We start from the raw sequence: 72,089 nt of genomic DNA on the forward strand, positions 1-72,089 counted from the left end.
AGCAATGCTCCCAGCTCATATTATTTACAATTGGTGTTCATGTTCCCTAATCGATGTAATTCAGCTTGGTTTTCTCTCCCCGCCCACTTTTTTCCCCCTCTGACTTTTTTTCAGAGTCAGCATTCCTCTTGGCAACCACTTTTTCTTTCCTGTTTGTTTTCTCCCCATCACCCCCAGCTCCTGAGCTCCCTTGTGACCTCCCCGACTTTGTTTCTTTCCCGTAGACACTTGGTCCTGTTGTGAGTTCCTCTTTGCTAAATTGCTACCATGCACGTAAAACAGTGTGTTCTGGGGTCAGGCAGGACAAAACTGGCCCACCTGTGTCATCTGGGCCCCCCCTTGCTTCTGAGTCCCCAGGGGAGAAAGAGCCCAGGTAAAGCAATGCAGAATTGCCTTGATGCAAACAGCTCATCTGTAATTCCTGGGTTTGGAATAGCAAATATGATCTCTTCCAACTTGTACCATGTTTTATACTCCTCCTTAAGACAAAAACACTGAGAAAAGTTCGATTTTTTTTTTTTTTTTTTTTAAATAGCTCTAAACTAGAAAGCAAAAATTACTTTCTATGTTTTTAGCTAGTTTTAAAAACTCAGGGTTTGATTGGCACTTCTTTTGAGGAATGGGAAAACACGGGGACATGAGCGGTTCTTCTCTCCCCTTCTCTCAAACTTGTCTGCACACTTCAGTTGGAGTTTAGTAAAGTTTGAGCTTTCCACGAAGATTTCCTAAATCGCTTGTTTTAACTATGCCATGCTGGTAAGAGGTTACCACTGTGATTCTTCTGGTTATACAGGGATTACTAAACTGCCAGCACTGGACTGGTTTGTGCTATTCAATATCCTGTTTTTGCACTCATAATTCTACCATTATTCCCTGTGATATCCTGTCAAATGACTTCAGTTTGGACTCTTGTAAATGATGCCCCTTGGGTTTCTCCAAGTGCCTACAAATAGACAGGAAATGTTCAGCAGTGATTAAAGCACATCAATATACTCTGTCAAGTAGCTGCTGTTTTTAAAACTACAGGTGGATAGATCTTAGCAATGGAAAAATTGGCTATGTAAACTAATTATGTTGTTTACTTTTAGGCTAGATTAGGATGACTATAAATACCATACCTATAACATATTTATACAATGCATTTGTAAGAGTGAAAAAGAATATAAGGAACAAATAACTCCTAGTAGAGTTTGTATTTTGCCTCATAAAAGTCCAGTTTATTTTAATTGCATGTATTAACTACTATATGATTACTAAAGTGTGAAAGTAAATACAAAAAGACAGACAAGAAAATGAAGGTTTTACTGCAGTCCAGCATTAGCTTTTTTCACTTGACTGTTGGTTTTTCCATATGTGACTTATGCAGTTGTAATGGAATAACAAGTAAAGAGATTATTATTACTAGCTTTCCAGTAACAGGTGAAGGGTAATTCCTTCACAGGCCAAAATTTCTCTCAGTGGTAAATATCAGTCCTGAACTGTTGATTTGAGTCTTCAAGTTTGTAACTGACGGCTTCGCAGAAAGGTCTTTTAATCTGCTCTTACGTGGCATTAGAAGGAATTCTTCTGAAGTTACTCATGGAGAGAAACTGTTAGGGGTGAAGGAAAAAAAAAATTATCTTGGAACTGGTTGGTTTTCCCTCCAAAATGTGCAGAAATCTCTTGATAGATCTCAAGCTGAAGGTCATGCTTTGCACATCCAATAACGCACCCTGTCAACCCATCAAGAGGTGAGTTGTGTACTGTAAAGAGGCGCATTAGTTTAAGAGCTTTTGCGCCCTGGCTCAGATTCTTGTTTGCTTGGTTCTTTGTGGGTGAACTGTAACTCTGTAAATCTGTAGAGGTGACAGGGGGGTCTCAAGGAAAATCACTTTCAGAATTAAAGAAACTACCTCAGGGGCCATGTCTCTTGTTCACTTGTCTCTGCTTTTGGTTCAAGGGGGAGCGACTTATTTTGGAAAAAACCTCCTTTGCTTTGAATGCTTTGTCCAGGAATGAGTTAGCCACAGCCCTGCCTCTTGTTATGTTGTTTCTCACTTTGGAGCTTTTGAATGGAAAAAGAAAGGTGGTTGAGAAGTAAAACCTGGTTGTATTTAAGGTTTCTAGAGCCTCCTGCTGCAACCCCTTACAGCAATGTGTTACCTCTCTGCTGGAGTGATGCTGGGTAAGATGTGAAGCCAGCGCTTTATTCAGGGCTGTTTACTGATTGAGCTCCAAACCCTCAGGTTTTCAAACTGCTCTTAGTGGGATTCTTTTTTTGGGGGGAGAGGGGAGTGAGAGGAGAAAAAGAAAGTGATTTTAGCCAAGTTTTAAAACTGGAGCAAAATTTCAAAATCCCTGACCTTCAAGGGATGTGACTTCAGGTGCTGGTTTATTTTAGAGATAGTGGCTGATGACAGGCAAGATTTAGATCTGTAGTCACTCAGACTCCTGAACTTTGGAGTCAGGGCTCAGATTTGGTCTGGTAATTCAGACTTCCTCCTCCCCTCCACCCCCACCCCACCCCCCCACCCCAGTTTGTTATACGTGCATTAAACTTCTAAATCTTTTAGTAAAGCCCATACACATGCCATAAATACCTGCTGCAGACATTCCCTGCTGCCTGTAGACGCCCATATTAAGCCTGCCAGCCTATTACTCCGATCTAGGCTTCACAATGACTGCTCAGATACATTTAATTAAAATGATAGACTAGAGTTCAACCAAGAAGTGTTGAGATAATTTCATTCCATAAGGGAAAAAACAAGATTAAAATCCAGAAGGGACTCCCCTGCCTTTCCCATTTCTCCAGAATTACCGTCAGCCATGAGATTATCTTAAGGGTTTCATGTAAATGCATAAGCCAAAAGCGTGCCATGAACACCTACCCTTGAATGGAATGAATCTATCATTCATTCAAACAAACAAAACCCCTTCTGAGCCTAATATCCTTAGTGTCATCGTTAATTATAATATGCAATCATAATTATTTTGGAGGTAGACCTGGGGTTAATTTGGCCAAACAACTGCTGATCGCTAACAGTGGCCTATTCAAGTGTATGAAAATGATCCCCTGTAGTTCTTACATGTATGACGGAAGTAATATATTGTGTTCTTTTTTCCTACAGGCTGCGTGCCAAGGTATTAGTTTTCCTTGCGACTCTGATTCACAATAACTGGATACTTTTAGCTCTATCTTTTTTTATGAACAGGTGGATAGGAAATCATTTTGGCATAAAATAAATAGGGAGAGGTGCTGCAATGGGTTGTCTCCGTCTTAAGGGCTTGCTGCCAGTCTTCCCCCCCCCCCCCCCCCCCAGTTTTCTTTTTATAGCAGGCTTTGAAACAATATGTGAGTTTCTTTTGTCAGAAGCAGAACGAAGAAGGGGTCTTTTGTGGCATTCTGTTGTGTCACTCTCCTTCTACCTGCACTGACACCGTGCTGCTCACCGGGACCTTTGCTTCACTTGACAGTAGCTTGGTAAAACTGATCTTAGTGAAACCCCAGAAGCAGGAGAAGACATGGCAAAATCTTAAATCAGCTCTGCTTTTGTGGTTGAGCATTAATACAGCAGCTAGGGCCTGTTACAATATTTATGTATATGCTAATGTCCTTAGAAAATGGAGGGGGGTGTTGATTGAAAAATAAAAATAAAAGCAATGTCTTTTTCTGTTTCACAGCTGCGCAGAGTACGCTGTTGTGAAGGCAACTGTTTTAAATGGTGAAACTTTAAAATATTCCTACAGTAATCGGGCAGACAGGCCTGCAGGATGCATGCTAATTAAATTAACTACCTGTCCACTGATTTGATCCCCTTTAGTGGCACCCCAAAATGAGTTGTTTGGATATGAAGTTATACCTGAAAATAAGTGGATCCATTAGGTTCCTTTCCACTGACAAATTAATAAGAAGTAGCCAAAATGACTTTAATAAAACACCTGATTCTTCAGATAGTGTGAGGCTGAATAAAATTAGATGTTTTTACCTGATGTCTAAAGAAGCGTTTCCCCAAATCCAGGCAACAAATCACACATTTTGTTTTTAACTACGGTGAATCAAACTGGTTCACAGTCACAGAAGGAAAAAATAAAATGATATCCGAATGATCATATTCATTCATTCTCTTCTCTGTTTAGGGATTATTGTCCTGGAGAAGGGGAGAAGGGTGTGAATAGAAGCTGTATCTAAAAACAAGCTTGGGATGGAACAAGGTGACAAGATGACGAAAGGTGAATAAAGACATAGTTGGACAGTATTTCAATTTTAAAACATTACTGCCCATGTGCTAGCCTTGAGGAAATATGCATGGGCATAAATGTCTAATTTTGATGAAAGAAAAGAGTTGTTTCACTCGTAGGCAGTAGTAACATAACTTATTTTATAATACCAAGAGCCAAGCATATGGTATTCATCATTAGCAGCAGCAACAGAAGCGGTTTCTGCTGGGCCGTGGCTGGATAACACCGCTCCAGCCACGACCCCTGCCTTGCCGGGCTCCCCACCTTCCCGCTGGCAGCGATGCCCTGGCACCGCTCCGACGAGCGCCCGTGGCTCCCAGCCTCCGCGTGTCGTCTGAGATTCCGACCCCATCAGCTGCTCTTGTGTCTTCTGCCATTTGGTCCTTGCCGTCTTGTCAAGGAAAAAAGTCCCCTGATTAATTTTTTTTTTTTTTTTTTTTTGCCTTTTTACCTTTGTTTGCCCCTTTCTCATACTACTGTTTATGAGGCCTATTAATCTGCAGGACTGTTAGGGCTATCCGAAGAAATACTATTTGACGAAAAGAGCTTTTTATTTATTTTTCCCACCTCCTCTCTTAGCGATTGCCTGGGGAGCTTGGAGACCTGAATTAAAACCTGAAGCTGTCAGGTCACTGAAGTAGTGAGTAGCTTTTAAAATGTCTTTACTGTTCACCATTATCATTATGCTTACATACTACAACAGCAGCTAAGCATTGGTTTGATAGTCACAGCGATCATCTGTATTTCTCTATAGCTTTCAAAATGTTCCTCTGAAATACAAATGCTTGGCGATACATCGGGATTGAGACAAATGTTTAATATCCATGCTACTAATGGTAAAACTGAGATACAGCTTGTCTTAAGTGGCTAAACCCAAGCGCGTTATGTTGCGAGAGAGCTCTCCGAGCTGGGTAGCAGCCCTGCTTAGGTCCCTATCGCACTGGCCCACGCTGCTAGAGTGGCCGAAATTTTATCCCTGCAGACACTTCGGTTCACTTATCGATGACCTTGGGTGTGCTCTCGGCAGTTCTTGTGGTGCTATGTTAAATTACACTTGAGATGAGAGGAAGTTTATACAGCTATTCATATTCAGACATCAAGTTGGATGGCAAACCTTTTGCTGACTCGCGATGGATTTTGGAGCGAGAAAACTTGAGCTCTATGCTTTATTGTGTTTGTAGATATTTAGAAATAGAAAATGAGATGCATGTAGATGGCACAAAAAAAGAGTAACACCTCTAATATCGAGTAGAAACTACAGAATAAAAAGGTGTGTGGTATCTAGTTGATGTGGTCTACCCATTGAAACCATTATTACCTGTTAACATTCTCTTTTGCAATCTTTATTCTTATTAAAAGGCAGCTATTCCTCAACATCAGGTTTCCTTCTGTTAATTTCTGTATGCATTTAAGCTACTGAGTGTGATGAATCTAGCAATGAACTGGTCTGCGAGCACTCTATTGTTGTTGTCCTCAAAATTCCAGTTCAGTTTGTACTTTCTTTTTACCAAATGCCTTGACATTGTGCAAAATATTGTTATGTAATGGTGTTACTAGATTGTGTCAATTCAGGAAAATAATTGGAAGCTAGCATTCATCTTGGTATATTTTAATTAGTGGATTTCTTTACCTGTCTTAACTTACTAACAATTTCCTCCTTGAAACTAGAAAAGTATGGAGGACCTCATTAGTTCTGCCTTTATGTTGCACTAGTACCTCTTGAAATACTAGTTTGTTACTGAAATATGAGTTTTGCCTTCAGTACATTTACATTCTAGCCTCCTCCCCTCCGCCATCACCTAATTTTCTATATGAAATACAATGCTTCTATCTTTCCTTTTTCTTCAAAGGCTGGTCCATAATGATGATAAGACTATGTGAATGCTAATATATGTATTTTGTATTCTCTACAGTGAAGGCAACATTATTCTTGTTCTGTAAATATGTACAACAGTTTATTACTTTTATGAAATATTGGAGGAATGCAAAGATGAGAAGTTTAGTAGTTTGGTAAGAAAGCCAAAATCCAAACAATGCTTCAAAGACTTTTAAAATAAATCTTTATGTCGGTGTTGACAAAACTGTGGATAATTCAGCTGAAGTAGTACCATTTGAGACGGATTTTCCATTGAGAGGCGATTTCAAAACCCCAATTACATTCATATTTGGCCAAAGTGTTGTTCTATCTGAGGCCACCTAGATCCAGAGCAAGCTGAATCCTCTTGGGCTAAATTAAAACCCCAGCCTCTACCCAGAGCCGAAGGACCTCTGGCATCTCTCTGGCTTCCGAGGAAGCTTCCCACTCACACGTAAGCTTACAGAGGAGTTGATGGCAGCTTAGAACTTTGTTATTTATTCCACAGTACAACTCATCCCAAATTCTTTCAAGTGGAAGAATTTCTATATTTCTTCTTTTGACCACTTTGCTCGCTTAAATTTGGGTACCTGCTTGGCTGAGCCAAGCCATTAGCCCTTGCCTGACCAAGGCCTGAAAGTCATTAATGCAACAAATTAATAGTCTAGGGCAAATTTTAGCCTTTTTTAAAAAATTTTTTTAAATGGTAGGTCATTTGTCCTTCGTTTCCTTTGGATGTTTTTGTGTTCTCAATCCTTGTAAATATTTGTGAGAAAACTGAACTCAAGGGACTTGAGTTCAAACTTGAAAAGGAGGATGTCCTTGGTCCAGCCTCTGTGTTCAGGTGATGTTGAATGCCCACCTAGGACAAGTCTTGTCCTATGATCTGCCACGTAGGGTGGTAGCTTCTACCTGTCAGGCCCCCAGCCTGCAACAAAATAGGAGCAAGCTAATTAAGATAATCAATGAAGTTGGAACGGGGAAAAAGGCTGTGGCAAGTGGGGAGGGGAAAGGTACGGGAAGGAGAAGAGGACGTTCCCTTTCAATTCCAAGGACACGATTTCCCATCCTTTCTTGCACCCTTTGGGTGAAGGAGCCATGTTTGCACTCGCTTTGCTCCTCCTGGGTCTACGGTCGCTGCTGGCGTCCTGAGGAGAGGAAGAGGAGGGTGATGAGGCTGACAAGAACCATGGGACAGGTAGGCTTCGCTCTCCCCTGTTCTTGCCCCTGGGAAGAGGGGATGCAGCACCCTTGACTTTCAGCTTGGTGGTTGCATGGGATGGGATGAGCACTTTGGAGATTTGGTAGGAGCAGGCAGATTTTGCCAGTTTATGTTGCCAAGTTACATACCACAAATGTGTCTGTAAGCCCTGAGAAACAAATATGACTGCAGCTTTGTTTATAAGTGGCATAAAAACAACAGAGACAGCCAGTCAACCAGCTTTTATAAATTATGTTTTTTAACTGAAAACATAATATGAGGTCAAGACTGCTGCTCTGATTTCCAGGAATTTTTTTTTTTTATTCACTGATTTTTGCCTCTTCTTCCCTCATGCGCTTTTCCCCTTGTTCAAATGTGTAGAACAGAAATAAATGCAGAATAAGGAGTATGATTCTTAAAGAGTAGAAGATGATGTCAAATTGATTTATGGGGTATTTTAGCTCTTTGAACAACTTCACGTTTTCCTGAGGTGTAAAAGGTGTGCATCCCTTTAGCTTCTGTTGCTCTGTTTTGGGACTTCAGCTGGAGACTTGTTTGTGAGCAGCCAAAATGGCCTTCACAGCACATGGGCGAATGCAGATTTTAAATTAGGTGTTTAAATAAAAAAAAAAAATAATAATAAACAACTCATAACAATTCTACTACTGCTGTAAAATTATCCCAAAGTGAAAGTTGTAGTGCTTGCATTACTGACATTGGTAGTAGATGGAGGAATTTGTACAACTTTTGCCAATTAATCTCAACGGTTTATTTAAATTGAACAATATTTGCTTTTGTTGTTTATCATGCAGATGTCCTCCCTTAGATTTTTTTTTTTTTTAAGCTTTTAAGGCTTTTATTGCTGCCTAATCCCTTTAAATGTACTGTATATCACATTTATGAAATGTATTGGTACCAGAAAGAAGCAGACGACTTTGTTTTTAAACAAAGACCCCAGGATAAGGGGCAATGTTTTTCCCCTCACAGGTGATGGAGTACGTACAAAGAATGCAGCGGATAATGGCAGTCCTGTCCTCTGAACAGATGGTGATGGTCCTGTTGCTAGGATAAGGCCTGAAGAATTTAGTTTTTAATTCCACATTATTTGCCTCAGTGCCATGAATATCCCTAGGTTTCCTCAGGCAAAAATACAACAAATACACAGAAAGAGAAAGAGAAGTGACATGCGGATAGAAAAGGAGACAGAGCACGGGAAAGGACTGGAGCCAGGTCAATAGAAGCTTTTGGGAAAATGTCTGCTCAGCTGTCTGCAATCACCTGGGTTTGAAAGGCAGGCAGGAAGGAAGATTGGTTTGGCATGAGAACGAGGCCTTTGATGCTTTAGATACCACAGAGAAAAATACGCATTTCTTCCCATTAGAAGTCTGTTGACTTTCCTAATTAAGATAAACATGTTTCTGAAGAAGTTAGCTCTCACAGTACTACATTTGTAAAAACAACCATGCTTTTAAAATATATACACAGACAAGGACGTGTGCCAAGAACTAGTGCTGGTGTGGTCTTACAAATCACTTTACAGGAATATTTTTAAATCGTTGCCTTATTTAAAAGTGAGCGAATTTCATTCCCTCCAGTCAATTAAATATCTAATTTCAACTCAAGTAGATAATAACCAAAGTATTTTTATATAAATGAATGAACAGTTAGAAAACTGTTAAACACACAGCCCTCGAGCATGAAAAATATATTCGTTTAACTATTTTATTCTTTTATCGCTAACTTACTACAGAGATTTTGCACTTACATCATTTTAGTTTGTGGCACTGGGGGAAAGAAATCTTATTTTAAAAAGACTAATTCAGATTGAAATTCTCAAGGATCCCTGTGCCACCTGAACTATTCCAGCATCCGCATTATGTACATGGTGGATGGTGCTGATAGACAGTTGCGATTTTTCCACAACGGCTGTTTGGTGAAAGAAGCCTGTGAAAACTTCCAGTGACCCCCAGTCCCAATAACAAAGTACGTGCAAAATGTCAAAAAACATGTCGAATTTATAAAAGGACACAAAGCCCGTACAAAGGTGCAATGCCTGATGTTTGTGGGATTAATTGTAATGTTCTACCCTTTCTAGGTGCCTGCGCAAAGCCAGACCCTATCAAGTGATTTAAAGGAGCCCCTGTATCATTTATTTGTGTTGTGAGATTCTCTGTGATCCGTGAGTGTCTTGTTCAAATTGTTGATTCCGCCTCCACAGCAGTTCTGCTAACTGGGATGTGATCTATGCCATCCATGTTGTGATCTATCACATAACAATGTAGTGGAAAAGAAATCACGTGATGCAAACATCTCATGTTTTGTGCCTGAAAATAAGTTGAGAAAAATCTAGATGAGAGTATATGGGACAGAAAACATACTGTGTGCCAAAATACACCGTACATGTTATTTATGTGTGCATATGTGTGTGTACATAAGTATAATTCATGCTTTTATCCTTAAAAATCAACAAAAATTCATTTTATCAACAACAAAGAAAGTTATGCTTCAGTAAGTGTTTCCAAATTGGTTCAGTTGGAACAGGCACTCTTGCAGGTCTTCAAACAGTTGCTGTTTTCATTATGTGTCCAAAAATATTCATAAGTAATATAAAATGGATAAGAATTTATTGACATTCAACTGTCTGGGTATCACATTGTCTTGGAACCTCATAATCTCCAACCAGGCAAGCAAATGCATTTTCCCCTCTCACTAATATATTCTTCCCTTTCCAATAACCCCTAGCACTCCTGTGCTTTTTACCTCAGTCTCTCTGTTGAGATTGGTGATCTGTTCATAGACTTTCTTCTCCCACCATCTTCAGGGTCTTGAAAAAAATCCAACCATCTGTTTCGTTTTATTTCTCAGTGCCTATAGATGCTACCTGGCTGTTCTCAATTCTCATTCTTCTAGGGCACAATTGCTTGTTCCACCACATTCATAGACTTTTCCTTAACATTAGACGTCCATAAGAGAGGTGTCCCAGATGCAGACAGCATCTGACTCTCTGGCAGACACAACTCCAGAAGTTAGAGGTCTTAGTGAGGCTGCTGAGTAGACGTATTCTTCAATCTATGATGAGGTGAATTTGGTTCATAGCCCTTCAAGTGTAAATAAATAAATAATAATATCTCTGAAACTTGATCAGAGATGAAAGAAACCATTTCCTTCAGAGAGCTAGAGAAGTGGTTTCCCATGCCGTGTGTTTTATGATACACACAGAAGCCTTTGTGGCTCATGTTGTTTATCCTTCGTATTGTAAGGAGTCAGACACATGCCTTAAAACGAGATAATGTGTCACTTCTGACATTTCTCTTTTTCTATACTTTGTGTTCTTTCTTTTAAATATTGGCTGTTCTTTTAGAAGCCTGTGACGAAGAAAGATACATGTGCTGTTCTTCTCAATTCCTGGTTCATAAAGTATCACACTGATATCTTTTTAGATTATCAGAATGGAATCCAAATTGGAAAATACTTTATATCTTAATCTCGCCAAGTTCTGATATGAATTTCCTTAAAAATAAGCCGAGTTTTCTTCGCTTTCTAATCTTAGACCGTTTTTTTCATACAAAAGCAAAAGGTGCCAGTGGCACAGCTACCTCGTGTAATGAAACACATAGATTTCTCTTCTACTTATTTTATTTCTCACATTCATCATTCATATTTAATGCCACAGGCATTTGACTTCTTAATTCCCTATATTGAATTGAAGAGGCATGCACAGCATGCACTCTGGTTTAATGACTTGTAATTCTTCTTCACTGATGACATACTTTTTCACCTGAAAAACTTGTGGTGCAAAACTTCCTCTCGCATTTGCGATGCAGTCAGTATCCTTAACAAGGTGGTGATGGCTGAATTGCTGAAAGCCTGGAAAGTGTAAGGTGCTAACCTTAAATGTCTCTTGGTTTGAGAGAATATCAGCCTAAGGGTTTTTCTGTTGATATCTATAATTTTTTTTTTCCCCTGTAGTTGAACCTCAGTTGTTGACTTCTCTCCTGTTGGCTGTAGACCACGCCTCTTTGCTTTGTCATTCTCCTTTTGTGAGCCAAATTTCAAGACAGACATGATCCTCCCACCCAAAGCTAATTAGCATTAATCTACTAAATAGATTTGCTACTGATATTTTCAACAAAAAGGTTTCATAGACTTCAGCAGGACTAGCAGATCATATGAATGACAGATTACAGTATCTGACGTCAATATTTTGAGCTAAGATATGATGGACTAAGTGTTACCCTGAACATTATCGTTTATTTACGGACATCTCATAGGAGAGTCACAGTTAGGGTTAGTTATTTGTAAAAGCTTAAGATTTTGGAATAAAATATTCTGTAGAACTACAAAGCATTAAGCCCATTATTAAAACATTGCACCTTTCCAGGTTTTCAAAGCACTTTAGAAACATTTAACAACCGTCATAGCCCTGAAGCATGGGTAGTCTTATCTTTTATTGATTTCCCAAATGGGTAGACTGAGACATTGAAGAGTTATGGTTTGCTAACTGTGAACACTCTGATAGCCAAGTGCAACGTCTGCGGAAAACAAAAATTGACGCTGAATTTCCCCTCTAACTATTACAGAGAAACTTTCTGGAGAGTTTCTCTCTGATGCTTTCAGGAAAACAGAGGAAAAGAGCGCAGAGAGAGGTGAAGTTGCCTGGTTATTCAGGGAGAGCATGCCTGAGTGAAATCAGGACAACGTGGAGGTGTTTTACAATTAAACTCAACTCCAGAGTAGAGGCAGAATATCTTTTTGTTCAAAACTTGCTCAAGGCGTGTGTCCTTCACAGAGATAGGTGGAGTGTGAATGGGGGGGAGAAGATTTTCAGAAGAGGAGGAGGGCTAGGGATGAGAACTGGTCTAGTTTGGTTCCCTGTGTAGGCTTAAGGCTAAGCATGAGCTGACAAAAGCTCTGAAGAGTGGACGTGCAGCTTTTGAACAGTGTTAAAATCTTGGTTGTCTTAGTAGTGTGTTTACTGGGATCATTTTTTTTCTCCTGTTATGAGATCCTGTGAAACCATTTACTGCCTGGCAGTGACCTCTCTGTATATGGCTGCTTTGTGTCCGTGACTCCAGCACATTAAAACCACAGCTGTCCTGCTGTGAAAAGGCTTTATTCAGTGTCAGGCGTGTAGCGAAGAGGAGGAGGAGAGGTGGAGGTTATGCAGGTACTGGTCCTTTTCAATGTAACATCAATTTGTCAGGAAGTTCCAAGAAGTGAAAGAAGTTATACTTCTGTGAGTGCAACGATCATGGGAAAAAGAGAATTATTCTGTTGATGAATGGTGATTTAACCTTAGTCTCTGTAATATTCTTGAAGTTTTCCTTTGGAACATATCCTAAAGTATTAAAAACAAAAAAAAAGAGGACACGTTGCAAAAGATCTTCAAAAAATTCAGCATAGAAATATATAACTTATGTCTGGGAGGGGTTTCAGAGGTGATCTAGTTCCCACTCCTGTCCCAAGGCAGGAACAACTCTACCTAAAATCTAAAATGCACTTCGGTTGTCAGGTGGTTTTTTCCCCTTGGAAATTTTCTGTTATTTTTATAACTTTCCAATAGTTCTTTTTTTTTTTTTTTTTTTTTTCTTCTTCCCCCTCTGAAGATCTTAATGTATTTAGTGTTCAGATTTCTCTTTAGTAGTTAGAAATGTCTCAGAAAGTGGTTATTAATAAATCATTAAAGGTTTGCATCTCAATTCATTTCCTTGCTGCTCTACTATTCTGTATTTTCAACCATAGTACAAAGTCATTCTGAAAATCTAAAGAGGAATTTTTTATAACAGAGTTGAATCTAAATGATGAGGGCAAACCTACAGATTTTTTTCTTTACCTGTAATACTCTTTATTATTCAAGCTATTTGCTTAGATAAAAGATTTCTTAGCCTGGTCTTGTTTTATCTGGCATCTATGAAGAAGGAATAATCATGCAGGGCTTTACAAACCACATATCTTGAAAAGAACATGGAGTCACTTCACCAATAGGGCTTTCTTGGGAATAGGGAATAGCAAGGTTGAATATAACGCTTGATAACTACAGATATTTTCAGTAGCACCAAAGGAGGTATGGGAAGTGATGAAAAAACTTATGAAAGGTAAACGGACTATAATTCATACTAAATATCTCCCCTTGTGCAGAAGCTCTTTTTAAATTACTCAGATAAATGAGCTCATTTATGGAATATTTTGTACTGCGTGAACTTATATGGGCACCTGTCATGTGTATATATTTTTAATACTGAACTCATATAGATGGCTTAAAGTCCCCCTTGCCCTTTAGTAAATTTAAATCTCCCACAAAGCTGCTGTACAGTAGTCATAAAGAAACATTTATGGTTCAACATAATTTCCCTTCATTTCTTTTTCTCTTTCTTTAAAAAAAAAAAAAAAAAAAAAGGCAGTTTAAAAGTAATAAAGCACTTCCTTCTGTAAATCTTTGATCTTTTTTCTTCCTAAGGGAAGATTAATTTGTAAATATGCTAATGGATTTGTATAATATGAAACCTCCATAAGAAAAACTACATTAGTTCATATGAATGAACACATCTATCTTATTCAGTTTATAAACTAATGGCTGAGAGCATCAACACTGCATTCTGCTCAGTCTCATGTCCAAAATCACTCCTCACATTTCTAAGACAACACAAAATTTTACAAAAAAAAAAAAGTGTTAAGTAGGACCAATTTTGCCACCTCCGACTCTCTTTTTTTTAATTTGGTTGAAATGGCAAGGTTTGCTGCTGTTCCAGCCAGATGAATACCCTGCTCTGAAGAAATCCGATGTGATGGGAGTTGCGCTATGTGGACGTAAGTCACGCAGCCACGTGCCCTCCTAACGAATCCTCTTGGTTTCCAGCAAGATGCTAAGCGTGCCAGCTCCACGATCGCTCAGGCGGACGCTCCCAGAAGCTGCAGGACCCCGGCTGCCGCAGTACCTAAGCGTTCATCCTGATTGCTTATGCGAGCTGAGAAGTTGACCCTAACCAGCACCTCGTTGGGATATTGATGCCGACGCTTTTTTTCCCAGCTAAGAAATTGGGGAGGACTTTGATCCCACCAGCCTCTCCCTACTCCCCCCAGCCGTTGTGGCCGTGGTGGGGGCAAAACTGACCTCCCTGCTCCACGGCAGGATGGGAAGGGACATGGGCAAGGTCTTCGTGGGGGGGATTCGCCTCCAATTCCATTGCAGTGAAAAGTGGTTCACTGGAACCTCGTCCTCCTCTTAATCTTGGGTGCCTTCAGGCATTGCAGAGCTCCCTCCTCATTCCCTTTGGCTCCCCGACCCCACAGTTGGACTCCTTCCTTGTTTTTTCTGTTCTTTGACTTATTCCAGTGCTCAGCTGAGAAGCCAGGGGGAGCTGAGGCTTGCTTCCACCTTTGCCTGCTAGCGAGGCCGTGGTACCTCTGCCACATTTTCTCCGGAGAGAGGGGTGAGAGTGGAGATGGAGAGGATGGGTAAAGCCTATTGTGTCCACCCATTTCTTTCTACCAGTGTCTCTTTCTTATTAAATTTTCTTCCTGTTCTTTCTCTCCTCGTTTCCCTTTGCCTCCTTCCTTTCCTGAACCAACCAATCCTAAGAGAATCTTGGCACTGTATTAAATCAAGCAGATCTAAAAATCCAAGTTGATGTGCAGGGCTGTGCTGTACGACTGTATGGTCACCCTGTGGCACCCAAGCCTGCAGGGAAATGTTCTTAGCCGTGGGCTTATCTCTCTGCCTCTCCACAAGGAAGAAATCCATGTGTCTTGGTTTTATTCCATTAAATATATGGCGTACCTCTTAACAAAAAGCGTGGGGGGAGGATTTAAATTGATTTTGAAGTTAGCCTTAATTTTGATCCAGTTTTGTCTGCAGAATGAAGCTTAGTGCTGGAGGAGTCTAAATGGTGACCCCGAACCCCTAGGCTTTATACGGGGATTTTTCAGCATCGTAAGCCTGGTTTATTAAGGTAAAGATAGACATCTTGAACTTCAAGCCAGCATAGTCGATGAAGGACTTGTTTGATGTGCTTGTGGTAAGCAGAGCCGAGGAGAAGCATCGTTAGCAGCTTCAGCGGTGGGGTTTTCCCAAGGGCTGACAGATTTGTGTCCAGCTCCATCGCGTGGCTTTCATCCTGCTAGCCGTAAAGAAAAGGTGAGCATTTCTTCAGGCGTGGAGCTTACCGAGACGCCTGCCCACCGTCGTCCGACTGCTTCCCTCGTTTGATGCTATCGTGCTCTGGTTAAGAATAGAATCGTAATGTGTACCTTAAGGCTGGAGAAGAAGGAGCGCAAGAAGGCAATCCAAGCTGATTTATAATGGGGGTGGGTGGGAGGGAAGTGTCAAACACTGCTCAGAATAGATGAATATTATAAAGGGGCCTGGAAAGATCAGAAATAAGAGAGATTCAGATCTCTTTTTTTTTCTTCTTCTTCTCTCCAGGAAATTCTTTCCACTGCTTCTCAATAATAGTGAGGATAGAGGGCGAGCAGAGCAAAACTGGTGGGAGAGACTTAGCGGTTGTAATGAACAGAGCTTCAGACATGAGCTTGCAATGTGATATAGAGTCTCTTCTCTTTTTAAAAGAAAAGGTGGGGGTTGGAGGGAGGTTTAGGCTTTTCTCTAGCAAAGTTTTCTTCCCAACAGTCACAAATAATAGGAAGTAGACATAGAAGAGATCTGTTAATTGATCTTGTCCATATCTTGCCCAACACAGGGTTATTCCCTCCAGCATATTTACTAGTGCTGAGTTCAGCTTTGTTTATAAAACCTCCACAGTGACAATCTCCTGAGGGAAGTGGTGAAAGCCTGACTCTACAGCCTACTACATCTCCTTGTCGATCTGCTTTGCAGAGGGGAACTCTCACAACCAGGAAATACTTTCTGACGTTCAACCTACCTCACCCCCCCTGCTTTTTTTTAAAATTCTGTCTTATTATTTCTATTTATACTCTTCTGTAGCATCCAAAATAATGTTCTTCCATGAGCACCATGAGTTAGTTTATAACACCAAAAGGCTGTGTCCTTGAGAAAGAAGAGCTTTGCTTCATGCTGACACTCTCTCAAAGTAAATCTATACTTTTAGCTACCTGACCCACTGTTAGCCCATAAATCATTGTTAAATAACCACCTCAACTGCAGGTAGAAGTTTTGAGCTGGCTACCTGCTTTTCCCCTGTCTCTAAAACTGAGATATTCTGCATGAAACAGATCCAAGAAATCAGTGGTATGAATCCTTAGCATCTTTTATGTGCATTTTCTGCTCTGGATCTTTTTTCTTGCTTCACGTTAGCAATAGATGCCTGTCTGCAAAACATGTCCTTTTTCATTGCCTTTTCCCCCCACTCGTAATCTTAGCACTAGATCGTGATTTGGTCAGGGTCCTATTTAAATAGTTTTGGGGTTGCCAACATGGTGTGTTCTGATATTCAGATCTCATAATCCAATTTTGAAATTAAAGAGCTTGGGGCAAAAACACTCGCGCAACTGAAATGCATGTTTTTGAGCACTGAGCCAGTGTTTTCTTAAGAAAAATATACCAAATCTCCTCTTTCTCTTCCCAATTAATATAACAAATGTCATGCACAAAATCTTCCTTTTTAACTTGTGCCCCATATGGGGACAACAGACAGCAGGAATTTAAGCTGGACTAAGATTCCAAGCAAGGTATCTGAATTCCAGCTGAATACAGAAAATATGCAGAATAGCAATTGATTTATAGTGCTTCATTTTCTGTCTTAACAGAATGGTGTTCTCTGTATTCCCAACAATAAAAGCAACAGCAAGGAAAAAATAAGCCTTTTTATTTTTTTTTCCTTGCGCTTTCTCGCCCCCACCCCCCTTTTTTCTCCCCTCTGCCCAAGTCATTATTTTAAGTTTCTCAGTATTAAATCTAAAGGTTCATCAACTCACATCTTTACAGCTCTGTCTTTCTGTATACAGGACCCTGTCTGCCTGTTTCCTCTATTGCACTATTTTGTTTGTACTACTGTAATCATTTTGCTGGCCCAGATCTGTGTGGGTGTGCTGGCAGCTTTACAACAAAGTTACATGGGAACTGAGTTAAGGTTGAATATTTATTAGAAGAAGCCATCTGGCGTCAGGCTGTCTGTACAGGGGGGCTTATTTCTTTAGTAGTCTCTCCTTTTTCTTTCTAGCTCTTCCTCCCTCTCTCTCCGTTTCTCATTTACGTGCCGCATATATGTGAAAAGTGGAACACACATCTTGACATATTGATTTGATTCTTGATATTTATAGCAATTAACCCCGCTCGTGTGATTATCCTTGTCCCCTCGCCCCATACCTCTCTCTCCCCCTCTTTCCCTGTGGTGGGGGACGCTCGGGGCTGGTTCCCGCGGTGGCAGCCCCGCGGATGCTGCAGGGCTCCTGCTCGAGCCGCTTCCCATAGGCTCCGGGCAGCTATAGCTTTGCCTAAACATCCCTCTCCTGCTCCTTCCACACTTTCCCTCCTCCAGCTTGTGAGCTCATAAAAGAGTGCTGTGCTCCGAAAACTCCCGACTCACCATATTAAACAAGCTAGCCAGCAGAAAGGGTGTCCGTGCTATTTCACCATTTGTATGACATAGCCAGGCTTCAAAGTGCAGCACTAAATTGCCAAAAGATGTTTACTTTACTTGCTTAAGAGCTCCTCGTAATTCAATTGTTCTCTCTCCCGCAGTAGAAACACACATGCATCCTGAGAGCCGTGCTCTTGTGAGCTCCCACTAGTTATTTACCCACGGGGTTTCCTCCGTTGTTTTTTGCAGAGTGGTTGACGTGTTTTTTTTTTTTTTTTTTTTTTTTTTGCAGGGGCTTATGTCTCAAGGTAGTTTGGTTTTTTTTTCTGGGGTGCTCAACTGCAAGGACCTTGAAAGATGCAGCTGTCTGGCTGCCTTTTGGGTTTTTTCCCCAATGATAGACATTTAGTGGTTTTTCCAAAAGAATTTTTTTCCTTTTTTTTTTTTTTTTCTTAAACACGCATGAAGTTGGACATCCAAAATTGACGGTCACCTTGGAAAACCTTGACCTATTTTTCCTAGCAGGCCAGGGAAGCTGATGCAGTCTAGCTGGCAGGCCTTTCCCACCGTTCCTGACTTTTGTAAGTTAATATTCCGACCTCGCAGCCTTGCGTAACCTCCTTGTTCGTCGGTGTGGTGGTTTTGGTGGCGATGCCAGGTGGGAAAAGGGGAGCACTGGGCAGCAGAGATTCTTTCCACTGACAGAAACAGTGAGTCACTACTGTCCTGTGATTATTCCCTGGCCTTTTTGCAAAAGGCTGCCTGCAGGGATGAAAGGAAAGTCCTTTCTCCATGACCTACGCTGGGGGTTAGCAGCCTACCAAACTCCGGCAAAGCGTAACACGTGGGCTGATTTTGGGCAGTGTAAAGCAGGGAAAGAGGACTGTGAGCCACGGTATCTTGAAGGACAGAAACTGGGAGAGGTGGTGATTCCCAGCTTCAGCCTCCCACTATTTTTCCAGCAGCTGCTGCCCCATGACACCACTGGTCAGATGATTGGCAGCATGTTATCTCCTCCCCCAGGTAGCGTCTCTTGGCTTGTCATGACTTTTTGTATGTTTAATCTGGGAAAGAAAAAAATAAGGATTTTTTCCATGCAGTGTGCTAGGATGGCTGAATAACTGTGCTGCTGGTGGGAAAGGGATGGGGAGTGGACCAAGGAGGTGGTGGTCCAATGTGGGAGCAACGCGAGGAGGAGGAGGATGTGATGAGGGGCGGGTGCTAAAGGAGGCTGGAAAGAGGCAGCTGCTGAGGTGACTTTCTTCTTTTCTAAGTTTAAATGAAAAAGGGTTGCTCATAACTAACCCACAGTTATTCTTCCATCCAAAGCGCGGAGAAGGGCAAGACAAGTCCTTTGGTGAGCTCCAGTGATCTTAGCTCCTGACTCTCTAGCAAAATGGGAGAGGAAGAAGGTGAATCATGCAGGCTTTGTTTTACATGCCCTATGCACAATGAAGCAAGCCAGCCCTGGCTCTTAAGCCTACCGAGACTTTTGTTATCCAGCAGACTGGAAGAGCTGTCTTTAAGTCACTGAGCAAGAGATGTTGACTTCATCACCGCTCTTATTCTCTTTGTCCTTTGGCAAGACACTTAAGTCACCTTGCCTCACTTGTAAAAGCGTAACGGTAATTAACTTCTTCCAGAAGTATTGCAAATTAAAGATTGCTATTGGTAGTAATATTCTCTGAGATGCTTAGAAGAAATGTTGTGCCAAGGTGTGTAGCTTAGTCTCCCTTGTCAGACCTAGATGTCTGGCAGCTGCGTTTTTTTGCTGATACAAAATCTATTTTATGTAGGAAAGAACAGGCTGAACTGTTGGTTACTGGCCTGAACAAAATAATAAAAAGGGGTTTGAATTCAGTTTTGGTTTAAAGCTTGTTGCACTTATCAACTTTACATGCTTTCTGGACAGGCAGCGTAGGTATTAATCTCCGGTGACGTGTGCCAGTGCTCGCCCCAGGTTGGCGTTACACTGACCAGACCAGACCAGAAAATACCAGAGCAAGGCCCGTAATGGGACGGCAGCTTCTGACGAGGATGAGAAAGCAGCCGTGAGACAGGATGAGTGTTCAGGATGGAGCAGGACATGGGAGAACATCGGTGCCAGATTGAGTATGTTAAGCAGTGAGTACTGTCACCAATTAAAATAACCATAAAAAGCCAGACATTCCTCACTGAAATAACTCGTAACAGATCCCGAGTGCTGCGTTACCTTTCAGCCGAGCTCTGCGAGGGAACCGTGGCCTCTGCAACGTGTAGATCTGATCTGGAAAAGGGACAGGGAAAAGCTTGTTCCCATCTCCCTTCCCATACCACACCATCTCGTTAGTGGTATTCCTCGAGATGGCCCTTTCTGAGGCTCTTTCTCCACCTCTAAACCCCACACAGCTTTTCAGTAATCCCTTTCCTGGTGTCCCCCTCCCTCTCTGTTAGCAGAGATGCTCCCAGGGTATAACCCTTCTGGCTGATTTGGGGGTAAGTCACGAAACTGGCAGCTGGCAGCTTCACCTTCCAGCTCTCGCGTCCGACTAAAACACCAAACTTGGCCCGCTGTGCTCCAGGCAGGGATTGGGAACTCCTCCGGTGCAGAGGTAAGGGGGGCTAGAAATGCAAACCGAGAAAGCAGGACCACTGAGGTCCTCTGCTTGTCTCCTTGGGGAAGCCCCCTTATTCCTTTGTTTAAAAAAAAGTACACTCAGGGAAACCCCGGCGTGGCTAATCTACTGTGTAAGCACGTGGTAAGGGAGTGTGTGTTTTGATGTGTGCCTTCGAGCTGACAAGTAGCTCGTTTTTCAGTACCAGAAGTAAGTAACTTCTTTAGATTTGTCTGCTCTCATCTTTCCAGGTAGTCACTAAAAAGTTTCAGTTCAGCCTTTTTTCTGTTTAAGAATAACAATCAAACTTACCTGTAGCCAAATATATTACATTGGTTCTTAAACACACAAGTGTAAAAGCGCTGGCGTGTATTTGAATGAAAAATACAAGTTGAATAATAATAACAAAGTAAAATACAGACTTCAAAACATGAATCCAAGCACTGAGATTTATCTTGGAAGAGGAGATGAGTATCTGACTTGTAGTAGGAACACGTGGCCCCTGTGGTGGAGCAAACTCATCCTCCCAGCCCAACGGTTATTCAGAGACAGAGCCAAGTGACACAATTTAAATAATAACTCTGCTAAAATCCTCATTGGTTTAGTATTTTGCAAAAGGATGATGAGGATCTGACAAAAATATATGTATGTTGAATTTTTAATTATGAAATGTATTGACACTGAATCCAATATGTACAGTATCCATATTCTGTTCTAGTGAATATTTTTTCTACAGCGGTGAAAGATCCTCAGGACCCTAAAATTGAACTTTTCAGATGTCAGTGAGGACCTTATCATTCACTCATTCTGCATGCTTGGACCATGCAACTTTTTTTTCAAGTTTCTTTTGGGTGTGTGGGTGGTTGTTTTGGGGTTTTTTTTTGAGTCTGTATAAGCTGTTTTAAAATTCAGGCGCTATTCACAATAGATAGCTGCCTCTCTAAGCCTTGCCCCATGGCTTCAGCGTGCACGCAGGGGGGGAAAAAAGCCTTGTCCATCAGGCGTGCACTTGTGAGGCTGGTGCGGTTGCACACACGTGTGCACGCACACACACACACGTGCGCACACGTGGTCTCTCTGTCGCCTTGTCCTTTGTGGCTACGAACGGGGGACGCTCTGCTTTGGGAAGGGGGGTTATTAGACATTTCCCAGTATTGCCAAAACAGGCGTGCTACAGATAAGATACTTGCGTTAGAGGGATTTATGCTGCTTCCCCAGTTACTCGGAGGAACCCAGCTACTCTGTTTATGAAATAGCATATGGTTTAAAACCCCAACTCTTCTCTCTACTGTTCCTTTAGTCAAACGAAATATTTTTTTATTGTTGTTTCTTGACTTTTTCTTTTCAGACACAATTCCTCTAGGCTATTGTTATTTCAACAAAAGAGGAGGAGGGTAGGCTCAGCTAGTTACTCTGTGGCTTTCTGGTGAGGAATTAAGAAATACTCTAACAGTTTAATAATGATAATCTCCAAATAGTTCATAACGGCATTAAGGGTAATTAATGATATTTGAACAGTAAGAGGACTTAATCCCTAGGGAAATGTGATAGCCACAATTTTATTTACATCTGAAGGTAAAGGAAAAAAAAAATCTGTTTTTAAAATGGTTTCCTACTCACACTGCTTCAGATTTTATCTTAATTTATTATAAGCAAATAAAAATAATAGACTTTTTGCTAATAATAAAAACTGCATTCCATGTTAGATCCAGCATTAGGTTAAAAATAAAGAGGAACTCTTATATGTTTCCTGTGGGATTAAGACTTTCTGAAAATTATAAATCACCAATGATACTGTGGTTTACAAAGAAGGATAGTTTCTTCTAAAAGACCCGCATATTTACATTTAAAAAATATTTTTCATAGCCTTTAGAGCCATTAAAAGAACTTAAATAATTTTGATGATAAATGCTACGTACTGTAGCTTTTATGTTTTAGTAGTACTTTTTATTTTTTCTTCACATAGCTGACCTCGCTAAACCTTTGAAAAATGCTGTTACATCCTTTTACGTTTTCACAATTTTACAATGAGGGGAAAAATAACTCCTGTGATAGTTTTTGAGATAGTGCTTGAACTAGGCTGATTCAGATGTTTAGGTTTTGAAAGTCAACAGAAGGAAAAGGGTTTAGTTGACCTTGGGTTTTGAGAATAAATAGGATAACACCTGATTCAAGGCAGGAAGCTTTAGTTGGGGTAAATATACAGAGCGAACCAGAGTGTGTCAATCCAGTTTAGCATTTGAATGCAGCCTCTGCTCTTTTGGTTATGCTCTTGAGCCTGTTTCTACTTTTGGCTTTTGCATTCCACAGAACTTCTGTAAAATCAGCAGGGACAGTGCTAATAAATTTATAATGTTGTTTTGTATTTCTGAACATAGTACCTCAGTAATTAAGTGAAATATTTATGATGAATATAAAACAATGCAAATTCATTTGTTTGCCTGAAAGCTAGCTTGTTATTTATTTAGATTTATCTTTGAATGATTCTTTAAATTGAATCACAGTATGAATGAGAGTGATATTTAAAGCAGAGAAAATTTGCTATAGTCTATTGATGCATTACACTGTATTATCTAGTGTTAAAGCTATGCAGAGGATGATTAAAAACCCCCAGAAAACAAAAAAAACTTTGACCTAACAAGCATTCTTTAGGGTTGTTTTTTTTTCTTGTAGAAATTCCACAAGCTAAATCATTTACCAACATCTGAAATCTTTAATGAACGTTATGCTTTGTTATAGCAAGCTGTACCTATGCAAACTGGATCTTCGATTATAGGACAGGTAGGAGTAGCTTCAGCATAATGTGATCTAATTTTTTTCCTCCTCTGGCTGTATTTTCCTTCATGGGCTACTACTTCCAGTAGTTTTTTTCATTTACTATATTCAATCCTCTAACCAATTCTAATCCCAATGAACGTAGTGACCTATGAAAGGAAATGTCGATGCAAAGTGTCCCTGTGTTGATGATTATGAACTAAATCGTTTACTTCAGTTGGATTTTTTTTCTCCTTCCCTAAGTAAAAATTATCGTCCAAAAATAACTTCCTTTACAAATGTATTACCGTTGCTCTCCTCATCTTTCTGTTTGACAGTCATCATGTTTACATCATGACTAAGGAATGGTTATCTTAATGTAAAAAATGGAAAATAGGTTTGTTTAGTTTAAAAAGGATATTTTATTTCAAAGGTATTACATGATAAAGTGTTGCACATCCACTAATAAGAGTAGCTATATGTAGTATTTTACCTAACTCTGGATGGACTGCTAATGTGCTGAAAAATTGAGACTCATAGGTGGGAAGATTCCCCTAAGATTTTAGAAATCTTTAGCAGCGTATGGTACGCACGTATCTTCTGTTTCTTCTTTGATCTTGGTTTTGCCAAAACAACCCCGAGCAATCAAAGGTGACCAACTCTTCCATGAGTTGACAAATTACAGCTTCCGTAAGGTTCTACCTTACTGCCGAGTCTACAGCCAATACCCGGGTGCTTGGTGAAAATATGGCAGTTATTTAGAAGCTTTATTTGGTAAAGCATGCCATTCCTCAGCCTCGCCATCATTTTATGTTTATTTTATAAGCATACAAATAGACTTTAAAATAGCTTTGCTTCATTACATGAAGGCATCTAGGTTGCTATGTTCAGAACGAGAGCAGGGCTCCTGGATATTAGCAAAAGCAGAGACTGAAGTTTCTACCTTACGGTGTCTTATATTGCCACCAAATGTCCTGCCACCAGAGCACAGGTACTGTGACACATGAGCGGCTGGGCAAGCAAGAAGGAGGTGTGTGTGACAGCGCTGATTTGCAATGTGTTCTGCCCAAGGTGAAGGTAGGCACCTGCAAGAAATGCAGGTTGGCATTTCTTTTTGTTTGTTGGTTTCCCAATAGCACGAGAGGGAGAACGTTAGCAAGGTGTTATGAGGTACTGAGTCAAAGACATGCTGTGCTGGCCAGGAGCAGAACAAGGAGTTTTGAATGACTCTGTTGACAACTTTAAGAAAGTTTTGGACACTTTTTTTTTTTTTTTTTTTTTGTCTTTTAGAGAAAAGCAGAAGCTTAGAATTAGCAGAAGGGGTTCCATATTTGCTTGTATTTTCTTGGTGAATATATTTTATTTTTACACTCCTCATGCCTTAATATTGGTAATTTTGTCTATTAATATATGCATCACACATGGACTCCCAACGACGTAAAATATAGCCATTAACTCTAAGATTTAAAAGGGTAAATTTTCAATAAATCAACCATGCCTGCTGCTTACTTTCTGGGCTCTTAGAAAACTATTTGAAGCATGCTGTAAACAGAGAGGAGGGCTCAGTGAGTTAGTTGGCTTGAAATGTGCTACTGTGTGTTACTATAAGAATGCTGTTTGGAGTCTCTTGCTGCCGCATACATCTTTTGGAAAACGATTTCCTTTTTGGAAATGCAAATCAGGTGCTATAGTTTGATGCCCATAGTAGGGCTGCAAAGTCAAAGAGTAGGCCTCCATTGATACAGAAATATTAAGCATAGGGAAAGGGAAAGGAGTGCTATGCTATACCATTAATTACTGCAGAAACTTAACTTGTGATTATGCCTTAGAAAGTTAAAATCCAGACATCATGGGCAGTCTCTGTCCCTTCTCCTGTTCCTAGGTCAAAAGGTCCTGCTGGACTTTCTTTTCAGGCATTCCCGGGAAGAAGATGAAGTTGTCAGCTTCAGTAAGTATGGCGATGCTCCTCTTTTCGTTCAAACCTCAGTGGCATGAAATTTTCAGCTCCCCTCATTTTTAAAATATAAAAATTTATTTCTCCTGGTGGATTCCCCATGTGGAGAGATTTAAAGAAATATATGAAGCACATTCATAACAAAGAACAAGCAAACATTCCCACTCTCTCAATTACTTTTGATTAAAAAAAAAAAGAAAGTAGTATTTTTGAGCAAATCTCATAATTTGAGGGCTGCCTCAAGGCTTCAGAGCCCCGATGTGGTAGTGCTGCAGAGGTAACGGGGTGTGCTGTGGAAGGGCATGGCAGGGGGAATCCTGCCATCGTCTCAATCCAGCTTCAGAAAGGAGGCTAAAAAAACCTCTCTTTGAAGGGATATTTTGGTTAATGCTATATTTCCTTCTATTCCCGGATTACATGTACAGTAGAGTCAAAAGAGTATTCAAAAATCTCAGAATAGAACTCGACATACTCAAAATAGGACTCCAGTAGTACAAATAGCGTTCAAAGCAGGGTGCAGAAATAGCCCGTGCTCAGCTCCACGCCGTTCCCGTGCCGAGCCCGGCGGTGGTGGGCTTGCGATGGCACCAAGCTTCAAGCCCACGTTGGCCACTCGTAGACCCACGCCGCTCCTTTGGGCTCCTCAGTCTCGCTCCGGATCGCAAGCTCGCCGTTAAGAGTTCTTAGCCGTTTTGTCCGTATAAATAGTAATACTTTTATGGCGGGTCTGAGCAGGCGTGTTCAGTTTTTGGCCTTGGCTTGCTGATGTCATTTTAGAAACGTAGTTGGAAAAGGCCCATGAGGAGTTGAAAGTGCATGCATTCTGAGGGAAAAAAAAGAATATTAAAAATATAGTTGTTTACACTAATGATCTGAAACACGTTATAATCTCAGAAGGGCTTTTGCTATTAAACCCTGCAGTATGTTTTTAGTAAAGGGGAATACTAGTTCTCCCCCCACCTCCAAAAAAATACCCCAAACCCACATTAATGTTGTTAGTAGTACAATTGCCTCAGTCCTAAGATGTGTTTCTCTGCTGTGGTTGACAGTGCTGGGGAAATAGCTGGCTAAGTGATTCTTGGATTTTAAACCGCAAAAGGCTGATCATGAGTCCAATATTCACTTTTCAAACTTGGGAGGAACACGATTTTGACCTCAGAAAGGGCACAGTGCCTGTGCTCATTAACATCCTCATAGATATTTTTTTCTTTAAGGGAGGCTCCATAGGAATACTATGGTGTGCCTGTAATACTGACTCCTTTTATCTCTCTTTTTTCTTGATTTTTCAGCAGTTGCAGGTCATGGCCTAAACCCGGTAGCCTTCCAGAACAGGCTCGGGGTCTGCCCACGATAAAACGTAATATATGTCCTGAAAAGCAGACCTCAACTTTGCTTCAATGAACAGTAGTATTATCTGCCTCTGTCGAGATGTTAATTATTAGGAGCTTGGGGTACGCAAGGTAACTTTTGGTTAGGAAAGGAGAATTTATGATGACTGGAATGTTCAATTTTGGGGTGCTTGGTAGGCTTTAATATGCACATGACGTTATTGGATGCTGTAAGGCTGGCATTGCTAGCAGACCGTAAGACATAAAGCCAATAGAAGTGACAGTCGGACTATGTGTAGAGCTAGTAGTTGAAGTCGTGGTAATAATGAAGAATGGCGAAGCAGTGAAAATGAGAACAACTGAGAAACCAAGCCATAGCTAGAAATTCAAATGCAGATATTTTCACTGTTCTTACTGGCTTTCTGAAAGCCGCTTGTACTAACAGAGTTTTATCTCCACACGTTTAAGTGGAGATCAGATACCACGCCAGTAGCAAAAATTTGCTTTAATTATGAAATGAAAATAATTTTTAGTGGAAATTGAAGTCGTTTAGGTCTCAATCCTGCAAAGAGTTTTATGCTTGTGTTTAATTAGTGTTAATGTCTCTAAGTAGTCCCATGATGAATCCTATTGATGAAAACGGTGCTGCTCAACTAGGGTACAGCTAAGCACATAAATGTGTCTTTGCAGGGTTAAGGCTTGGTTTACAATTGTACAGATACATTTTCATTAGAGATCTCAAAAAGAGAAGTGTGAATTCAGAGTTAAAAATACATTTTGCTTTCACTGCTTTATTGCCCCAGTTATTAAGAAAAAGGCTAGATGTATTAACCTGTTGCTCCATACACTAAGCCATACACAGTGCCTGCTCCTGTGCATAAGAAAAGGTTTAAAATCCTTATCATTCTGCTGGCCTGATTTCCACCGTCTCATAGCCTGTCATTCGCACCAACTAAAGTATTTCCACTATCCCTCAGAGAAAAGCAAAGCCAAAGCAAATTAATCAGAGTAGCCACCTGCTTATATAGCTTAGATCATCTAATCAAAGAACAAGAGCACTACAGCGATGGAACATTTGGTTCAAATAGCAAATAACACATATCAAATATTGAGAGGAACAGAATCTCAGTGCTTTGAGAGAGAGTAATCCCTGCTTATCAGTTGGCTATCGTGAAATGGTCAAATATTCTGAATTTTAGATCACACGCTGCATTTGTTGTAACTTAATACTTTTCCCAAATAAAACCAAATGGGGCAAGAAGATGTTTGTCCCATTAGCAATGTGTAAGTGAAAGTCTGCAAATAATTGGATATCTAGGATACATTAAACTGATAAACATTTTAAATTATTAAAAATATTAATACGGAGCACTAAAGAGTTGGGTTTTTTCCAACTAAGAAATGATTTTCTGATGAAAGTGAGAAAAATTATTCTGCATCAGTAGAAAAAATGTTATGTGCTGATCCTGAAATGTCTATGAAGTTAAGTAAATTTCCAGTTTATCAAATAAGATTTATTTTCCTGGAAGAACATACGTACTTGATAGACACATGCACACACCTATTCTTACAATCACTTTTGAAATTTTGAATTTGCATTATGAATTTTCTTAAAATTCAGACTGTCCAAGTGACTTCTTTCACTAGGAGCACTCAGATCACAGACACAAGGTTGAGAAGCGTTGGGTGTGGATGTGTGTCCGTGTGTACGTATGCACGCGTTATGCCAGATTAAGAGCAGCGCTTCCCCTGCCTGGTCCCCATCTACCTTTGCTCGGTTATGAACACAAGGAGAGACGTTAACTTGCTTACATTTTAAAAATGCATTCCATTCCGGTTTTGATACACAATGAAGGCTGGAGAAAACTATTTTAAGTGAGGGATCAACCCCATTTTCCCTTCTCAGCATCCTCCCTGTAGCTTTTACTAACCACCAGTGTTGATTATTTTTAACTACTTGCTTCTTTCTCCTTTCCACCACCAGCAGCATGTCAACCAAATCCATGGGAGTTATTCAGAATGAATCCTTTCAAATATTAACATACATTCAAAATGAAAGAAAAAGCTTCCTTAGTGCCTGGCCTACTTTTACGCAACTGGTGAGAGCCAGTGCCCTGAAGAGGTTTGAAGAAATTAATGTCTTCCAGCGATCTTCTTGTGCTGACCGCTGTTTTGCTGTGACCCTCCTGATGGACCTGCCTGCAGTCTCCTTTCTGGTCAATAAATAAATTTTCCTTACAAAACTTTAGGCCTGCCACTGCACTTGCTGCCGAACTATGAAGGTTTCCTTGGACTTTCATGGCATATTACTGACCCGATGCAGTGTAGGATGGTACCGGAGAAGAATTGTGTATTTCTGTGCTGCAGGGAGTATTGCGCTGAAAGAAGGAGCAATTTTATCCACCCCCCACCCCCCTCTAACAGGAGATTCCCAACATGGGTGAAGAAACGACTTGGTGTCTTCCTCAATTGAAAGCAAAACTTTAGTGGAATGAAATGCACATTTGCCAATGATGCTCAAGGTAATGTAAAATTGCAAATATTGACGAAAGAGACTGTGTCCTGTATTGGTGGGCAGGTGAAGTCACAGAGACAAAAGTCATGTCATCAGCTTTGGTTAAGATATTTGGATGAATCTGGCTGAATGGAAGAGGTGATACTCCAGTAGTGAAGATCTGGACTTCACTCTCTGTTGGTTTACTTGAAAATACTGACTCAAGTTTAAGAGCTCTGTGCTTTTCTTCTAAGCCTCAAATTCAATATGAAAATCTTAGTTCTTGCATTTCAGGTATTAATAAGCATTCTATAGGCAGTATAAAATAAGTCACCTGAAAATTGTTTGCCATAGTTGCCATTGTTTTCTGTGGTTTCTACAATCAAGAAAAAAATCACAGAATATCCTTGTTTTTCCGGTTTTACTTCCTCAAAGTGGTAAAAATAGTCCTCTCTTCATCTGCTTCAGAGGGGCGTTGTAAAGACAAATATCTTGAGACTTGCTGACTACTAAGATCATTCTGTGTGCAAATAACCATAGTGTGTCTTCAGAGGAAATTTCTGCAAAGGCCTGTGAAAGGGCTTTATCTTATCTGACCACTGTTCTCCTGTCACATACTGCCCATGCTATCCTACCTTTGCTGGCCACAAGGTACTTGCAGTGGGTTTTTTTAAATCTGATTTTCTGCTTGGCCAGTGTCCATTGGCTGGTACTTTTGCGCTAGAAATTTCCACCAAGGGCTGAGATTGACGCTTGGGACAGAGTTAATTTTCTTCATAGTAGCTAGTATGGGGCTATGTTTTGGATTTGTGCTGAAAACAGTGTTGATAATGCCGAGATGTTTTCATTATTGCTGAGCAGTGCTTACGCAGAATCAAGGCTTTTTCTGCTTCTCCCCCTACCCCACCAGTGAGCAGGCTGGGGGGGGGCACAAGGAGTTGGAGGGGACACAGCCGGGACAGCTGACCCCGACTGACTCAAGGGATATTCCAGACCATAGGACGTCATGGTCAGCATATAAAAAATGGGGGAAGAAGGAGGAAGGGGGGACGTTGGGAGTGATGGCGTTTGTCTCCCCAAGTCCCCGTTAGGCGTGCTGGAGCCCTGCTGTCCTGGAGATGGCTGAACGCCTGCCTGCCCGTGGGAAGCGCTGAACGAATTCCTTGGGTTGCTTTGCTCGCGTGTGCAACTTTTGCTTTCCCTATTAAACTGTCTTTATCTCAACCCATGAGTTTTCTCACTTTTACCCTTCCAAGTCTCTCCTCCATCCCACCGTGGGGGAGTGAGCGGCTGCGTGGGGCTTGGTTGCCGGCGGGGTTAAACCACGACACCAGTGATGGTGGAGGGTTTGAAGATCAGTCCCCTGGTGAGACGACATCCTTGAGAGCAGAGTGAAAATCAGGAATACATTCTGCAGGGAAGTTGGGCTGATTTAAGGGAAAATGTGGGGAGGTGAAAAGCAATCACCGCTGGGCTATGAAGATAGGAGCAGAAGGGGAATGAGGTGCTTTGAGTGGGAGGGATAAAATGTAAAATAACAGGGTTAGTACTGTTAAATCTTACAAGACTTTGTGTTTAACTAGGCATATCAAAGGCTGTGTCTTCTAGAGCATGATGTGTACTCCTTCCTTCCCTCACTCGGTATTTAGCCTTTGCTTGGGATGGTGAATCAGACAGGTCACCCCGGTGCATTGCTCCAGCCTGTCTTGCACACAGCATGGCACCAAATTGATGGCTGCTCCTCACCCTGTGACTCCCAGCTCCTCTTGGCTTTAGCACAGCGAGTTCCCTCTGATCTGAACGTCTTCAGCTGTTGTCCTCCATGTAGGGGGCCCTCGTGTTTGGCAGCTGCTGCTGGATCAGGCCCATGCAACTGCTACCATAGCTCGTCTTCTCCAGCTTAGCTCCAGGTTACCGGAGGCTGAGGATGAAGTCAAAGATCTTTGATCCTGATGAAGCCACAGCACATGTGAAAAATGCATTGGTAGCTGGAAGACAGAGGGATCAGGACAGGTTTCATCAGGAAAGCTGTTGAGCAGTAGAGAAGAAAACTGTGGCACTGCTGGTTCTGAGAGAAAAACACTCTGGAAAAAAAAAAAAAAAAGTTTTGCGGTTGATTTATATTTCTATTATAGGCTTATCCTGTTAGCTTGTTCTTAGAGAAGAGCTGTTCCCTGAGGTACGATTTATCCTTTTTAGAAACTCTCCTCCCCCAAGAAACTTGCAACAGTGGAAAGAACAAAAGTTGGGGCTGTGTTTGAAAGAGAAATCTAGCAAAAGCGATTGAGCAGCTGTATTCAAGGCTGCATGCAATGACTAACTCTTCTGGGTTGCAACCACTTTGTGTAAATGTTGAGAAATGTTCATCCCTCAAAGGGAGGGACTTCATGAGAGCTCTAATGGTCATTTTAGAGGTTTCCACAATAGCAGCGTTCCCCCAAATTTCGTTAAGGTGATGTTTTGAGAGCTAAAAAAATTAGGAATGATTCTCTAACCATCGGATTTGTTTTGGTTTGGTTTTTTTGCATGAGTGTCGTGGGGAAGATAGAGGATGGTAAGGGTAGAAGGGAACCGAATGGGTGCAAAAGACATGAAAGACAAAGTCAGGCCAAGAGCTTGCAGAATGCAGGAGACCTTTGCATCCATGAAGACACGGCTGCTGAGTCAGGCCTGTGGCTACGTGCACACCCAAGAAATACACATGTGCTGATAGAAAACAGATTTAAAAGGTAATCGTGAAATTGCTTCAGAGCTCTGAATGTGTTTGGAAGTTTGTGACTGGTTGTCAGTGATGTCATAACCATATTTATTATAGCTCATAAATGGATGGGTCTGACTGTTTTCCTTATTTTAATGTATAAATTGCAGTTTATAATGGCAATAAAACACTCCAGGCTGTGCATTTCAGGGTGATTATTGCATTTCTCAGGTGGTTAAAGTTACTCTAACTGCCTTTCAGCTCAGATTTCAATAGTATTTGCCCAGTGTTCAGGCCATTTTTACTTGTATTTTTATGTACAAACCTCAAATTAAAGTGTTTTATTGCTTTTTAATTAAAACATTGAAGTGTAAAGAAGGAATGGTCACAGGCAGATAGAAACTCGCCGTAGTAGGTGTTTTGATCTAAGAGGGGAACGTATAAGGTAGATGGGGAGAGGAGAGGCTGCAGGGCCTGTCACTGCATTTGGATATTTCATAGGTACCCTGGTTTACTGGTTCCAGTAAACATGTGGTCGAGTAGAAACATTTGTGAGCCAAAGGCATTGGTGTCTACCTTGTAAAATCTAGAACAGAGAAATTACGGACTAAATGGTTGCGAGGCCTTAATTAAGTGCTCAGCACCACCGTGCCCTCCTGGTTGAGGTTGAGGCGTGCTGATGTTCCCCACGTGGTAGCTTGTGACGCTTCAGCTCATGGTGTTCCTACTTTTTAAGAGGGGAAAAAAATGCTCAGGTCTTCTGTGCTCTCAGTCTTTGAGACACTGACCACCTCATATGTGGCTGATCGTACAGGGCAGACTGCAAATCCAGTGGCAATGGTGGGCTTTTAATGGAAAGTAGTTATTCTGGAAGAAATAATTTCCTGGGTATATGAAAGAATTAATTCACAAGTTTGACCCATGTGCAGGGTGAAATGTTTGCTCATTGAAATCCTTTCGGCTGATGTCATGTCTAAGTATCTGCTTGCTAAAGCAAAGCACCAATGCCCGTGTGTTACATGTATTTGTTGAGCGGTGGCCGCTGTCTCCGCGCTAAGGGAAGGACGGTCCCATGGAGAGGTAGGGCTGCTCCCTCTCGCTGTGGGGCTGATGGACCCACAACGACGGCGTTCCTCCATGCTTTTCTTGACACCGTGCCTCTCCTCTTACACTGGGATGGCACCGAGCCCTGGACCAACCCGCTGGTGAAATACCCTCTTACTGGACATCCCTACCACCCTACAGGCCAGTGAAGCCCCTTCCTATCTTGGTCCTACAAGCTTCTGAGAAGGCATTGAAGGCGAGTGGCATGGCAGGACACAGCACCCACGAGGCTCCTGCTCCTTCCGAAGGCCCCGACACTGACAAAAGTTACGGCCATGTCTCAGGTTTGAGGTCATATCTCAGTCTGCATGAGGTTTCTTCACGAGGTTGGGCCATCGCAACGCTTTGGTGGGTATCTGGTTGTCTACAGTCATATACCCCTTTCCGTGGTTGGTGTGGGGTTGGATGGCTGTACATGCAGGCCAAGCTTTTTAACTGGGATTATCTCTTGTGGTACATCTTTACAAGATCTAGTGTCAGAGTCCTCTAGTTCACATCTTGTGGGTACTAGTTAAAATAAGTTAAAAAAGAAAATCATACCCTTACACACATGTCCCTGACAGGTAAGGACATAAGTATTATAAGCTTTGTGGAGGAAAGTTAAATTAGGGATTGAGCCTTCCACTAAGGAAGAAGAAACCCAAACCCAACCAAAACCCAACTGGTTGGGGTGTCTAATTTTACACAACAAAATGTACCTACAATAATATTTTCAAAGCAGTTTTTTGCTATTGTTTCTCCCATCTTTATTTCTATTTCTCTTGTGCAAAATATCCCTCTTGTATACCTCCCTTTTCTTCCCATACAAGAGTGGAAGAAATGCTTAATGGGAAGCAAAACACATTAGGAATATTAAGGAAAAATTACAGTATATACACTATGAAATGAAATGCATCTTTTGTGAATAAATCCCCCCAGAAATCTTATATTTCCAGGCATCCACTCACATACCTTCATGTAACAACTTATACATTCGTAAAACATTCATTGAAAGCAGCTCTGCAGTTTTATAGAAAACAACATGCCAGGGATGCAAGAATCTTGCCAGTTCTGTGAAAAATGACACCAATTAAAGCTTAAATTGCTTGTTTTCTCATAAGGTACATATTTTCATAACTTTGAAATCAAATAATTGCTGCTTTTATATTAAATACAATAAAACAAAAAGGATGCTAGTTTAGAGGAACTGCTACAAGCATTTTAATATAATTTTCCCACCATTTAAAGTCACAAAATATGGAAAACAAGTCAAGTATGCAAAGTTCCAAGGAGATAGAGAAACTCCTTCAGATTATTACATCATTTGTCTTTTGTGTCAGGAAATGTGTATGTGATTTCATTGTTTGATTAAATGCCAAAAAAAGGCATATTGCTCTTATCTAACTGATTACAGATTTTATTCATCTGAAAAAGTATTTGTTCGTACTTTGACATTAGAAGGCAATATTTTTTTTAATGGTCTGAACAAGCATTTTCAAAAAAATATAATCCTAACTTCCCAGGCTTGCTTTTTATTTTGTATTAACAATGCACTGTACTAAAATTTCCCATACTGGAACACAGTCCCTAGTGGTTTTCAAGCTATAAACTGAGTAAACAGTCCCTTTCTTATTGAGTGTCTGTGTGAATGCATGTTGTTTCTGGAATACATCATATTCATTTGCAGAAACCCTGCGTATGGATCTTTAACACTTTTTTTTTTTTTTCTCTTTTTCCGAGGTATCTAAAATAATAGCTTTTTAAGACAGTATTACAGTCATATAACTTGTTGGGAAAAGCACACTCTATGGCTCACAATCTGAATTAAGCATGTGTCATTGTGGGTAAGTTTCATTTAAAATACCTATATCTGCTAATTATTTAATATGCTAATGCTGTGCTGCTGTACTATCTCTGAATTATGTTAGCATGTTTTCGGTAATGCTGCACTAAGTAGAATATAAGAAAATCAACTAAAAATATTTCCATATTGAGTTCCCTATTTTGTGTGTGTGTGTGTGTAAGTGCATATAAAGGTGGCACTTACCAGTGACATTTTTTGGACTCTCACCATATGAGGATTGACAAACTTAGCTTTGCATTCTGAAGAATCCTTTAAAAAAATACATAAATAATCTGAGGACAAACATGAAGCTTCATCTGGGGACTTCAAGGTCAGTTACCATTGGCCTGGCCTCCATTAACCCCCACAGGAAATCTTCCAGGATCCTTATTTTATCTTGAGTGGGTGTTCCCAAACTATCAGTCTTTTATTTTTTGTCCACCAAAATAGAGACACAGTTTCCTTTAAAAGACATGAATTTCATCTGGTAGAACATTTTAAAAAAAAATGTTTACAAGTCACAGAGAAATTTGCAAAGAGAATGGTGATATTTTAAATTGCTGTATTAACAAAACTCTGCTCTGCCTAAATTTGGAAGAAGGAAAAAGAAGATTTGAAAACTTAGTAAGCAATTAATAGTAAGATATTAAGAGACAGCTAAGCGTTCTCAGTCACTAGGGAAAATAAACTGGTATGGCATAATGAGATCCCTACAGTCTTGTGATCAATCCAAAGTAACAAGAATGTAATACCAATGGGTTAACTAATTTTACGTATATATTTAAAAAGTCTCTCAGTAGTCTGAATCATGTCCAATACGAATACTGAAGATTAGAGGATCTATTATTAACCCATGAGTATTACGCTTTTGGTGTGCTTTGGCAACGAAGAACTCTAACAGGAGTAAACTGTCTGAAATATGTGTCTTTTTAATAAAGTAGGTAATTTGTTTGTTGGGGAGGGAGAGTATATCTTATTTATGGTGTCATTTTAAACTCAAGTTACAACGTCTTAGATTTAAGAGACAGGCCAGTAATGCAGGCAAGGGTGTCTCCTGCAAGGAGACAGAGATTAATGCCATGTGTCCTGATGATTCTCCACCACAATTTAGGATTCTGGTGGCGCCATGACGCCCCTGTTTTTTATGGTGGTTTGCCAAGAGAAAATGACTTAAACCAATTGTGAATGCATTCCTGTTATACTTTTACACAACCGCATTTATGTACATAAATAGCATAATGAGTATTTTTTAAATGATCTTTCATTCCAGATTCACCTACTTTGCATAAAATGTCAAGCGCAGGAAGGAGGGGAGTTGGGGTTTTGTTTGTGTGTGTGCTTTTTTTTCTTTTTCTTTCCTTTTTTTCTAAATGAGAAAGGTTTTCACATGGGAATATACTTTTTTTTTTTCCCCTCCTTTTTTCTCCATGACAACTGACCACAATTGAAGTAGATTTTTCTTAACATACTGTAATGTGAGAATTTTCTTCAGCTGGAGGGTGTCTTATTCCCTAAATTGAAAGCTGTTCTACTTTGCTGCATAAAATGTGAACTTGAAGATTAGGATGGCTACCTTTGCCAGGTAAAAACTGGTACAGGGAGAACTTGAAGGCCCTCAAAACCATAATAAGCTTTTAAGACTTTACAGGTCTGAGGTGGAGAACGGCTTGTAGGCTGAAACGTTCTGAGCTGAGAAAATGATGTCCTTATACTCAGGAATGTTTATACCAGGCAAGCAGAGTATTTTAAAACATTTTGCCTAAATTCACAACTGTTTTTATCAATTTACTTGCGTATGAGCATAGGTATTTATGCAGCATTCATCTTTTTGGTTTCAAAATTTTGCAAAGGAGGCATTTATTCTCCCCCCCCCCAATCCATGAAGAGGTGTTTGTAGAGTTGTCTATTTTATGGTGTTATTTTTGTGAGACTGCTGTAGGTCAATAAAGCAAGATTTATTAGTGGCTTTTAGAAATGCTGGTATTCTAATCATTGCTATATTTTTAGGAGCGAGTCTCTTTTTGTTGCCTGAACCACTTAATTTGTCTCCATGAGTTTGCTTCTTGGTTATGTTCCTATTTGAAGGCAATTCTCAAGTGCAAGTGCGTTCGTGCTGGGTGATGGAGCCCACAGAGCTGGTCTGTCCCTCAGAGGGTTTTGAAAACTCAAAACGAAATGAAGTATCTAGCTCAATATTTAATGGGAGGAGGGCTGCGTGTAAGGATGATGGGCTTGGAGGCCGCCTCTGCTTCTGGTTTGCTGTACTCCAAAAGATTTGCGATTCTTTTCAAGTTAGTCGTTTCCCACTGTGACTATGAGAACTATGGTAATCAAGCCTGAAGCTTTTGAATGACAATGTCATCACGTTTAAGTATTATTATGGCTGGAGTGGATAAAGATATATTGCAGTAGCTGGGAGAGAATAATATGCATTTATAGGTAAGGTCCTTGTCCAAGGCCAAAATGGACATCCTCCCTTAGTCCCTAGGTATGGACAGTTCTTGGTCTGACACGTGGCGTGGAGGGGTCTGATAAACAATCTGTGGTGAGAGTTATCGTTTTTGTTAAGAACGATGTCAATGAGTGTGCTGAAGAGTGAGAGGCTGTTGGATACTCTCTTGCGGCTATTGCAACGAACAATAGGCAGTTCACATGAAACTCGTACAAAGCAGCTGATCTAACCATATTGCTATTTTTATGGTAAAGAGGTGTTTACTAAGCAGGTCTCTCTTCTCGATGCAAAAAAGGTGGTCTCCAGTATATCTTTATGTGTTCTTTAGCATAATATTTTGGTTTGGAAATTAGAGACTGAGTTAAAGTTATTACCTATAGCATTTGAAAAGTAATTTCCTCTTGATGTGCAATTAAGGTCAATGTTTACATATAACTTCAATGTCATAATAACATAGGTTTTTTACTGCTACATGTGGTTCCTGCCATTAATATATCCAGTTGTATCAATACTGGCTCTTACAGTGGTGCAAATACATGGGGTGGTCTTGGCAATACACTCTCTCTGGAAGTTGGAGAAATCTGGCAGAAATGAAGAAGAAGGGCTAGAAGATTAAATAGTTTGGCAACCAGGACAGAGGAAGAGGTCTGCTGGCAAATGAGGGGGAATTATTGGCACTGGAAATTAAGAGGGTCTAGCAGTGTGGAAGGAGAGAGAAAGGACTTTGGAAAAGAGATGGAAGGGCCAAGTACATAGGACAGAAAGGTCAGGAGGAAGATTGGCAGGAGAGCAAAAGAGTTTGCCTCCAGAGAGAAGCAGAAAGGGATGACTTCTTAAAATAGAAAGTCCAAAGAGTATCATCAAAGGATTCAGCTGTGGGAAACCTGTCCAGCTAAAGAGGCAGCAAGCCTGAGATGTTTATTATTTTTAATTTTTTGGAATGCTGCAAGATGTAAACCAGTCAATTCCATTAAAAAAAAACATGTTTAGCTTCAGACTAACAAATTTGCCTTTCAAATTTTCGTCAGAAAACTTCTGGTGCAGCTCAAAAAGTCCCAAACTAGAACCCCATGTCATCTCAGGGTCTTACCACGTCTGGGTCATAAGCTGCCCAGCTATTTGAAACGTAGCTGAAAACGGCTGTAGCAGGTTACTTTTCAGACATATGGAGCCTTGTAATCAGGCAAAGTTACAGTTTGAATTATGAATTATTATTAAGTGTATTTTAGCCCAGTCTGACTCTTGGCACTGGGTGAAATTTTCAGACTTATTCATACTTAACTGCTCGAGTATCTTTATGATCGCCTATTGTATACAGGTCAGTAGTTAGCTTCCAAAGTCAGCACTTGGTACTAAAATCTTGCACCAACAGGTAATATCTGTTACTTTTTATGAGTGTATGAGATAATACAGTGTACATCAACTGCTGTTGTTGGAGAAACGTTGCCTTGTAACGTAATTATGCTCGAGAGCTTGATTATTCTTTGCTTTGTTACTTCTTGCTTTTATAAAATCAGTTTCTGTCAGTTTTGAAGTATGTTACCTCAAGACCCGAACATGTAAGGTACTTGCAAAGTCAGCTATACAGAACTCTTCACTTAATAAACACGTTAACTTTACTTTTGTGCTTTTATAAATAATTTATAATGTACATTTCTGAGGTCTGGGGTCCCTTTCCCAGAGGAGAGGTAGTCCTAGTACAGGAATTCAGAAAGTTAGCACACTGCTGCTTTTGTTCATGGCTGTGCAGCTTTATATGATATGATATTATTTGATAGGATGTTTGCTTTTCACTTGAAAAGATCAGTAATGTCAATGAATATTATGGAAAAATAGAGCTGTAGACTTTTTCGGGTGACTGCTCCCCAGACTCTCTTACTCAAGGAGGCTTCCAATTTTTGACTTTCAGGTGTATGGAGAGGACGCATGTATGATAAAGTAAAAGCTGGGTGTTTATGGGAGTTATTCCCACTGCCACTGTGAAGCATTGTATCATGGGCCTCTACCTTGTGCTCTGGTTTAAGAGGGAACTAAAAAAATCTGACTCTAATGCACAAAATGTTCATTTGACATCTGTCATATTACAACTGTAGCCCCATAAAAACTCAATACTAGCTTTTATCTATTTTACATCCATAATAAAGAGAAAAAGTTACAATTTTACTAAAATACACATTTAAGTCTTGAGCCCAGTGATGAGAGTTTTGACATTTCAACACTGGTACATAAGAAGGAAAAGAAATTCAAAATGTCCTTGTAAGGAAACTTCTGTTTACTGCTGATTTCTAGTTATCCCAAAGTCAGTCCTGTGTACTGGGCTGATTATAATGCAGTATTTCAGAGGAAGAGAGAGGCAAAATATTTTGATGAATTTAACTGAATTTAACAGAAACAAATGTTAGCACTGGAGACTGGCATGTGTCTGGGTGTCTAACAGCTGGATGAGAATTGTGTTGTAGAACAGTAATCCTACCTAGATTGCTTTCGGTGGGATCAAAGCCCACGCTTGGTTAATTTATCGAGGATTTGTAGTTAACCACGAAGTTGTGCGCACCGTCTGCCTGCCAGCCTTCTCTGTGTCCGCTGGAAACAACGACCCATAGCTGAAACATCCATGGCACGAAAAGTGACCTGGCCGAACCCCCCAAAGAGAGCCAGCCACCTTCCTACACCCACACAGCTTTTCGTCAGGGAGCTGGTGGTGAATGTTTAACATGAAAGCATATTTTGCCCAGGTGACAGATGAAATTTGTTATTTCTCCTGTGAGGAGGAGCGGGGCTTTCAGGGAGGGCTCTGGGAAAGCAATACAAATCGAGCCCTACTGTCATATTTAGCTGATAACAGCTGTTTATTGTACAGACTCTCCTTTGTGCTTGGACTGTTGCCACGTATGATTTAAGCGTGTTTGGAGTCCTGGTGGGCGCGAGAGTCTTGCTGGGTGGTGCCTACTGGGACCAGTGATGGGAAGAGGGCATCAGTCTTACTCTCTAGTTGGTGAATTCATGCGACGCAAAAAAAAATAAGGAAATGAAAAGCTAATGCCCTTAAAATGGGCAGCCTGACACGTAATGGAGATGGGGCGTTGAGCCTGGGTATGTCAGGAACATAATTTTAACACAACAAGACACATGTAACCAGGCATGACACATTGGCGTGCTGACACGTGAACCAGTGCATCTGAAACAAAGGCAGTTTGCTGAAATTCGTATAGATTCCCCTTGCCCTGAACAAATTTCAGTTTACAAGATTTCATGATTAACAAGCTTTTTAGAATATTTACAACTTTCTGAAAAGTGAGCTTTTTTTTTTTTAAAAAAAAACCCCAAAAACGTTAAATGGAACACACACACTGCCTTTGAAATGTAGCCATAGGAAGGTCATATATTTAGGTGTTACATATTAAGATATTGATTTTTTTTTAAATATAAAACCCCTGCTTACAATAAATACAATGCAAGTCATAACCTTTATTATAAAAATATTTCAGTGTTCCACAGTAAAGGGTCATTAACATTGCTAAACTGTAGAATTTGATTATTAGTGGAGGATACTACATTTTGTTTTTAATAAGGCAGTGATTTATATAGAAACTTATTAAGAAGCAAGATATGGCTCATTTCTGATCTCTGACATGCTTAAAAGATGTTGCAAATTAAGGGATTGATCCTGTAGATCACTGAGCTGATATGAAGAAATGTCAATAAACAAAGTGCTCCCTCTGTCACTGGCCTTTACCTTGCACTTAAGCAGATGTACTGAGATGGTAAAGCTTTCCTGATCCCAGCCATTTCAGATTTTGTATGCTAGATGGGAAGCCAAGCATATGACTCTTTCTTTTTTTTTTTTTTTTCTTTTTTTTTCATTCTGGACAAGTGGTTGAGTGTTTTTCTGTGGAGAAAACCTCATCCGCAAGGCGATCATCATCTCGTACTTGACGTGCACAGCCAAGCTGGTTGTTGGTGGCCAGCTGTTGTGCAGGAGCACCTGGGCAACTGCAAATGTTGGGGAGGGCTGATGGTAAGCAAAGGTGAAGAAGCGACACAGCTCCGAAGCATTAGCCACAGCGAGGAGATAGTGTCTATCAAACACTGGCTCTTCAGCTCCTTGTAGTGAGAGCTGGAGCTCGTGAGCCTCTGCAGTGGCAGAAGTGTCGGAAATTCAACCGCACATTGGCAAGGTTAGCTCACGTGAACATCTTTATCTACCCCGATAAATTAGGATGAGCTCAAATAATTTATTTAAGTGACCCAAGGTGCACTGCATCGCTTTTCCTGGAGTGGTTCAACCAGAAAGTGTGTGCTGGGGTCATCTTGGCTCCCATAAGCATCTCCGGTGGTCGCAGAGCCATTCCCCGAGACAGCGAGAAGAACTATCGTGACCCCTACAAGTGGGACAGACCACCTGCCTGGGACGTGGGTCTGCCTGTGTGGCTGGGACCTCCTGAGCTGGGCAGAGCGGAGCTCTTTGGGTTGAAGGACGCTTGGGGTGGCAGTAGCAGAGCCAAGGGCACTGAAGGGAGAGAAGTGACGCATGGCAATTAAAATAACTGCTGGAAATGGAGAGTTCCTAGGGGGAAAATAGCTTGCCTTCGTATAAGTCCCTTTATGTGTGCAAATCTGTGGACAGTGTGATGAAAATGCATTGTTGTATGTTACCCAAGAAAATTTCATAGGGGGGAGAAAAAAATTTCCTTTGCCAGAATGATCCTGTTACACATGCAGTACTTATTAATGTGGGTGAGTTTGGTTGGGGTTTTTTTTTGTTTTTTTTCTTTTTTTTTTTAGGTAGTGCATGTTTTTCATTATTTTAATCGGGAAAAGCCTGATAAAAGAGAATGTACACTTCACGTGTCAAAGAACATGCTAAAGCTTTTTTATTCATATGTGAAACCTGCTTATATGTCACTTTATATGATTTTCTTTTTAAATTTTATTAGCTGAATTTTAGTGCTCTTTAAAGTAAAAGTGATAGCAACCAGGTGCATTATGGGGTAGATTACACAACCCTGCCAACACACCTACGTGAATAATTCCCACATTTCCAGTCTCTGCTGTTTGTGCAGGATCAGGCAGTTGTTTTGTGCTGTCGATACATCGAAGGCTCTCCAGACAAACACCACCAGTCTGATTTTGATACTGTAAGCTATATTTCACTCCTCTAAAGTGAAATAGCGATTTTAAAAAAAAAAAAGCGCATCGTTCTTCACGGATTTTACGTTTCTGTTTACATTAGTTTTCTCTAATATTTTTCAGTTCTGATGAGAACTAAAAGAAAACTAAACAACAAACAACCCTCCCGCCACTTCACCTGCTTTCTGGCTCAGCCGATTGAAGCCTTCCCATGGCTGTTCAAATAGCATCTGGAGGGAATGCCAGTTGTCTGTTAAAAAATCAACAATAAATATATGTATTTATGAGGACGGTGAGAGGCACAAACTGCATCCCATGCAGCCGCTGCTGCCTGTACCTGCACCAGCCTGTTACTGCTTAAAGATTTAAAAATTCTCTATGGCTATTTTGGTTTTTTTAAACACCTCAACACAGTGAAGCAAAGACATTTGCAACCTGATTAAAAAAAAAAAAAAAAAAAGAGAAAAAGCTTTATATTCTTTCTCTTCAAGCCTTTGATCCCGACTCTCCAGTCGTGGGAACAAGGAGAAATCATCTTCTGTGAACTGTGAGTAGGAAGCTGCGAGGGAATCGGCAGATGAGTTTGAACGTTAGGCCTTGTTTATACTGGGGATTAAGTCATTTGTGGTCAGTAACCAATGCAGCTGGGCTGCTGCAGGCTCCCGGTTCACTTCAGATGACATTACTGGAGTGAAAATCGGGGGCACGCTCGGCTGCTGGAAGGGGCGATTTCTGCCCCGGCCGTGTGCGCGGGGGCATTTCGCTCCCCGCCAGATTGGGGTGAATCCGGACCGGAGCCGACCTGATGTTCTCGGTCCTCGTGTTTCCAACACGTCAGGTTGGAGCAGAGCTCCTTGGGCGAAGGGAAAACTTCAGAGAAAAGGGGTTCTGAAGAGATTGATCAAAACCATAATTTTATGGGTGTAGCAGTAAACAGCCAAGCCAAGCCCGAGCTGCAGAAAAGAGCCGCTCAGGGCGGCTGCTACTTGGTGTTTCTCAAGATCCTAAAGACGACAACAATCAGCAGATAGGGAAGGGAAGGGGGGGAAAATGCCTAAATTGCTGCAATGATCGGTCTGTGTAAACATTTCAAGCATCTGTCTGCATTTGGAAATATCCTGGGTTGTGCTCTGAAAGTATTAAGACTTTTTCCAAAGGTGATTTTATTGTCAACTACTATTACGGCAGATTTATTTTTTTCTAGGAGGCACATGGTTAACATCTTTCTGTGCTTCTAAATATAAACTTGCTTCCCAGTAGTTATTATCCAGGTCTCATTCCTTCTCTATTTCTCTTTCCTTTTTTCTGCTCCTCTCCTCTTTTTCCTTCTCCTGTCACTGTCTGTGTGCATTTGATGAGGCTCTGAGTTACAACTGGACTCTGCGAGGATGGATTCCTTTTGTGATCTGTGCCGAGTTATACCAAAACTTTACAGAAAGTTTTACTTTCGTGGAGTGCTATATAGTGACTTTTTATGTGTCTAAGAAATGGAAACATTTTGTCTCGTATAAAAAAAAAAAAAAAAAGAAATATTTTTATACTGTGCTCCATTCACAGACCACATCAGAGGTATTCTAAGAATAGAATAGATCAAATATATTTTATGGAAATATAATGAGAAAAGGATGTGTTCCCAAAACTCACTCTGAACAAAGGAATGCAACATAGTCAGGAATACTTTAATGCGCCTAACAATTTTCTCATGTGAAAGGCTGAAGGAACAGTCTTGGTTTGAAGAAATCTTCCAATTCTCCCCAGGCACCCTGAACTTGAAATCAGAACTAGGAAAGCTATATATTACAAAAAAGAAAATGTATGGAAAAAGTGACTGAGGGCATTAACCATAAAAGACGTTTTGAAAAGAAAAATAACATCAATATGAAACATTTTGTCATGTTTCATTTCATTGATCATATATTTATTTTATGTGCTCTGGAGCGCTGAAGCTTAGATGTAACTACATTTCAGGAGCCTCATATTAGACCTGTCATTCTCTTTGTGGTGAAAACTAAATAGTGAGGAAAAAATAAAATAGATTGCAGTTATTAGATTTGGGTTGGATTCCATCGGATTGTGCTTAGAAACTTCAAAAATTGAACTTGGAAAATGAGACATAACATTAACAGCTATTAAGGACACTGCCTGTGTGACAGATAGAGAAGTAGGAGGTACACCTACAATGTAAAATAATGCATCTTTTTCATAGTAATGCAATATGTTCGCCTTAAATAGGCTTGTAATTAAAACTGCCAGTGTTGATTAGATCAACCATGTAGGAAAGATGCATTTGTATTAGTTCTAATTAATTCTATTTTAAACAAGTTGGTTACAGATTGTTGGTTTGTGGTTTTTTTTGACTCCCCGATACAATGGCATATATGTCAGCTTTGTATATAGCTCCCGAGTAATACAGGTCTCAGTTCAAAAGGCTCAGTCTCTGAGCCCAGGCTACTTCTGCCTCAGGTCTGGACTTCTTTTCCTAGGCAAAACCTGCAATCATTTAAAATAGGGTTGTTACAGACGCACAATGGATGGGATCAGGCCACCGTTAGCATCGTCAGACACTTTTTTTAGCATTGGTAAGGAAAATGAAAGCATTTTTCATAACTCAGGCTCTTGAGTAATTGGTCTTAATGTGTTTTCCAATAAATATAAGGTTGGCTTGGAAGTTAGTAGCAGAGAGAAGCGGGGTAGGGAAAGGCACGAGTTTGGGGAGCTCTGGCAGCCCCCGGCACATTCTCGCAGCTTTCTCTGGTGCTGGGTGGCATTTCTCACACTAGGCATCTTTGAAGATTGCTGGTATGAAGCCCAACGAGATACACACTGTGTTTTCAAACCTCCCTGTTGGAGTCTGACACCCTGTTAGAGCTGAAAGTCATACTCTCCTCGAATTGAATGGAATGAGGATTTGGCCCTAAGTGGGTATTTTCAGATATATCAAGCAACGCAATCTACGAATGCTAATGAAGTCCCACCGTAGTGGTAACGTATGCAATGGCGTTTTATGAAGTTCAGGTCTCTGAACAGGCCTTCAAAGGCGTAACTCCAGGGGAATAATGCCAACCTTTCTCTTGGCTCTTCATCTGTCCTCTCGGTGCAGAGCAGATCGTAGGTGCAAAGCGAAAACGAAGCGGTCGGAGCCTTTTGGCTCCTCTCTAGCGCCGAACCATGCTGTTGGGCTTTCTCCTTCTCGTGGTCCTGGTAGCTTTGGGTGGGCACATGCCAAGACCATTTTCTCCAGGGCAGGATGTGTCTGGAGCACAGAGGTCCATCACTGGGGGGTCCCTGGGATGGGGTGATGGCCAGAGACGTTGATTCACCTCTGGGCTCAGCGTGGATCTGCTGCTTCCGACATCTCCTTGATCCCCTGTAGCTGAGCGGGTCAGGATTGATGCTCGTGGCTCTGTGCACAGCAACTTTGTTCTTGAAACAACCTGAGTGCATGGGAAGCCTCCAGGAACTAAGAGTGCTCTGTTTCGGCTTGTAACATGACTAGAAATAATAAGTTGCGCTATGTTTTCATATTGATTTTTCCTTCTATTGGTGCAACGTTTTCAATTTAAATGGCAGCAGGCTGAGGCACAGAATGGGAAAAACTGTTGAGCTACACAACTGGGAAAAGAGCCTGGTTTTCTGATTTCGTGTCCATGTTACCCAATTAAATTTTGTTACTGTCCTGTGATTTCATGTCCAGTGCAGTATTGCTTCCACAGAAGAGCTAATTATGGACTAAGATAAGTACAAAAGTGCCTATATTTAATTAATACTATATAGTCTATCCAGGAAGAAGACTTTTTTTCCTAAAATTGTTTTAATTAACATGAAAGAAAAGCTTCTGCTGACTTTTTATTGTCGCAAGATAGAGAGAAAATTATTTCATGCTAACATTGGACTATATTTAGCTTCCATCTCTCTATCTACAGAAGAAAAATTGAAAATTAGTTTATGTTAGATTGTATTGCTCCTTTTTATCTCATAAGGGTTTCCTTCAAGTACCATTAAATAATGATATAATCTTTAGAATATTAGTTAACAGATGATAAATATTTAATTTTTGTTGTTTGGTTTTGTGTTTTGTCCTTTTTATATTTCTTAGCTGAGGAAGAAATCTTCCACCTTCCAGAAACCTGATATTTTGGACCAAATCCCTCGCTGAACAGGTTGTATGCTGCCCTTTTCAAAATCAAGCTATCAGAAGATGCCCTTCAGCAGAAGTGTTAAGAGGACTTGGTGAGCTTAACATGTTTCGCCTGCTTAATTTAATTTGGAAAAATTCAACCAGAAAATGAAGTTATTAACAGGTTGGTACATTCAGAGATAAGATGATGTCACAGGAAAGCAGTCAAGTGGGTTGCTTGTCAAAATATAAAATATGTATCTGTCAGAATCAAATGATAGATAAGCTGTGGCTGGGTGTAGGATGCAGTGAAAATAGTGTGCTAAAAATTGAAACTGAATCCCACCAGTCTGGAGCACAAGCTTTTAGTAACTATTGTGGTGATCAGAAACACAACAATTCTAGGGACATGAACTGCACTGCTTAAACACGGTACGCGTAATTTCTTGGCACCGGTAGCCAGAAGCACGTACATCTGCACTAGACCTCAGACAGACAGGAGAGACCTCGAAAAAGTGGCTGTTTCAACAGATGACTTTGAAACTGGGATACTCCATTAGCTCGGGTATGCCAAAATGAGGATTAATAAATCTTTCCCTGGGTAACTCGGGGACCTTTAAGGCCTTAAAATGTGAAAATAGAGTCTGTCTAGCCAACGTGATGAGCCTTTCTGTATTAGAGAGGTTCAGATCAGAGAGAGACGTCTCCAGTGGATTCTGCAGGAACACGTACGTGTCGTGTCAGTCACAGGGCTCTTCCTGCCTTCTGGCTTGCCATATAAAATAGCTGGCACCAGGAGTTTCAAGTCAATAAACTCGGGAATTTTAAATGGCAATTTGGAGTCTCGTATGAGCAAAACAGAATAGGCTACTTAGCAAGGAATGCAGTCAAACTCCCAAATACTGTGATGGCAAAATGAAAGAAATACCATTATAACAAAGGTCGGTATTGCGTTATCATTGAATTTGGGGAAATGAGACCGCTTATGTGGAACTTCATTCACTGCAACTTGCAAAATTAAGCTTTAAGGCTGTAAACTCTTGGGGACAGCCCATGAAATTTTTCTGTTTGCTCAGGATCTTCAATGATGCAGGGTTTAATTGTGACTGGAAGCTCTCAGGACTAACAGAATACAAATAAGAGAAGTCCTAAATAAAATGCTGGTCTTATATTTAAAGGTCAGAAGGGACTAGTCTGACCTCTTGATCTACAGGCCATAGGGCTTTGTTCAGTAATACCACCATGATATTTCTAATTTATGCTTCAGCTTAAATAGTTCCTGAAGTCACAGCTCAAGAAATATTCCTCCTTAGGAAAGAATAAGTTTTAATATGTTGTTCTGATGTTACTTTTTTTTTTTTTTTTCAGTATCTAAAACATTCCTCATTTAAATTTCTTCAGCCTTAACTTCAAACCTTTGGGTTTTGATTCTTCTTCTTTACGCTTGAATAAACTTATCTCATATCAAACCCCTTCTCTTTTATAAATGAAATGAGTGGAGTTTAAATCTGCAAGGTGGATTCTTAAAAATGGTAGTGTGGTTTTTTTCTGAGTCAGTTCCAGGGTTGTTGCCATACTTTTTGTTGTGTGACTGCCGGAACTGAATGTTGCTTTTTTTTGTAATGACATCCCCAATGCTGTACACAGAGGAGACAGCAACTCTCTGATGCTACATGTTATCCCCCCTCTTCTGTACTCAAGGATCACATTAACCCTTTGGGACTTCATGCTGTTGGGATTACGTATACTATGCTTACTTTGTATCGAGCAATAATGGCAATATTGATACAGAATGATCTATGTTGCTGCCATACATCAGTTTATATATAACATCATAGATATGTGTCAAATTTTAAAGTCGAACGTATCGTCCTTTTTTTGGTTAAAATCTGGAAATAAATCGCAAATCTCCCAGCATGAGGAACTCGGTTTTAGACTTGTGTAATAACAATGCCCTCATAATTGAAAGAAAAAAGAAAAAGGAAATTTGGGAGACTATTAGTCTACATGTGGTATACTTTTTTTCCTAAATTGAAAATTAAAAAAAATCCAGTGACACATTTGGGCTGAAAAACTGTTTGCTGCACATGTTTTATATATGTGGGTTTATTACACAGATCATGTGTCTTAATTAGGTAATTTATATTGTATTATCCAAAGAAGATGTTCTTGTTCAATTGGATACACAACAAAAGTTTCAAGAAAACTTGTTAATCCTGCATTTACAGACATCAGCACATAGACACAGAGTAACAAGAACTACAAAAATATCTCTATATGCTGGTACAGTTACCTACTAGATTACATTCCCTGGACAATTGGTGGTGTTATATATACACACACACACGATACAAGTAGGGATGAGATGTATTTTTATTTGGAATTTTAATTTTTTATTCACTTCCTGAAATTGAATATATTAGCTTTACCCACTGGGCAACTTCTGAGGCAAGAGCAAAAATTTAACAATAAATAAAACTAACCCCAGTGAGTAAAGTTCTGTCATTTTATCTCAGGCAATTTGGCCCTCTCTGAGCTGTGATGTTTCTGAGGGGGTAATGGCAAGTTGAACTTGAGTTCTCCTGACCTTTTTTCCTCCTTCCCACAAAAACTTGCTGTTTCCTAAACGCGTGTTTTGTTTCCTTGTACTAATCTGATACTGTTCACCCAGAAACTGAATCTAGTTATTGCTGGTTACACTAATTGAGATTTCTTAGTTTCTCTTCCCCTTTGTCATTAAGCTGGATTTGAGCTTCACATACCCTTGCAATTACTTTGAAATTCCAAGTCTCCTTGCAACTACTTTGAGAAATCTGAAGGCTAAACGATTCCCAAGTTTAAAATATGATGTTCCCTAGTTGAAAGGCAAAAAGCAATATTGTTATATTTCTATTCTGATGAAATTCATTATGTACGATATAATTTGTGTCTCCATAACAATCTACTCTTCTTCAATTAGGGATTAAGCCAGATACTAAAAGGATCTGGAGGAAATACAGTAACTTTTCTTTTTTTTCATTGAGAATACAGAAGGAATTTGAAGTGTGTGTCACTGGCAGTAAAATACAAGTTTACAGAGTTTTTCTTCTGTTTATTGTAAATCAACTACAGAACAGCAACGCATGGCATTAGTCCAGGAAACTGAGATTATGAAGTTAGGAAGTAGAAAGATGGACAGAAAATCTTGTTTATAAATCTCAGCGAACATCTTCCTTGCTATGCAGTGAGGACCTGATTCAGCTCTCTTTAAACTCAACGGGAAAACTCCCACCAAATTCCAGCGGGAGTTGGCTCAGACTCTGATTGCTCGTGTTTGCACCCTGTTTGGGGTGGTATAGGGCAAGATGCAGAGAACTGTAACTAATGGGGTCGGTCCAAGGACCTTGGATGCAGTGGGAAATGAAGGTGAAGAAGTGAAGTTATTTATCATACCTCATCAGACTGATTTCCATATTCCTGGCAACCCAAGAGCACTGGAAATGGTGCCGTACTGATGGCCAACTTGTTGGTGTGTTACGAGCCCTAGCTGCTGTCCACAACTCCATTCCTCTGAACAATATTTGAAGTTCAGCCTAGGAGAAATCTGTTGTAATTTGCTCTCCTCCTTTCTGTATTTATGAGCCTACAATATTGTAAGTTTTTACTGTGGGTGGACAAGCAACATCCACTCATATCAAAGAAGATACAAGTACAGATAAATATAACTTTATACATTCATTTTTATATAACTTATGTAAATGTATGCGCAAGTTAGTCACAGTCCCCAGGCTGGCAGCAGATAGGTGATGTGGCCATTGTTGTAGCTTCCTTTGGAAGCTTGCGTTGCTGGATGATCCTGCTGCTTTTAAGCAGAGTTTTCCATATGTACGTTTGCTCTGGGCCTGCTAGAGCGAGGTTTGGCTGGAAAGAAATGGCAGGATGGGACAGAAAGGGGCATGGTCCCGGCAGTTTTTCATCTCTACTGCCAAGGTAGGGCTTAGACAAATTGCATGTGGAGGCTCCTTGCATTATTTTTTTTTCTCTTGAGGAGGTTAGCAAGAAGGGTTAAAGTCTGAAAACTGAGGAATGAGCCACGAGAGGTTGGCATGTGCATGGTCCGTGGTCCTCACTGGCATCCATCTCCATGCTCGATGTCCCAGTCCACCTCCTGTGCTGGTGGGATTGCTGGTGTCCACCTTTCCAATGAAGAAAAAGTATCTTTCTCCCCACGACATCACTGGTTTCTCCAGGAATGTCTTGTTTTACCTAGCACTTGCTGTTAAGTACTAACTGACCATCTTAAAAAGCGAATCAAAGTATATAGACGCAGCAGCTTACTGTTCTTGTTTCGTGGGAACTTATTTGTTGTTCTCTAAAGACTAAACAAAACAAAAAGGCCAATTTTGATACGCTGGGTTCAGTTGTCCAAATTAGTATTCTTAATGTTCATCCTTATTTCAAACACCCATGAATAACTTGGTCCCTACTACTTAGATTATAGGTTTTAGAGTATGAATTTTAATAATTCTAATTAACGGTGCTATCTTTATTTTATTGCTTTGTACTTGTGTTCGGTCTTTCATCATGAGATCTCAAAGCGCTCTATTAAACCGCACCAAATCTTTGTAAAATATATGAATTTTAGCCTATTGAGTTGATGTATCAGATAAGTGTAGTGAGGAGAATGAACAGTTTTTCCAAAGTTCATTTCAGAGCTCTGCATTGATTCTCTGCAATATATAAACACTGGGAAAATTAGGCTCCAGAAAACTTGACTCCCACTTCTACCCACTAAATTATGGATCTCTTTACTCCCCATTCTGAATTTCAAGTAATCTTTGAAAAATTTGTATTCAGGAGTCTTCAAATATGAATAGCGATAATTATATCAATATTATTAATATGCACTATTAAAAGACATAAATCTACATTTGCAAAGCTTTGATGTGCTTACAAAACTGAACTTTTAAATGAAAGTATGTTTTTAAATCATGTATGTATTACAGAAATCTATTAAGACTAGTCTCACAAAGATCTGCATATGCTTAGAGCGATGATTCATGTGCTCCCGCAGTGCTGCCCTGGGACCATCATAGATATCTGATGGAACAGACCTGCTCAGCATCTCACAGGTTGTTTCTCAAACAGTTTTTTGTTGTGTTTCCTCCTCTGTGTTAATTCTGGGGTTTCTTTTGTTGCTGGTTTTTGTGTTTGGTTTTTTTTTTTTTTTTTTTAAACCTTTGTTTCCTCCATATATATTTATAGGTGATTTTTATGGCACTGCAATCGTGAACTGTGAGGATTACCACCTGGAGAAGCTGTGTGCTAAATTCATACCAGATCTCTGTGGTGGATGCTTATCTCCGATAATCTTGCCTTTCAAATCCAGACACACAGATTACTGTAGATAGCATTGCACTTTCCTTAAAAGTTACATAGGTTTTCCCCTCCTTTCCCACTGCTGTACAGCAAGGTGAGAGTTGTTCTTTCACTACATGGATTTCCTACTTCTAAAGGATTTTCATATTTCAGCCTTGTTAGATAGTTCAACCTGGAACATCATTACTCTTTCATTTGGACATTTTAAGACTCTTACTTAGCTAGTTTAAAAATAATAAAATTGTGACCTTTAGTTGACATTATAAGCTTGCATTTTGAAGGCTGTGCTTATATTTTGAGGTTGCTGGCTAGGAAAATCAAGACTAACTGAACTGACTGTAATTCTGAATGCTTACCTCCTTTTAATGCTGTTTTTTTGCTATCGGGAATTTTAGTCCAAAGGCTTATGCTTAAAAGTCGCGCTCTGACCAGGTCGCTGAAGGCAGAAAGCCACTGACAGAGAAGCAGAAATGTTTTGAAGAGTCGGTGTCAGTTCTCCCTGTCTCTTTTGCACTAACCACCAGCAGCTGGAGAACAGGCAGCAGAGAGGCAAGAGGATCACGTCTCATGGACGCGTGTGCGTAAGCTTGAGGCTGAGCAGAGTTTCCAGGGGAAAGGTACAGGTTTTTGTTGCCTTTATGTGTATTTCTGTAATTATATGGAATGGAAGTTTTTAAATGCTAGTACGAATCTTAGTAAAATACATGACTTTTAGTCTATTTGAGTTTATGTATCGGATAAGTATAGTAATGTTTTTTAGTTTATAGCCATTTTTACCAAAGAGCTGAACAATGCAGCTAAGCAGCAAGAGAGAGAGGACCTAGGCGGGGGATACGAAAAGTGGGGGGAAGAGGAAGGTGTGTTTATAGGTGACCAGAGACGTTTCAGACTTTTCCATTATGACTTCAGACCCCGGGATCACTGGATTCTGCCTTTTTCAGCAGAAGTGCCGGGCAAGGCAGCATGTGGGAGCATGTCCTATTGCAATTTATGGCTCTAAATGGTGATGGGACAGTGCCCGCATCTATCTGGGCTCAGGTCATGTGCCGTTAGAACGTGTTTGATCTCCTTCAGAAGACAAGGAATGTCCCACAGCCACCTTTATTTCACCCACTCGTTCATCTGTTGGAACATCTGGTGGTGGCTGGTGTTGGAGACATGACAGTAGACGTGTTGGGGAACCAGTCTGGCTCAGGATAAGAGTTTTTATGCTTCTCTGCTGCAAAGAATTGGGGGATCTGGAAGCCTTTCATGCTCTGACCTTTAGGAAGTTGAAATGCTCAGAGCAGGCTTGTCATTGAGCAAGCAGCATTTCCTGCTTAAAACTTCATGAAGTGTATTTTTATTTTGCTTGTATACTTAGAACCAGTGATTAAACATTGTGTCTTTTTAAAACTTTTATCTTAAACCATCAGTATTTTAGTATTAAAATCCCACCCTTTTTTCCTCAGTGGTACACTTTTGTAGAATGCAGTCATGTGGGAGTAGTGTTGACTAGTAATTATTTACTTGGTTGGACTGGTTAATTTTCTTTCAAATGAGGTACTTCATTTTAGCAGTGGCATCTTCTCTTAAATAGTTATTTAGAGAAAAGCTGCAGAAGATAGCAACTTTGCAGAGGAGAAAAAAAAACCAAACCAACAACAAAAAAAAACCCCAAAACCAAACCAAAAAAACAACCACACACAAGTTGGAAAGGCTTAGAATAAATTATTGCATGTCATTCTGTGGGAAAATCTTCCCGTACGAATGCTGTGTTGTTCGCAATGTGAGTGCCAGATCCACTCAGCTCTGCTTTGCACTTCTGTCACCCTTATCACTCATGAGACGATACTCTTCTACTGTAAGTGCTACCCCCAGCGGCATGTATTCATTTATAGGACTTGCATACTTATGCTTAAGTCAGACACCCAAGAGGCACAGGATGAATTGACAGTATAGGCAGATGCTTTCAGCAAAGAAACCGGGATGTTAAAAGAGCTTTAGCGTGGTTATTGTTTTCGCAGGCAAATCCATGTACTTGTCATCAAGGTGTTTGGGAGTATTTCAGGCTCGTTGTACAAGCTGAATACAAGAGCTGTAATCAAGAGTTACATCATTTGGTGAGACAAGACCTTGAGGAATACAGCAAAGGGAGATGTGCATAATTAGAACAGTTCGGTTACAAGGGAAAGGGGTTTTGATAGCATTAGAAGTGCAGCTGAAACATGCAGTCTCCATTGCCTTGTCATCAGGCATTAGATGGTAGATGTCAATGGGCTGGGGAGACCTCAGGATCCAGTGAAGGAGTCTGGGGTTCCCTCTTCAAACTTTCCCAACCCTCAGGAAACCATGTAAGGTGACCATCTGCCAGGCTCCAATGTCTCCTCTGTTTGTGGACAGGGACCAAACCAGAGATTAAAAAGAGGGTCACTAACTAAAAACTTAATTTGAAAAAGGCAGTTTGTTTTGACAGTTCGTCAAAGGGTGTTGAGAAATAAGAGCACGACCAATTTCCCCCCTCCTCAAAATTCCCATAAAGGAAGAGCTTGACATGAAGTGGGGCCAGATGCGATAGCCATGGTGACAGGGAACCCATCATAGGTCGTCAAATGCTTTAGGGCCAATGCGCTTCCCATGGTGCTTTCCACACCGATGTTTTTGCCAAAATCCTTCCTAGAAATTTCACTGGGGGTGGGGGGAGGAGGGAAGTTCTCTAGTGACACCCATTCTGAGTATGCAACATCCAGCCTGCTTTATTTATGTTTTTCACAAAATATTTATCACTGCCATAGTGATAACTAACCTAAAAAAAGAGACGACGTTTCAAAGCAATTTGACCTTCTCTAGACCCTATCTAGAGACATCTCTATTCTTACACGTATATTATTGGCAAATGTTTTGAATTTTTGAGTTTGTAGAGGAAAATGTTCAACATCTCAGGGATTCTTGAGCCATGGGAGACTGCTTTCCGCCCAGCACTAAGTAGCTTACCAGACAATACTTAATTTTAGGTGTCAAATATGTTGTAACTATCCCTGGACCCTAATGTGCAGTGAATTAATAACGTTGCTCCTCTTTGCCTTTTTGTTATTCTATTTATTATAAGCCAAAGCTGGCAGTTGTGGCAGTATGTAAGTGGGTGACTTCCAAGAAACACCATTCAGTGAGTGCTGGAGGAAGGGACTCGGGTGCAGTTGTAGAGCTGGTGCTCCCCCAGGACATTAGCACCAACTGGCATCACTGGCGTTCATTTTTTGGGTGAGTCTATGGCTGGAGCCCTACCTCCCAAAGCAAGCACTGCAGCAGGGCTCTGCACACAAGCAATTCTGAAAAGAACTGATTTAATGATAATATAAAAGTCGTGGTTAGACATTTTTTAATCGAGGCTGCTGGCTGAGCACTGCTGGGTGCTGTGGAACGTGAGCAGCGCTATGAATATCAGGAATGCTAATAATGGGGTCCCATTTTTAACTTGGGAACAAGAGTTTCATTGCGTGCACATAACTTCCACGGGCAAGCATTCCTCTTGTCTTGCTGGATGTGGGGTGTGGTTCTGCGTGAATAACCCCGGTCCTTTAAAAGAGTACTGGAAGACAGTCAAAGAATTGTTTCTTTGCCAATAATCATACTGTGGGGAGGCGCGAGGCTCAGGTTTTAATCCTGCAAATGACACCAATGCAGTGAAGGAGGCAAATATAGAGTGCGATTGAAGACCTAGGTCTTTGCTGGTTTTGGCGGGGTTTGTTTAATTTTTTAAATTAATTTATCAGAATTTTCTCTGGAAATGTTTGCCAATTCATAGCGTTGCTTGTTAATAAGGCAGTAGTTGTCTTCAGGGCATTTAGTATGGAGCGCTAAAGCCAATAGCGTAGGTCAGAGGAAAAGTATCGAAAGACCGCATGTATAAGCACCTGCACATTTGATTTTGTTTGCACCAGATTCCTGGCTATCGCTGTCTTAGGATACCCAAGATGGTCGCAGTTGTCATAAGCATGTCTCAAGTGGGTGCTTCAGAATTGTCCTAGGACGGTATCGAGACAATGTAAGGGCTTTCTTGCGCGAAGTATGCGCAGCGGAAGAGGGAGGAGGAATGCGTGGTATTCCCCTTCGTCTTTCTGGCACAATTGTCCTGGTGGTACTGTTTCAGCTGGTGTAATCAAGACCAGCCCTGTGGCTATGCTACAGCACGTGAAGCTCCTTTTTCTGCCCTTTTTCTGACCCTTATATGGCACACGACTGCAGCACGACTGGCGGGGTTTGCAGCTCCTTTCCCTCTTTGCTCTCTTCAGCCGCAATGAGCACAAATTTGATGTGTTGAGGAATCTGGCCTTATAGTTTAAAACTCCATGCAAATATGGTAATAATAACTAAACTGACATTTGCTTTTGCTTCTGTATAGTATGTCTTTAATATGATTACTACCCTTAACATTTAAAGGAACTTTGACAGTTATGTAATCCCTTCAACATTTAAGTACAACAGGAATTTATTATTAAGTGCAGTGGCTGGAAATGGAGCACTTTTTTTCATTCACACTATAAACAGTTATGTTGGATTAGTAATCCTGCTTGTCAGAGTTGTTCACTGTTTGATATTAATCAGTAGGTTTATGAAAGGTGCAATAGAAGGCAGAAATGAATGGTGAAGAAGTTGTAAACCTTGGTTCCGTAAAATCAGACTCTATCTAATACTTATGTTCACAACATATCTTGCAGTGACCATTAGGCTAAGCAGAAAGGAAATACTGCATTATGGTAATGGTACCCCTAAATATCTTTTGACAAACATATATTTAGTTTCTTACTATATAAATGCAATAGCAGGTAGCGATGAAAGCCAAGACTTTTGAGAACATTTGTAGGTTGTTTTGTAAAGACTATGTTTTTTCAGACTGTTGTGTAGATCGAGTATGATACAGCCTAGCAAAACACTTGATGATCAAATATTACATGACAAAATGAATAGCATCTCCTTTTGGTGCTTATCCACTATTAAAATCATGTGCAAATCACTTCACCTGAATATTTCTACCTAATTTGTAGGTTGTTATCTTTGAGCTACATAATTAATTTTTGCCTCTTGCAAACTGTGTTGCACTGCAGGTTTGGTTTGGTTTTTTGTTGGTTTTGTTTTTTTTTTTAACACTTCTGAATCTCTAGTACGTGTTCATGCAGCACGTACAGAGAAGCCAGGTCCTTTGGTTGCAAATGTCATCCTGCGAGATCTTTAGATGATCAAAGTGAAAATGACACCATTGTAACGCAAGATGTCTTGAAACAGTGCATAATAAATTACCATGATTGGTTAATGAACATACATGATTAATGAAACAAAATATAGACATATAATAAAGGCTTTTCTTGTAAGTGTCAGTCATCTTCCTTGTTCAAGTGCTTCTAGATAAGTCCCTTATACACCTAACATAATCGTTGACACGTATCCATATGTATATAGTAATATACCGTAGTGAAATCAAATTGCAGTGTATGACCTCTCCATTAAAAGTGAAATTAAACTTTAATAGCATATTTGATATGTTTCTATACCTAGTTTTGTTTCAAGTTATTCCCCCCCCCCTTTTTTTTTTTTAAATCCTGCTTGTTATAGTTTTGTTTTGGGTTTAAAAAAAAAAATCTTCATTGAATAACATTAGTCTTCATTAAACTATGTATATCTTTCACTGATCACTTTTAAAGCAACATGGTATTAGATTTTAAATTCTCATGTCTAAATTTAGCATTTGCTTGTGGTAGGATCAAAAGTGTCAAAAATCTGCATCGCTGCCTGATCATCAGTCACTGTGATATTTTTGGAGAAGCCATTTGATTTGCATCGTCGGACCTCCTACCTAGCATCACAGAAGGCTGCGCATCAATAAAATTAACTTTTGTCACTCAAACCAAATTGGGCTGAGGCGCTCTTGCCAGAAGAGCTAATGTGCGTGCAGGGAGGACGGCTGATCCCAGAAACATTCAAACCTTCTTTGGAAAGGCAGAATAAATTAATTAATCCGATTCTGGGTGATGTCCCAGAGCTTTCCTTATGTCTCAAATGCAACCCACCAGGAAGGCAATAGATCACCCCCACCCGCAGACCAGTAAACCAAAAAGACTGCGATCCAACCAGTGGTGCAGAGTGATGGTGACGGGGCGGACCGGACTCTTGCACTACCCCGGTGTGCGAAGCACCGCTCAGCTGTGCCTCACCTGCCGAAGCCTCGAAGCTGTGATTTACTGCCCAAGGCGCTCTTTGCTAAAATTCCCCGTTGCTCCGGAGGAAGTTGCCGCAGCTCTTTGCCAAATACGACGTACCTCTCATCTCCTGCCAGCTCTGCGGAGCCGAGCAGTTCCTAGTGGCAGGATCACCACCGTTGTCTCCTCTTCCCTCGCTTGCCGAGCGGGAGTTGCTCTCCTTCCAACATCTGGAGGTCTGGTCTGCAGCACGGGGGGGGCTGGGGTTCCCACGTTCCCCTTACTCCCGTGGATCCAGTTCCAGCCATGCTGGGAGCCTTTCCCAGTGAAGGCCAGCGTGGCTGGTTGTCCTTGCTGCCAGCAGGCCACCGCAGCAAGGCAATAAAAAGACAACTAGAAGTCCCAGCCTTCCTACAACGTCTATTATTTTTTGCCGGAGGTCGTATTAGCCGCAGTCAGCGGAGGTGGATGCGTCCTGTCTGGCTGTGTCCCGCCTTACGGCAAATCCACACGAGACAAAGCTGACTTTTCTTGGGCCTTTTGGCAAAAGAAGCAATTCTGCTGCGTTTTACAGACTCTGAAACGCTTTGTGTAGTTTTAAGATAGAAAGTGAGGATTTGTTCTCGGGCTTCGATATCTTATTTTTTTATAAATGCCGGCTCAGCACCCAGTTATCACTTTTTTTCTCTCCTCTCCCAGATTTGTTTCAGGTGCACTACACTGTACTGAAATTATACGCGATATTATCTGCTAAAGATATGCACTTGGTGCATCCAGCCCTCCTTCCTCCTGTGAATCTGTCAGTAGCCCATTGATATGTCCCTCATCCATATTTACTGAAAGATTTTGGTATTCTCCAAATTCACGATGAAGATTGCCAGGAGTTTTGTGCCTTTCTGGTGTTTTCATTTGTTTGTTTGGAACTTAAGCTGTTCCATAGCTGCAGTTTGCCACAGGAGTCACCTGGTCCTTTTTTTCTTCTTTCCTCGCTGGTGGATATAATATGACAAAACCCTCAAAGAACTGAAGAAACCACTGAGCTTTTTATCCCCTCAGGAAAAGGTAGCAATTTATGGAGAGACTGCAAAAAGGCAGGATTAGGGGATTTTAGAAAATGTAAACCTTTTCCTTTTTGGGTTGCGTAGTCCTTTCCCAAGACGTCAGTTTTAAGGAAAACACGCTACTGTAGCATAGATGGATGTAAAGTTTAAATTCAACTTCGAACAAAGTCAGTACATGTGTGCTCTAATGTGCTCGGGGATGGATGCTGTCAAATCTCTTAGTCATTTAAATGACTGTTTCAGTATTGTCTGTGATACAAACATTTAGCCTTTGATCTACTTATAAAGCCAGATAGTTCTTGAAAATTTTCATAAGTATTTCCCCCATTTCCTGAGCCAAGGAAAGGATTCTTCAAAGCCTAAGTCAGCTTGTTTTATCTCAGAGGAAATAATGTTATTTTAGTGTACCTGGTGAGACCACTAGAATATGTGCATTTCAATGTGAGAATACCTCAAACGCTCAGTTTTTTGCAAACGTTTCTGAAAAGGGAAAATCCAAACAGGACAAAAGAATTTCTTTTAAACCCTTGAGCAAATGAAATATAGAGATTTGCACTGTCTTTTTTTTTTTTTTTTATAATATTCTTCAAATTCTAATTAACAAGTAAGACTGGCCATATGTAAATTCAAATGAAATTTTATTAAATTTTATCAAATTAATTGTATGGGACATGAAAGGAAATGATCTTAAAAATATCAGCAGAACACTAGCTGGTAATAATGCTAATTGGCTTCTCTTTGCTCCTATACTACTGCGGATGCTGGGATAAGTCACTTGGAAAGAAATAGATAAACATGTATGAATTGCACTCTGTGCTGGGTGAGAAATTGTTTCAAAAGGCTGAACTATTTCATGACAAGATCTGGGCCAAAATATTAAGGATGACAACATTTTGTAAACCAGCTATCCGTTCATTGTTTAAAACAATCAAGTTTTAGTTTGACATTAAAAAAAAATTTTGCTGTTTTTTCAACCTTTTTGAATTTTAAAATTTCTTGTTAAATTAACTGCAAGATGAAAGATAGGGTAGTCCAATAATTTGTTAAAAACTTGGAGAAAAATTCTTAAATTCTTGATTGATTCTTCAATCAGTTCTGGTGTAAGCAGACTATTCCTTATTAAAAAAAAAAAAAGTTTTATGTAAAAAAAAATCCATTTATTTTAATCTTCCAAAATACATGATTTTATCGTAAAACAGACTTCACATATGCATAGTTAGTTATTTTAAATGTAAATTCCCTTTCAGATGGGGCTGTCATACACGGCCGGTTATTTGAATTGCAGCAGGTGGAGCTGTACCAGCCTGCGGTGGTTGGAGGTGATGCTGGATACTGGGAGGTGGTGCAGGCACGGGGGGGACCAGTGCCAGTACTGGGAGACAACTCGCCACCACGAGGAGACTGAGCAGGTACCAACTGGGTGGTGGGGGAATCCCAGAACACGTGGTTTGTTTCCTTGGATGGTAGAAAGGCTTTTGCTACAGCAGCTCCATTTCTGGACCTGGGAGAGCGGTATGTATTTTTGTCAGTAGCGAAAAGCGTCGTTTGGCTCATCTTCTTTCTGTTCGCTGCCCGCCTCTGATACACCACTGTCCTGGTGTAGGTCATTACGTCTAATCATGGGATGTGCTTTACTCTTACATCGACTTCTAGCCGAGCTCCAGACCTGAATTAGTGGCATCATCCTGAAACAGCTGAAAGTAAATAAACTGTGCAAAACCTAGTCCAGAAGACAATATTAATTAGTATGAGAGCAAGCTATCAAAGCATCCATAGAAATAGAAAACCATCCACTTCTTTGAAACAGTCCTTTTCTTTCCCTTCACTGCTTAGCCCTTTAAAACACAAGATGAGTGATTTCTAACATTTGCATACTATATTTTTTTTCATTCAATTTATTCCTTGGTGGCTGACTCTACGTAGCCTCTCTGTCTGAAAGGCAATTGTAGTATCACCTAATTTCTCTTTCTTCAAGGTTAAGAATATTGGTAGGTATCAATTCAGGGCATATTTATTCAAAGGTTAGAAAGTACACCGAACTGTTGTCTAGTGTAGACTTTATTTTAGGAGCAAACATAAACACGAAGAAACTATAATCCTGGTGTAATGTAGGAATCTAATTAAGACTAATGAGGCAACATTAAATTTAATGTATGATGCATTTTATATGCCTTACCATTAGAGCTGCAGCAAGCTGTTCGTCAGAGCATCAAACTTTGGTGAATAAGCCCCTCAAGGCATTGTTAAACAATCTGGGCTCAGGCCTTTTCCTGCCCGTTAGATTGTGTTGGGCTTGCAAAGATCTAGATATAAATGGAAATTTGGTGGGGGGAGAGAAAGGGGGAGGACACGAGAAGTTCTGACCATCTTTGAAGGGCTCAGTGAGCTGATAAAAAGGGAAGATAAATGGATGGCTGCGTGCAACACCCTGGAGGAGCTACGAGGCTGGGGACAGAAGGGAGGAGGGTGAAGGGTAATGGGTGAACTACTGTTTTAGAGGCACCTATAGCAACGGGAATGTGAAAAGGCTGGGATTTAAGTGATGCAGCATATCAAGAAGAATGGTCGTGGTGATTATCGCTTAACAACTTATTAATGGTGTGGTTTGTTGTGGATTTTTTTCTTCTTCTTTTTCTTTTTGTTAAACTTGCTAAGTTCAGTAAGTTCCTTATCTGTATTTAACTGTGCAGAAAAATAGGAGTATAGCTCCAGATTTAGATTTCACTCTCCAAATTCCTTCCTCTCAGTACAAAAGAAGATTCCTTCCATAACATGAACAAAACTTTTAACAATGGTTTACCAAACAGCGTTTCGTAGATTCTGTTGAAGAAACAGACGCTCAGAATATTGTTATGGTGCACGAGCAGCGGCTTTGCAGAGTAGTTCTTGAAGGTGAGGGATTTGGGTGCCTCTGAGATAAACCGAGGGCCAGCGTTTGCCTTAATGGGTAGGGAAGCATACACGGTACCATGAAGTTAAAGATGGGTTTGAATAAAGACTCGGTGCTGAGGAACAGAGAGATTTTGGGAGGAACATGTAACGAGTTGACTTTGTGGGTTTAGAATATAAACTGACACTACGGTGGTTGGAGCGCATGGGTCAGAAGTGCAGGCTGAGCTGTAGCTTGGACAAATTCATGGGCTCCGGTGTCAATGGGTGATTGCCAGCTGCTGTCAGATGGGGCCAAGCATGAGAAGGAGATGAGGTAAAGAAGAGTTAGTGGGTGCGGGGAGGGGGGGGATGGGGAGGGCCGGTGTCAAAGTGCACTTCAACCCTGCTGCTCCGAAAGCTGAGTTTTAGCCTACTACATCCTGAAAATTCATTCCAGTTTATATTATTGCATGTGTTAGTGATGGCTTGAGTGTTTGAGACTTTGAAGTATTTCATCTACACATGAAATTGGAATTTCTTTTCTTTTTTTTTCTTTTTTTTTTTTCTTTTTTCCTGTGGAATATAGCCATGGAAACCTGTAGTCTGTGCTGGAAAATAAATGACTGGAAATGTTCCTCGGTGACTAACTTGCTACAAGATGTTATTATAAGTGCAAACACAAAGTTATACTTTTAACAACAAACAAACGCCATGTGCTAGTTTTGAATTAGAGATTCAGCAGCGAAGCTGGTCCGAGGCAGAAGATACTGTCGGGATGACTCGCAGTGGTGCGGTGGGAAGACCGAAGGTACCTACTGCACAGGTTTGGGCTGGGGGAATGAGTTATTCCTTGCAGGAACATCAGAGAGCACCATGAAAGCTCAGCTGGGGGCAGAAAGGAAAACAATACCGCCGGAAGGGTTTCAGGGGGTGGGAAGGAGCAATGCGGCGAGCGACGTGTTCACAAGTGTTTCGGTATTGACCTAACTCTGCTGCCACTGAAGTGGGGGTGGGAGGGATGACTTCAATGCAAGCAGATGTAGGCCGACGCTGAGAGTTTTTACAGTCTCCTGGTGTGTGTGTAACATGCTGGGACCACCCGATTGTACCTGACCCAGGCTGCCCGAGAGATGGAGAGAGAGAAAAAGCACATGTAAGGGGGGTCCTTTTCCTACCATGATCTGCTCTGCTCTTTCCCATCCCTAAGGGCATGCCTGTGTGCGTCTACCTGTAGAAACTTGAACGCGTGCTTATGCTGTTTGCGTTTACTCCCCGTTGAGTGCTGAGCAGAAGGTAGATGGAGGATGCTTTTAAACCGGGAGCTGTGAAGGTTTATGGAAGTAGACAACTCTTGTGACCTCTCCATTCTTCATCCCCTTGTGCTCTGTGCTCATCTAGTCATAGAAAAATCCAAAAGCAAACTGTAGAAAGTGCAGATTTATCACTAAATGGGTTCATTAATTTATTTTCTTTTTACTTTCCCTTCTCTAACCTCTTTCTCCAGTGCTTCAAATGGAGAAGGGTTTCATTAACGCCGAATCCGGACCTTTCTCGTGCCTGAGCTGGAAGCACGTGTGCTTTTCCTAGTACGTGTATGGATCATGTTCTTTCCATTTAGGATTTCATCTTTTCCTTGAAGACACGTCACACGCTTTGCTCAGCTTTTGCCAGCTGGATGCTCTCTTCTGGGGCTCCTGTGTTTTGGGTCCTGTGGACCACGGTGCTGGGATGTCCTCCCACCTCGGGCCCAGCAAACCACTGGCTTGCACGCTGGTCCGTAGGGCAGCGTGTACCCCACTGGGGTTTGTAACACACGGAGTTAAGCACACACTGCAACTAAAGCAAACAGGGATAAGATATTTGTAAGGCTCCTAAAATCCCACCACTTGGTATTTAACCTAATTCTAGGGAAAGTGCAACAGATAAACCTACCTGCCTTTCCTGTGTATGAGCGTTGTTTGGATTTAGGTCAAATTCCCTGAAGGAGCTAAACATCCTTTTTTCCTCGGTGTCCTGCTGCAAATGGCTTTTCCTTTAGAAATGGATTTTTGCTTTCCTTTGCAGCCAGCTTCCTTCTGCTCTCCCTCTGAAACAACTGTAGTATTACCATAGCTTGGGATTCCTGTCTAGTGCGTTAGCACAAACAAACAAGGATGGCGTAAACCTCGGAATAAAACCAAAGTGTTTGGTCTGATAGAAAACCACCCAGACGAGCCTCGAGTAAGATTCATAAACCGTACATGGATCTGGTGGTTGTCAGAAGTCCTTAGTTATATTTACTGCCAATGTGGCCAAGATGTGGTGGGAACTGCTAACTTTGCTAGTGGAGTCTTTTTCCTGCTGGGGTGTGGGTTGTGTTCTCAAAATCCATCTGGCTGTTGCTTGTTTCCTCATCACAATAAGTAGTCAAGGTGGTTTTTACGTAAGTATCCCTCTGAACGAAGAAAATAGGTGATTCTTGCCCAAAAGCATTGCAGGGCTTTATACACCTCTCCCCCTGTGGCCGTGCTCAGCTTCTGTAGGCACTGAGCTGGCAGAGCTAAGGGTTAGTTTTAATCTGCTCCCTTCAACCTCCTCCCTCCTTAAGGAGCCTCTCTTTTAAAAAGTAAATCATAAGTGATGATCTGGCAGAGACTGATACTCCCCACCTCTTCAATAGGTAAATTGCCCTTTTAGAAGACTGATCCGTGCTCCTGTCCTCATTTTTCATATCTCACTTAAAAAAAAAAAAAAAAAAGGAAAAAAAAAAAAGAGAAGAAAAAATAATCTTCCAGGGACTTTGACTTAAGCAAAGGCACTTTAGAGTCTTTTTCTAATGTCATTCTGAAGTTAAAAAACAATTTGACTTCAAGGGAGATACGGCCCAATTTTTTAAAAACTTAATAGGATTAGTCATGGGAACTATTTTTAGCAAAAGTTCAACTTTATCCATGTATTTTAATGTGGGAAAAGTGTGTCCTTTTCCCTCTGCTAATGTTTGATGTATTCCAGCCCTCCTGCGAGTGTGTTTGAGTATCTTAGGGGCTCTGGAGTGGAGGAGAACTTCCTCTCGGATTCTCTCTGTTTTCTTTCGTGAAAATGACATTCCTAAGCTGTTTCACTTTCTGACAGGAAATGGAGCCTTGCCAAAAATGATTAAAGTCCAAGAAAGCATAACAGTTCCAAAGCTGCAGCAGTTCTTTAGGAGTCCCGAGTTTGACATTGTGTCAAACAAATGTGAAATATTGTTTAATAAATTTGAATAATACAGGGAAAGGGAAAAATGGTTCTTGGCTTATAATGCTGGTGCTCTTTATTAAGTCTGTAAAGGACTGCCTAGCTCTAATAAATTGAAATATATACATAAATATACTTGTGCATGGATAACAGTTTAATATTGTAATATATAATGAACGGCGCACATGCACCCCCCACATGCAGACATTGATTTATACATATGTACGACCATATATATATATATTGATATGTGCGTGTAGACCTACTCACAAGTTCGTATATATTTGTACATGGAATTACTATTTGCAGGCAACTCTTGTGCCTGCTTCATATAAGAAATGCCATAAGTATTATTTATAAGGTGTGGCATGATATTATGACTTTATAAAAATACTAATCTAATGCTAGATAAAATACAATTTGTTAACAGTTTCTTAATGGTTTTTAATTCAATGTTTGTTTAAAGGCCCTATTGTGCAGTCTTTACTGATGCCGAGTAACACCTTATCGTGTAATTCCAGCATTATTGGAAGGGCCGCGTGGAGGCTCACTAAAAGCAGTGAGAATTATATGGCACCCAATAGCCTGGCTCTGCCACCTCTTCACATTTAGCAACTCCTTCTGCCAGAAGGGCTACCAGCCACTGGAAGTTTGACAGTTTTCAATATTAGGTTATTAACACAACAGCTCTATCAAAATGAGCCAGACTTCTAAGAACTTCCCATGCTGTCAACCCCAAGTGTGAAAAAGTACTGGCAGGCTCCAATAGTCCTAAGATTACTTCTCAGACCCCCCACCCCCCAAAAAAAAAAACCAAAACCCCTCAGGATTTTTAAGTTGGCTTCTAATTTCTTTTGGATTTTGATTGTACTGGGTTCGCTGCAATCACATTTTCAAGTTGCTCTCTGACCACAAGGCCAGGATTTTCCTTTCTTCTTTTTCTTCTTGATTTTAACATGAAAGCTGAATTACATCATCACCAGATTCCAGGAGCTCTGAATTTAAAAATGAATATAACGACTCAAGGCTCAATAAAATCAGGACAGTTGGCAACTTTACTAGAAAACATGAAAAGTTGCTTTGTTGGTTCTTGCAAGAAACCTCCACTTGTTTCCCCTTCGTCAGATACATTGCTTCTCCAACAAAATAGATCAAATATTCAAGAACTTATAAAAGAATAAAAACGTTCCTTTGACAGGGTCTCAAAGACAAAACATTCTTTAAGCGAGGTGCGTTTCAAAGCAAAGCTATAGGAAAGGTTGCTATTTTTCATTCCTTGTACAGGACTGTAGCGTTATTTGTTTGAAGGGAGTCATCTTTATCAGTTTTCTAATGACATTTGAGATGTCACGTCGGTAAAGTTGAACCGGGACTGTTCGTACCGTCATTCAAGGAGGACAGCAATTCACGGCTACTTTTCAGACAAGCTAAATTGATCAGACAAGTCAGTCAATGTCATTGAGCACTATTTGTCACTTCATAAGCAGCTACAATCTGCTGTTCTATAAATGCAGAAGGACCGTCGAATAAATCACATCAACCAGTGGGAGTAGATAGTATCCCTTCATCCATAATTGGCGTGGTCCTCTCCTGTCACATTCGCTCATTCCCTGCGATTCCGGCACGGATTGACACTGACAAAGAAAGAGCAGCCGCTGTCAAAGGCTCTGGAGTCTGTCTGCTACTCCACTCTCCCTGCTAATAGATATCTATCATAATATTGCATTAACATCACAAAAAATCAGACTTATAACTCCGTTATCTGGGTATATTGATGACACATGTAGGGGTCTCTCTTAGGTTATGGGGAAAGCTGATTGATGCAAAAGGAAAGCTTCTGATTAAAACCACGTACCAAATCCATCAGTGGTAGGAATATTTACTGCTGTGTGTGCTGCTGCTAATTTCACAGACAGAAAAAGAGTAAAAAAAAAATTGAGGGGAGTGCGACGATTTGTTGTAAACAGCTCTTCTGGAAATTTTTTAATTGTTACTCTCTGCTGGTGCAGGGATACATTATGGACTTTATTCCTATAAAGCGATTGTATAGTTAGATAGTTACCAAAATAGTTAAGGAAGTAGAATGCTTTGAAAAAATATTAATGACCGTTTAGCACACAGAAAGCCTCCCAAACCTCTATCTGGTACCGGGTTTGGCAAAAAAAGTGTTTTGTAGGTGAACAGATGAAATTAGCAGGGGATATTTATTGCAAAGGTGTGCCAGGCTACAAACTTTTTTTCTGGAGAAACGCTGGACAGTTTCTACCAGGAATATGTTAGATTAATCAGCTTGCTCAGCCCTGGCGAGAAATCACCGTGGAATACCCAAACTGCTGTGTAGTCACATGTAAATCTCTCCGACAACCTGGAAGCATGGATCATTTGTTCAGTGTTCAGTTCCAACAACATGCTCGTGGAGGAAAATGCCTTGTTTGCTTATAAAAAAAGATTGTAGCTGAATATGTAATTGCTGAGAGTGGAGCACTGGGATCCCAGGTCTCCAGGAGGAAGATCTGGATCCTTTCTCTAGTTTTGGGGAGAAAAAGTCTTAAGTCAGTTTGCTTATGTGTAAACAAGGCTTTATGTTGCCTGTCGTGTGGGAAAGTAGTGAAATGTTTGCTTTTTAAAGGTGATCGGTATAAATGTCATGTTCCTGGCTGGAGTCTTTGCTGGGCCCAAAGGCAAAATGTAATATCAAATGATTCCTACAGTTTTCAGTCTGGGACATCTCTTGACCCGTGTGCACAGATGATGAGCAATTTTCCTTTCTGTGTTGGCTTCTTTGCCTCCTGGTGCAGAAGAAGTTGTCCTGAAAGGATGCCAGAAAGCTAATAGGTAAGCAGGAGAAATTATTTTCTCTCTGAAAGACTTAAGTCTTTTAATATTTATATAAATTCTGCTATACAGAATTGAACAGCTCGTGTTCAAAAGAAAACGCATAGCAGTAGATCATAAATGTATACCTCACTAAATGCAGGACTTTGACTTGTTTTTAATTGAACACAATAGAAATGTTAGGCCTAAAACCAAAATGTGAGACAAATCAACGTGGAATGGAGAACCGAACAGCATCCGGAGGAGGCAGCTTACATAGGAACGCATTCATTGTCAACATCTGATACTGAAAAGGTCAATACTTAATTAAATAATCCATCACCTTAGGATAGAGAGCAGTCCTCACTTCTGACAATCAATGACAGAAATATTAAAAGGTCAGAAAATGAGTTACTATATATTGTGTTTTCTTACTGTGCATTATAAAGATGTGACTTGGGTTGAGCAGCATGGGCAAGCAAATAGGTAGGAAGAAATATTAGCTGTTGCCCAAATATTTTCCTAAATGCTCTTTTACCAGGCTTCTGCAATGATGGGCCTCAAAGACACAGTAAACTTTTAGGACGACAATTTAAGACTATATCACAGAATTTATAACACCCTTTGTTTAATGATCAGGGTGGTTTGGGGAGCATCTTTTTCCCGTGCTGCTTGAGGTTATACTGGAGTGAACTGGGTGAGTGTTCTGATATTCAGGTTTTGTTTAGATAGGGGTAGAGTTACTTTAGGAACCCAAGAGGCAGTTTTTCTGTGCCTGTTTTCTAGACTCGATGAGAGTGGCTTTAGCAGGACAAATGAAGCCCACCCTCTGTCCCCGTGCACAGGCTGCTTCTTGCACTGTACTGCCAATGCAGGGCACGCACCTGGTTCCAGGTTTATCCTTATAAATAATTGCGTTACTTAATAGAGGGTCATGTTTGGGGCACTGAGTGTTTATAGATAATTTAAGTTAAATACAATAATGGTGTTGCCATAAACATTTTTTGCTTTGCTGCCTATTATAGGCTCTTCTTTTGCAGAAACATTTCTCTCCCCGATTGCGGGGCTATTCCTGCATTGCGTTTTGTCAGACGATGAACATTAGTGACACGGTGCTTTTTTTCCCTTCCTTTCTCAAGTCAGGCTAAAGTTTTCTCATTTTCTGAATGGAAATTGTGCGTTGCATATGGGGGAAACCACTGACTCGTGTTTCTGTGCCCACTGCAGCTGAAGAGGACTCCTTTGGGTGATGCCTTCACCCCTTCCAGCAGCTCTGCTGTCCTCACTGTGTATCTGCAGAGCTGGGAGGGACCTTTTTATCTAAAGGAAGGGCTGTGAACATACCATAACAGGGATCTGCTTCCCTTTTCTCATCTCATTGGTGTGGAAACAATGCATATTTATTAATGTTCTTTCTGTTTCTAAATTTTCTAAACTTTACTTTGCTTGGTACGTAGCTTTTACCCTGAGTGTATGAAAGTCACCATGCTGAATTCTGGCAAGTGTTATATGATTATTTTATCTCTCACTATAAAGCGTTTTGAAAGACTTTGTATGAGAGGCAATATAAAAATAAATTGAATTGAACTATGGCTTCACCTTCCCACTTTTTTAGTGCAGAAACCTTTAGAGCAAAAACTGCAATATAACGACAACGGAGGAGATTAAGACTGTGTCATGAAAGGGGTGATGCTGGATGACAGGTCCGACCCTGTGTGAGCAGTTTGGTGGGTTTGCAATCGGCTGTGTATTAATTAGATTTTAAGCACGTTCACAGCTGGGAAAAAGCCTGTTTGTGTTTTTAGTGGGAAGGTTATTTTAAGCCATGAGAAAGGTATTAGGCATTATCTACTGTGGCGTATTTATATAAACAAAGGTCTACCTGATGGTTGTGCAAACATCTGTTCTGTTCTTACCCAACATTGCACGGTTCATTAAAACTTACCCTGTTGGCCTCTGAAAGGCCGGTTCTGGAAGCACATAATCTAACTTACAGAATCCACAATTGCAATAATTTGTCTTTTAAAAGAAAATAATCTTAGCTTGGGGTAATGAGTTTGTTTGGATTTCAACCTCCACACACACACATAGAAATATGATTTTATGTTTTACAATGCAGGCTCAATAAATTACATTAATAAATGACTCCTGGTTCATGAGAAGTGCTGTATTTTGACAATATCAGCCAACCTTTCCATTTGTTTAAGCAGGAAAAGTGAGGAGCCAAAATAAAGCTGTTACAGAAGAAATCTCAAGAATGTTTATGAAACTCTGCTCTAGCTACATTTATTAGGAGTTGAAACATAGTCTTAATTTGTCATGCAGAATTCCAGGGGAGTGAGTAATTTCTAGAGCTTCTCTAAATGCCAGGACTTAATATTTTTCTGTAGCAATTTGTTTGTAAACATGGAGTAAATTGTATAGGTTGCAATGTGACAAAAAGGTATCTAGGATTTGTCATCTTCTGCTAACAGCTGTTGGGTTTATTTTATAGCATCTCATGGGGTTTTTCAGATAAATGCGCTGCTGATGGCAAGTGAAAGCACCCTGAGGATCTCCGATGGTGGGCACGCACAAAGTTTAACTGCTGTAAGCTGTTTGGGGGGGATTTGATCTCCAATGGATCGGCTCCCCTGGGTCACTGCGCGCAGGTCCCACCAGGGTGTCTGTGTGTCACCTTCAGAGAAACCCACGCTGAACAGGAGGCAAACTGCAGGCAAGAATGCTTCTAGCACCATTTTCCTGATGTGAAGAGGGAGGGAAGCACAGCTTTCCAAGGAGGATTTTTAGGAGAATGGAGTTCATGAATTTTCCTTGCCATATTCCCTAGTGTTGCAGGAACCCAGGATATTTGTTCCCTCTCTCCCACTTATCTCTCTCATCTTGTGACATACTGTAGTTGTAGTCTTTGATCTTTTATTTAGTGGTCGGAGGCTACGTCTGTGTTGGCGAGCAGTGGAGCAGTAGGGGTGGATCTGAAGAGGAGAGTAGCTGGTGCTGAGGACCTCAAAACCACCACGTTTATGTTTTGGGGTTAGCCTTGGGCCGAGACTAGTGTGGTCCCATGGACCGACCCCCTGTTAGTGATCGCACTGCATTGGGTCTGGCCCTGGTGGGCACCTGCATTTTAGTGCCGTTCCAAGGGCACCCAGCATGGGGTTTCCAGGTAGCTCTTTGCAGCGGCTCCTGATGTGGTGGGTAAAAGGGACTGGGAGGTATCTGTCCAGAAGTTCACTTTGAACTCAAGTGAAAATCCTTGCAGAAACACACACCTGAATGTTAGACAATGTTTTGGGTCCCTTCCTTATGTAGCATGAGAAGTCATGGTCTGCGGATTCTTCAAAATTAGACGCTTCTAGCATGTTTGCTGAAGATCTCTTCTACGCTTCCTTGTCCTCCTTCACTCTTCATGCAGTAGCAAGGTGAACATCTCCATAAGTGCCACCGGTGCTCTGTCACTCCTTCCCTAGGCTCAACGTGAGCACACCAGTAATCCCAGAAACCAAAGTCAGTTCACAGACACTCTTTGAGGCACGTGTTGCCTTGGGAGGGACAGGAGTCTGCCTCTGCTAGACCTGTGTGTTCTTGTATCCTTTCAGAAGTTTTTCATGATTTTGAATAATGTGGCAGCGACTGCTCGTCTGAACCAGTACGTAAGTTCTCATGGTCTCCTGCTCACCAGATCGATTACACCATGTCAGACAAATACAGCAGAAGTCATCGTCTAAGGGGAAAACCCACTCATTTCTCACTGCATTCCCAAACACTTCAGAACCTCTGCCAGCACATGTTAACTCTGATAACATTTTAAGATACTGCTTTAATGAAACGAAGGCCTCGCTTGCAAGGCCACATTGTCTGAAGTTCTCCCATCCCTCATTTAAATCCAATATAATTAGTACAACTACAGACTTTGTTGTTATACATGCTGAAGTATAACGGCTGCTATTATAGCAGCTTGCAGGAGCAAAGATATATGATATTGAACGATATGTCAAGGAAAAATAAACATGTTTCATTTCTTCATTAGATAATGTTTATTTATAGCACAATATATATCTACCTCCACTGTACCATTAAAGTTTTGACTGCTTTTTAACTATAAAATTTGATATTGTTGTGGCAGCTGCACTACTCAAATGATTGCTATAGTACAGCTGTTATCAAAGAGTAAGATTTATAGCTACACTACATGGTGTAAAGATATGTGCATATTTACTTTGTGTTTTACTACTTGTGTCCTATATTTTAATGACACAAGGTGAGATGAAATAGTGAAATAATAAACTCTTTTGCTGCCGCAAAAGCGAATGGCACAATTTATTTAAAGTTTGGTGTTTAATTTTCTATTGTGATAACAATAAAAAACGTTCTTTTCC

At 40.6% G+C, this 72,089-nt stretch overlaps 1 long non-coding RNA gene across 1 annotated transcript; it reads left to right on the top strand.

Annotated features, from left to right (window-relative positions):
• The first annotated feature begins 31,368 nt into the window (after positions 1-31,368).
• LOC126044995 (uncharacterized) lies at positions 31,369-46,321 on the top strand. The gene is made up of 4 exons (XR_007507879.1): positions 31,369-31,623; positions 32,838-33,044; positions 34,416-34,519; positions 46,197-46,321. It is a non-coding gene; the product is annotated as an uncharacterized LOC126044995 (long non-coding RNA).
• The last annotated feature ends 25,768 nt before the right edge of the window (positions 46,322-72,089 follow it).

Source organism: Accipiter gentilis, chromosome 1 (genome assembly GCF_929443795.1).
Source record: "Accipiter gentilis chromosome 1, bAccGen1.1, whole genome shotgun sequence".
In the NCBI taxonomy this organism is placed as follows: Eukaryota; Metazoa; Chordata; class Aves; order Accipitriformes; family Accipitridae; genus Astur; species Astur gentilis.